The sequence below is a fragment of the Chrysochloris asiatica genome, unplaced genomic scaffold, assembly GCF_000296735.1.
Source record: "Chrysochloris asiatica unplaced genomic scaffold, ChrAsi1.0 scaffold00103, whole genome shotgun sequence".
Lineage (NCBI taxonomy): Eukaryota > Metazoa > Chordata > Mammalia > Afrosoricida > Chrysochloridae > Chrysochloris > Chrysochloris asiatica.
In genome coordinates, this window is record NW_006408621.1 from 10,314,354 (window position 1) to 10,369,427 (window position 55,074).

General features: G+C 42.8%; 1 protein-coding gene across 1 annotated transcript; it reads left to right on the top strand.

Annotated features, from left to right (window-relative positions):
- Positions 1-12,321: 12,321 nt before the first annotated feature.
- On the top strand, positions 12,322-45,902 carry GATA6 (GATA binding protein 6). Its single transcript, XM_006867291.1, has 7 exons — positions 12,322-12,543; positions 13,887-15,062; positions 19,670-19,836; positions 24,595-24,720; positions 25,653-25,740; positions 25,839-25,942; positions 45,732-45,902. Exons 2-7 carry the CDS (start codon positions 13,925-13,927, stop codon positions 45,900-45,902), a joined length of 1,794 nt encoding a protein of 597 aa, XP_006867353.1. The 5' UTR covers positions 12,322-12,543; positions 13,887-13,924.
- The last annotated feature ends 9,172 nt before the right edge of the window (positions 45,903-55,074 follow it).

The window sequence follows — 55,074 nt, forward strand, 5'->3', positions numbered from 1 at the left end:
GGATCTTGGCTGAAAGCAGAGAATATCAGAAAGATGTTTACCTGTGCTTTATTGACTACGCAAAGGCTTTTGATTGTGTGCATCATGACAAGCTATGGACAATACTGTGATGTATGAGCATTCTGGAACACTTAATTGTGCTCGTTAGGAATCTGTACCTGGACCAAGAGGCAGTTGTTTAAACAGAACTTGGGAACTGGGTTGATAGGGATGGACAATTTAGGCATTGGCTATCAAAAATGGGTGGCCTTAAAAGCATGAAGTGGCTGGTTTACAAGCATTTATGGGTGTGCTTAGTTTTAGAATGAGGGGACAAGGGAGAATCACCAATGACTAGTTTTCCTCCGCCAGATGGATCTGGTGAAAGAGGGTAGGAATGATGCTGATAGGATTTTATGATTCAGGTCTAAGTAATTGTTAGCAGGATTGTGATCGTCAAAACTGTAATTTTAGAAGATGTGTACCTAAAATGTGGGAGGAGTTATCTTTCATTTCAGGAACACATGATCCCAGGATCATCAAGAAGGAAGAGCATGAGTGAAGTGTGGGATCTCTGCTTGGAAAAGTGGTGATAGCAGAGGCGGTGGCATGAAGAGACAGAGCAGCTTCGGACTCTAGGTCCAGGAAACTGAGTAAAGCCATGTGCCTACAGGCAGGAGACTGGCGTGCAGAATGCACCCTTTGGACATTCAAATGAATTACATTTTTTGTTTTATTTTGTATATGTGTATCACATATTTTTGTCTTGTTCATTTGTGACATATAAAACGTAAATGGGGTCCATGCATTTTCGGTTGCACATATTTTAGTTACATCTTGTTAGGCACAAGTACCACTTTATAATTTCCTTTATTTAGAGATTATGCATATAGTTGATAGGTGTCAAGCTGACAGGGGTAGACTATAATAGTTAAGGTTTTGTGTCAACTTGACTAGGCCAAGATCTCCAGTGGTTTAGCACTTAAAAAATGTGCTTATTCCTATGGTGATAAAACCTAATACAGGCACAGTTAATGCTATGATGATTGGCTATGAGCAGCCAATCAATTGAAGGGATGCTTCCTTGGGATGTGGCCTGCTCCCAATATAATGGACATACAGGAAAGACTCTCTCTCTCTTTTCCACTGGGGACCTGGGACTCTGCAATTGTAAGCCATTTCTTTGATAATAAACATATATACATACACATATATGTTCCACTGGTTTTGCTCCTCTAGAAAACCCTACCTAAGACACTTGGTAAAGTGGAGGGTCGGAGAAAAAGAGGAAGACCCCCAAATAGATGGATTGGCACAGTGGCAACAACATTGGGCTCAAGCATAGCAATAATTAAGAGGATGGTGCAGGACTGGGCAATGTTTATTTCTATTGTGCATATGAGTCAGAACCAACTCAATGGCACCTAACAACAACAACACTCTTTAAAAATCTTTAAAGGGCACCTATTTTTCTTTAGTTAATAATGAAAAAAAAAATTGTATTGACACAATGAAATTTCTGAACCCTCAGTTCTTTAGGGATGGACTAAATGGCCGGTAGGTATCATTGCTTACAAAAATATCTTTATGTGGTTTATGTTGAGAAATAAAGTTTGTAACTTTAATTTCATTTTTCCCAACGACTTTTTTGAAGTTCCCCTCATATACAGAAAGGTTAGGTTTATGATTTTAAATAAACTCAGCAGAAAATGTCTGATGTTCTCATAGGCTTTTCCCTAAGTTTTTTGGGGTTTTTTTTTAGATTTTTCGTCACCTTCCTACCTAACTTGTTTGAAATCTTCTCTTCTGTGCCTCCTCACCTCCTTTCCCCTTATGAAGTGTCCTGAAATAGAAGTTCATATTTGTATTTATTTAACAAACACATAAAAATGTGTTTATATGTTGTGCCAGGCATTCTTCTAAGACTTTGTAAATGCTAACTCATTCAGTTTTCATAATGATCCTGTCCTGTGAATACTGTTATCACCACTGCCTTTTTATAGATGAGTTAAATGAGAAGAGGCGCTGCAGAAGGATACTAACCCAGACCTAACCCTAACTGCCATCAAGCTGATTTTGACTCATAGTGACTCTCTATAGGGTTTCCAAGACTGTAAATCATTATGGGAGCAGATAACCTTATCTTTCTCCCAAACTGGGTTTGAGCCACTGACCTTGGGGTTGCCCAGCATCTAACCACTAAGTCACCAGGGTTACTTGCATAAGGACATGCAGCTCAAATTTGAAGCCAAGCTTCTAGCTTCAAGTAACAGGTATAGTCAGATTGTGCTCAGGGCCCACCACCTCCAAAACTGAGTAGTACTTTTCAATTCATGGAACCCTTTTCACTTCTGCCCCAGGCATGCTGAGATCTTTACAGAAAGATGCCTTTGGAATGAAGAAGTTAACAGCTTGATTTGTGGATCCACACTGTGGTTTGTGGCTTGAATCGGCTGGACACCAGCTATGTGGTAGTCTGTGAACACCTTTGAAAATGGTGCAATATTCACAGTGTTATTGTTGGATAATTGCATGCCTTTAATTTGTGGTATTACAAACAGAGCAGTAACTTGGCCAAGGAGTAGCCAGAAAAAAGTTATTTGATATCCATTAAGCCAAGATTCTGTTTTCATCCACCTTTGTAGAGGTGAAAATTGCTATGGTCAGGAAAAAGCCACACAGTAATTCTAATGGGTGTCTCCTGATTGGAGAGGTTAAAAACAAAAATGTTTTCTGAAGAAGGTAGAAAACAATTTTGCTTCCTTCCCTAATAGGTGAGTATGTTTTTCAGATCTGAATTTTAAATGGGAAAAAACAAGTTATCTCAATTTTCAGTTCATGGATGTGGAATAGTGATTTTAAAAGGCTTCCTTAAACTACTGTTACCTAAGATGCTTACCTTACTTGGAAATTCTGATAGTTCAAGATAAAGCAAAACATGAACTCATGTATAATAATTACTTATCTAGCAAATATGAAATCTCCATATAGTAGTGAGGGGTCCATGGGAAGTACGAATGTTTAACAAATTTGGTTTAACCAAAAGAACAGAGGTTTGGATCTACCTACAGGCACCACAGGAGTTCCAGTGTGGTGCTGTAAGATCAGCACTGGATTGCTAGCCACAAGATTGGTGGTTCAAACCCACCAGTCGCTCCTTGGGAACCCTATACAGGAGCAGCTGATAGGTTGTTTTTGTTTGTAGTTGTTAAGTGCCATCGAGTCAGTTCCCACTAACAGAGACCCTGTATGGATGGGGTTTCTGAGGAGCAGCTGGTGGGTTTGAACCACCAATCTTGAGGTTAGTAGTCCTGTGCTTATCTTACCATGCCACACCAGGACTCCGGCCTTGCAGTTAGCAGTCCTTATATATAGAAACCACAGTGAACATAAGGGTGTTCATTCTCAGTTTTTGCTTTTACTCAGTGTTCTGCACTTTGCTTGATTCATTATATATTTACAGATATAGAACGGATGACTTAGATAGCATCTTCCATCAAAAGATGTTTCAGTGGTTTGAAAACTGGAGCCTAAATTAACTGTTCATTCTTTGGTGATGAATTATTCTTGTTTAGACCACTGGTATTTTGTATCTAACCTCACAGAATCTGAAGATCCAGATGGGGCATTTCTTTGGGTCTTCCCATTAGTTTGTGATTAATGTTTGCAGAAAGTAGTAATATTTCTACCATTTTGTGGATGATGTAACTGAGGCACTAAGAGGTTAAGTGGCTTGCCCCCAGAAACAAAGCTGTTCAGTAGATCCAGGAAAACCCACATGCATGCAAGCTGACCAGGATTTTACACCTGATTCTCACTAATTCTAAATTTTGTGAATTAGAATTCCTGCACATGCCCACAGGCAGATTCCCAGGCTGGAAATGAGAAGGCTTGTTTTGAGTAACAACTGCCATGGGTGGGGACATTTCCCATGGACCCGACCCTCATGGACTCTGCTGGCTTTCTGCTGATCCTGGCCAGTTTCTGTCCATGAGGATTCAATCAGCCCAGGACTGCTGGGTGGGTGGGGGCGGGGCCGGCGGACTGTAAATCTGGGCGAGCTGCAAGTATTCAGGGTCTTGAACTTTATCAGGTTTGAATGTGTGATTGTGAAAGTAAAGAGCAGAAAAATGACAGCACTCAGTAAATCAAACCCAGGGAAGATCAGGACTGTCAAAGACAAGAGAAAAACAGACTCTGGGCACAAACCCTGCCTAAAACCCGCAGGCATGGGAATACTTTTATGTTTCTTTCCGGCTTTGCCTTCTGAAAAACAAATCTCTTGTTCTGTCATTTTATCTAAAGAACAGTATTTTTGGTTATGCCCCATGGATTTCTTTAAAATTTTTCCTTATTGAGACTTAAACATTGTTTTAGAAGTTGGAGTGCTATAAGAAAAAAACTAAGAAAATTAGTTGAAAATGACTGAGATGGCTTAGATTTTCCTCCTATCAATAATGTGTTTGGTAGCTTCTCTGAGATGTTTTTTTTTTTTTTTACTTCCTTCTCTCACACACACACAAACATACACGCACAAATGATAAAAGTAGAATAATTCCCCTGGTTGTACAACAATACCATAGTGGAAGGTAAAAAGCATGAAGGATGTATGACGTTAGACAGGCAATTTATTTATTTTACATTTCTAATGCCAGTCCTCAAGGAGCTCTGGTAGCGTAGTGGTTACGAATCGGGCTGCGAACCTTAAGGTCAGCGGTTCGAAACTACCAGCCGCTCCGCGGGAGAAAGATGAGGCTTTCTACTCCCGTAAAGATTTACACCCTCGGAAACCCTGTACAGGGTCGCTATGGGTCGGACCCGACTCGATGGCACTTAACAACAACAACAACAACAATGCCAGTCCTCAAGGAAGGAGCCCTGGTGGTGCAGTGGGTTTAGCATTAGGCGAATAACCTCAAGGTTGACTGTTCAAACCTGCTCCAAGGGAGAAAGATAAGGCTGTCTGCTCCTGCAAAGATTGACAGCCTCTGCAACCCCATTGGCCAGCTTTACTCTGTTCTGTAGACTCGGCTAGGAGTTTGGATCCATTCAACCAGCAGTGAGTGGGTTTGATTTTTGATTAGTCCTCAAGATTGCTTTTCTCATATTAATTTGCTCTTATCTACAACTAGAAGTCCCCAGGGTGGGCTGCTGCTAAGAACTGGGATGACTGGGATTCTTTTCTTAGAGCAGCGGAGGAGCCTCGAGATGGAGGCTCCTAAGGGTGTGTGTGTGTGGGGGTGATATTTAGAGTCCTGGTGTGGCACTGCGGGTTAATGCAAAGTCAGCATGGACCACAAGGTCAGCAGTTCAAGCTCAGCTGTTCCTCACCTCGGAATCAACTCCACAGCACTTAACAACAACATGGGCTTTGTAAGAATAACAACAAGGAGTGTTTCAAGTAAAGGGTCTGTGTTTGTCTCCCTCCCCATGTTCCCTACTACAATGCAATAAATAGGTCTTCACTTGAGACCTCTGGTGAACACTGGATGCTCATGGAAGTTCTTTCCAGGAACAAATGTAGCTCCTGGAGGTAGCTGGGTTATAGCACAAACTGATGTTTGGATTATTGTATATGAATCCACTACAATGTGTTGTTGTGTTAAGTCAGTTCTGACTCTTAGAAACACTACACGGGGTTTCCACAACTGTCCAACTTCGCGGGGAGTGGAAAGTTTCGTCTTTATCGTGTGGAGCAGCTGGTGGGCTTGAACCGCCAACCTTGTAGTTAGCAGTCTAGTGCTTATCCTACAGAATCACTGCTCTCCCTATTATAATACAGCTTTTAGTATTACAGTTTATAGTGCTTACCATTACATGCTATCAAGTCAGTTTCCAAGAAGAGGCTGGTGGATTTGAACTGCCAACACTGTGCTTAGCAGTCCAGTGCTTATCCTACAGTACCACATCAGAACCCTCATATACTACTCGCACTTCAGTGCTGAATTTTTAAAATTTTTAAAATTCTCACAGCAATCCTGTGAGGGAGGTACTGTTACTATTCTATTTTACAGTTGAGGAAACTGAGGCTCAGAGAGATTAGACACTTGTCTGGGTCACACAGCTACTAAGTATCAGGGCCAAGATTAAAACCCAGACAGTCTGGTCCAGAGTTCTGGCTCCTAGAACTCTGTGTGCAAGCTAGAGCAACGCCCCTCTTTTCAAACCTACCACAAAACCTACAGGTCAATTGGAACTTGGATATTTTTCTAAAGAAAGAATAAGGCCTCAGCCATCTCTGTTCACATTAGAGGCAGTCTGTGGGACAGTCTAACTGGCACGGCAGAGATGCAAACCTTCTAGACTGTAAACACTTCAGCACTAGGAGCCAACCCTTTGATTTCTTCTTTGGGCAGTGTAAACTCAGTACATGTTAGGCAAGTGGTAGGAAAGTGGAGGACTATGGGTTGTCCCCCTTTGGTCTTAATTCTCTGCATATTTGTAGCATAGCTGAATTGAGAGGTCATATTTCTGGATAGCAAATGTAGTAATTTTAATTTCACGAGCACTTTTTTCCTTTAATTGCTTTGAAGAGAGAGCATTCACGGTTTTTCTTCTCCTTAGCAATGACCATCAGGAAAAAACAAAACAAAAACAAGAACAGGAAGGTTTCGGAATTTAGACAGCTTTGGGACAGTGAGTATCTGGATCTGACCCCTAGAACTGGCATTGCTTGCCACCTAGAAATACCAGTGGAATCCAAGGAGAGCCCAGGCCCCACCTGTCAAATGGGTAGATATTTCTGGTTCACTTTCATCCTCTTGACACAAATGATTCCTTTCCCTGTGATACTCTGATTTTTCCCTTCCTCAGAAACTGGGTAAGGGGGAAGACAGAAGGCACAAGAAGCCCCACTGAAGGGAAGCTCTACCAGCTTCTTCTCCCAGCCAGTTTTTTTTCCAAAGTGGAAAAGCTGGTCCCATTCTGTAGGATAGAGAAATGTTCCATCCTGGAGGTGCCTGCCCTGGGACTCAGTCCATCTCTTTCTCTCACTCTCTTCCCCTTTCACCCCCGCTCATGGGGGGAAAAGGTCAAAAACCCAAGCATCTGACTTCCCAAACCTACTTTAGAGTTCTGGATCAGGAAACTGGATAGTCTCCTGCTTCCCCTTTGGTGAAAGGAAGGGATTACCCAGGGCCAGGGCAGAAGCCCAGCTGGCAGCCCTAGGCTTTATGTAGCAATGCCCATAGTAATTAATAATGAAAATAAATACCATACTTGGTAACCAAACTGTCTTGAGGATGACTGAATGATTGTACCTCTGCCTCCCACCTGCACGCTGCTAGTCACCATTGGCCTCAGCCTTGGCCTGCTCAGAATCCAACCACCAGGTTCTAACTAGGTAAAGAATAAGATCTCCTCAAGAAGACCTGGACGGTGGTGCAGAATCGCTGAAAAAAATGACGGGTGGGAAGCTGGAGGAGTTGTGCTTCTATTATTTAGAACCAGAACACAGTAAAAAATGTGATGATAATTAAGATGTCACTGAGCTCTGTTTAAGGAGTCTTGGTGATTTGGTGTTGAAGTGCTCCGTTCCTAACCAAAGGTCAGTGGTGCGAACCCACGGGCCTCAGGAAAGAGATGTGGTAGTCTGTTTCCATCAAGATTTACAGCCTTGGAAACGCTATGGGGCAGTTCTACCCTGCCGTATAGGGAGGGTGGCTGAGGCTGAGTCCATCAACTTGACTATAGTGGGTTTGGTTTTAGGTTGAGCTCTGCTTTGTTTTTTTTCGACGACATGCACGTGTCTGTGTGCGAGTGCATTTGGATGTGGCGCTGTAGGATCATACTGGTAACCATAAGATCGTAAGTTCAAACCCACCAACCGCTCTGGCCTAACCTATAAAGGTTCGCTATAAGTAGGAACCCAAGGACAGCTCCCCTCAGGTCCTGACACTAACTACCAGGCCCAGAAGTCTGGGTACCTCTGTATTCCCCGGGTATCAGTCACAGATCCCGCGGGGCGCATCCAGATCTGGGGCTGTGGAAGACGGGATCTTGGGTGTCTGGGCGCAGCCCGGCCGCAGGGAGGGAGGCAGGCGCCTGGGTGGAATTTCTTTATCGGGACTAGAAAGCCACAAGCTTCTCCTTCGCTTCTCTAAACGATCGAGGAAAGACACCTTTCGATCTTTTGTCAGACATCTTGGCCTTTAATAGCTAAATTTATTTGGTTTAAAGCGGCCATGGAGAAGCAAGGAGGGAAAATCTTTCGTCGGTCATTGGGTGGCCTAGATAACAAGCTTTAAAAAAAAGAGCGAGAAGAAGAAAGTAAAAAGGTTAATGGATAAGGGGAGGGCTAGAAGGCGCCCAGCGTGGGGCTTTTACAGCGATCCTCCCCTGGTCGCCCCCTTATCGCGGCCCTAACTTACCGGCGGCGTATGAAGTACATTAAGTCACGTAAACAGCGCGCGGAGAGGAATGCCACCGCGGTGACCTTTCGTGCGCCGCCGCCGCAAGCCCACCTCCGCGCCGCGCTGGCGGCTGCCGGCGGCGCGCGGGGTCGTCCGGGGGCTGCGCGGGGCTGGGAGGCCGCAGCCCGGCCCGGCCCTGCCGCCGCCGCGGGGCACTCGCTGAGCCTGGCGGCCGACTCACTCAGGTCCGGAGTGGGCTAGGCGGTGGGAAGAGCAGCCACCGGGAGCGGGCCAGGGACTTGGGGCGACCATTGGGCCTCGCAGCTTTTGCGTTTCCGCCGCCAGCACCTGACGTTTCAAAACAGTAGTTTTGGTTTTTAGAGATTTTATTTTTTATTTTTAAGGAAATAAAAGAAAATGACCTTCCAAACTCTGGGCCTGCGTGGGGCCGACAGCTGCTGAGCTGGGGGGCATCCGCCCCGGCGGGGCTAGTTAGCCCGGCCGCTTTCGGGGACACGGAGGTGACCGGGTGTCCTGTGGCGAATACGTTTCCTGGACCGGAAGAAATATGGGATAAGTGAGATGGTCCCGTTAATCTGAGTTTTTATTTTTATTTTTTTTAAGTCTGAAATTGAAGATATGTTTTAATTAAAAATTTTCTTTTTCTTTCTGAATGGTCTCTGGAGCAATCCTGAACTTTGTAATGAGCTTGAATTAATGGGGTAAAGGCGTCTGGCCTCGCGGGTTATCTGACCTAGTCGCACTGCCTCTCCGGAAGCAGCACAAAGCCGGGGTTCTGACCACCCCGCGTCGTCTGGAAACAGAGCCCCGCAGCCTGCTTAATTAATTGGCTGTGGGATTCTGGCTGAATTCGAATCGCAAGCAGTGCGGTGGCGCGGCCCAAATAAATCAGCCTTGGGGACAGGCCGCACTCTGGAGCCAGTCCTCGAGAATGAGGGAGGCCACGCAAGGGAGCGACTGCTCGCTCGCTCCGTGGGGACCTCGCCTGGGGTATAAATAAATGCCCCTGAGAGAAACCGTGTCTTTCAAGATTAGCAAATTCCAAAAGAGGAAGCACACAGGGAGCTTCTAAGAGTCTGCCTGTCTACCTGGGCCTTTGGGGAGTAAGAGGAGCGAGCTTTCGCCAATATTTGGTTTTCCCCCTAATTTGGGGGCGCCTCCCTTCCGTTCGTTAGCACCCCCGCTTTCTGTCCGCTTTACGGAACAGCTGGGGTGTCTTATGTGGCGCCGTGCGCGGGGCCTGGGGCGGGTGGTACCTTGGAAAATGTGCCGTTTCCCTGGGGTGCTTTCCCCAACGCCAAAGTGGACTGACGCGTTTGGAAAACAGCAAATTGAAGGGGTCAGGCGGCTGGACTTTCAGTCTGAGTCAACTAGTCGGCTTAAACAGCTTTGTTTTATTTTTAAATTAACTGACAAAAACATTTCACTTCCCATTCCTTCGTTTGGTTGGAAAGGCAGATTAAAGAAAATAAAATTTGTGGCACTGAAAAGGAACAAACAATGATTTTTTTTTTTAATTTCTCCGTTTTGTTTTAGGCTTTTTTTTTTTAAAGAAAGAGTTGGGAGTCTCGAGGGGCATATGGCAAGTCCCTTCCCGAGCCCCGAGAGCCCGAACGTTGTCGAGTCGGTCTATATTTGCTCCAGTCGCGCTGCCAACCTGCGGGAAGAGCAAGTCAGTGGTGCTTATTAACGTTGGTCAACAGAAATGCTCACAGGCACCTCTTGGACTTGGAAACACAAAGAAACGGGTTAGGCTCTTGCCCTGGCTCGGCTCTCGCCGGGGTTCAGTCTCCGCCGGCTTAGGCTTGGAGGCAGTAAAACTCACTTTGATAATGAATTTATTTGCTACTTCTTTGTAAACCACCTCACTGAGATCTGAGTTGATTTTTTAAAAGTTACTTTCAGAAGCAAACCTGAGAAACATTATTTCAAAACAAAGAAAATCAAATGCCCACAATATTTTTGAAATTGCTTACAAATGAATTTCTGAAAAACGCACTCCACTTAGAAATTATTCGGAAATCACAAAAGAACCAAAAGGAAGGCATTTTAAAGCCCCGGTCGGAGTAGAGAGGCCATCAGACGCTGGGGCTCTCTGTTCTGGTAGTCGCATTCGATCGAATTTAGGTTAAAATTTAAATACCCTGGATCCTGCTTTAGTCGCTAGACTCCGTTTCAGAGTTTTCTACCTTCAACTTTCCTTAAATGCTGCCACAGTGAACCTGGGAGCCAACGCAGTGATTGGGGGAGGCAAGGAAGACTGTAATAAAAGTGACTAAATTGGACCAGAACGGTTTATGGAGTTCCTCAGTAGCAATTAAAAATTCAGAAGTGTTTAGCAGCAATTTACAACGATCAATGAAAAAAAGATGAATTATCGCCAACTTCCCCGATTCTGCGCTCCTCCTCCCCAGCTTCCAGGCTCTACTCCCTGCCTACCCTCCCACTTCCATCCCCAGGAACCACAAGTTCACAAAACTCACTGTTAAATTGGGAGAAGGATACACTTGCGAGATCTCACAGACGTTGGCAACCATGCTTTTACAATGCACCTACTTACCTCTGCTCAGCTCTGCTTTCACGGACCCAACTGGAAAAAACACACAAAAACCAAAATATATATGTATATATACCTCAAATGCTTTCAGGGAGACTGACCTCTAGAAAAATCATTGAATTCGATTTACCTGTGTAAAAAAAAATAAAGTAAAAATCCATCCCACAAAACAACTCCCGTCCTAATTAAATTCTTTCTCGGGAGTCTCTTGGGGACCTGTCTGTCGGAAGAAATCCTTTTTGTGAACGAAAGGGAGCGAGGCATAGATCACGGCTCCAGTGGCTGACGAGCCTGCGGCCGCGCGAGTCGTTACTGACAGATCGGCGCTGATAACCCCGCGACGTTCATTTCCAGTCACTTTGCCCGCTCAGGATCGTATCAGTTTGTACACAGTTGTGATAACCATTTGGAGGGAGCGAAGAAGGGGTGTGTTTGTAGGGAGGGGTGGGGAGGGGAGCGGTGATTTTGCTCTGGATCTAGAGGTGACCTCCCTCCCTTTTCTCCCCCACCCCCAAAGTATTATCTGTAACTTACCTGAAGTTCTCCAGGAAAAGCTCAGAGCAAATGGGACCTCATTAAGAGGGTCTCCGAACACAGTGGGCGTGGAAGCACTTTAAGTACATCACCATCGATTATCCTTAAAATACACTACCACCCCGAATTAAAAGATCCTAAAGGTTAGCTGAGGAGTGGAAGTTCCCGAAACCCAGGAATTTACTATATATTTTTTTAAGAACAGAGAAGGTCGAGGGAGCGGGGCACCAGAGCTTCACGTTTCCCAGACCTTAGGAACTTCGAACTTCGACAGCCAGCGGGACCCCAGAGTCCATTGAAAGGACCGGGAAAACTAAAGGTCGGTCGCAAACTATTTCAGAGCAAACAGTTCATTTAACTTGGCGGGATGGGCAGAGAGGGCCTGCGGGCAAAACACTTTCCCCCTTGCTCTGGGGGCGCCCTGACCCAACAACTGGTGAGTTCCTCCCCGCGTCGCTACTGCGCGGGGCTATGCACAGCCAACTCCTCCCGTGCCGCGGCTCTCCCCGCCCCCCTCCTCCGAGCGCTGGTGCGTAACTGGGGGCGCAGGAAGGCGGGGTGCTCCAGCCGGCAGGATGGGGCGGGTCGCCAGTCAGCCAAGGCAGGCGTTCTGCAGCGTCGGCCCCTCCCCTGGCGTCCTCGGGCCCCGCGCCCCCTAGGTGGACTACCCCGCACTTAGGGGACCGAGTTCCCCGCTCGGCCCACGCCCGCAGGCTGCGCGGCGCTCATTGTCTGCCCTGGGCGGCGCGCTCCCCTCCCCCCGTCGTCCCCTCCCCACCCTCTTTTTTCTCCTCCCCTTGCTCCCTCCTCCTTCTCTTCGTCTTCACCTCCAGCGCCCAGCTGCTCACAGAGCTCAGTTCCGACCCACAGCCTGGCACCCTTCGGCGAGCGCTGTTTGTTTAGGGCTCGGTGAGTCCAATCAGGAGAGCAGGCTGCAGTTTTCCGGCAGAGCAGTAAGAGGCGCCTCCTCTCTCCTTTTTATTCACCAGCAGCGCTGCGCAGACCCCGGACTTGCGCTCGACCGCAGGCGTCCTCGGCTTCTCTCCACGCTCGGGAGCACCCTCCACTGCAGCTGTTCTCCATGCGCAGCGTCCGCCAGAGGTTCGGCTTCTTTCCTTACTCTCTCCGCTTGGCTCCTAATCACCCCGTGCCTCTTAGGTCGCTTGGCTTCGGGCTCTCCAGCGCTTTCCCGGCCGCTCAGTTGACTCTGAGGCTTTCTCCGTACTCCTTCCGGCAGTCTCTATTGGCTCCCAGGTTCTCGGGGTACCGCTGACCAACTTCTGGTGTCTTTTCCTCTCCCTGAAGCGCTTATCTGCGCGCAGCCTTATCTCCGATTTATCTCGGCGTGAAGGGGCGGGAGCCGGTAGTCTGGCGGGCAGAGAAACTTATTTCTTGCTATCTAGCCCCGGTCTGTGTGTGGGCATTAATTTTAGTGTGGTTATCTCCAATGAGCCGAAGAGATTTAGAAAAACAGCTCCACGGAGGCCAGCCTAGCTGCATTTCTCTTACCACTCTCCACCCCTTTAGAGGCTCCTGTCATTCTTCCTGCTCTCCCTTTTGGGGTGGCCTCGTTCTGGGGCGGACTCACACCCGCCTGGCCTTTCCCACTTTCTGAGCTCTGCTCCACCCCGCTACGTCGGATTCAGAAACGTTCTGCTCTCCGCGGCTGGGGCTGGGGATGATTACCGGGCTGAGCGGGCGGTGGGCCCGGCCGGTCGCGAGCCCTCATTCTGGTGGCCGCAGACGCGGGCCATGCCCAAGGTGTGACGCTCCCGGGGGAAGCATTGAAGGCATGAGACGCCCGCACTGTAGGCTCTTGACAGAAGGTCCGGGACTGCCCGTCTCCGCCCTGACGCCCCACATTCCCAGTGCTGCGTTGAATTTCTCTCTCCCGTTCGGTCTCGCCGCAGTCCAGGAAGCGCTGGGACAGCCAGTTTAGGAGAACGCGCCGGTTTCGTTTTGGGGTGGGAAGTACGTTGCTTTTCTTGAGCTCACGGCTTTAAGCGAAGAGCCTCGCAGTGAGAGGCATTGCACCTGAGGGTGACCCGGAGGGAGGCGGGATGTGGCTGCGCGAATACGCGCAGCTGCTTTTGCGTGTCATCGGCCGAGAAGGAGCCTTTTGGGGAGGAAGGAAAACCAAGGCAGCTTCGCCGTCACTCATGGATTCTGGCGCGCATAGAGTAAGGATGCTGAGGAGCGGCAGGAGTGGAGAACGAGGGGACTGGGAGTGGTACGGGTGAGGGAGTTGGGCTATCGGTGATCCTTCGGGATCTTGTGGCGGCTGCGCAGGCTTGATTCCCAGCTCCCTCCCCCAACCCCTGCGTCCTGAGTCGAAACCGGATCTTTGTGAAGTCTTTAGATTACGGAGTCAGGATGAGTTGTTTTACGACCTGCATTTTTGGTAACGCCTCTTTATTTCTGTGCCCCCCTCCACCTCACCTTAGGAGCTAGAAGTCAGCTGGGAAGCGGCTCCGGACCGTGGATGGCCTTGACTGACCGCGGTTGGAGCCTACCAAAGCGCTTCGGAGCCGCGGCTGCGGACGCCGGCGACTCGGGGGCCTTTCCAGCACGGGAACCCTCCACGCCGCCTTCCCCTATCTCCTCCTCGTCCTCCTGCTGCTCCCGGGGCGGGGAACGCGGCCTCGGCGGCGCCAGCAACTGCAGGACGCCACAGCTCGACACGGAGGCGGCGGCAGGACCCCCGGCCCGCTCTCTGCTGCTCAGCCCCTACGCTTCGCATCCCTTCGGCGTGCCCCACGGACCTTCGGCGCCCGGGGTCGCGGGCCCCGGGAGCGCCCTGTCGAGCTGGGAGGATCTCCTGCTCTTCACTGACCTGGACCAGGCCGCGACCGCCAGCAAGCTGCTTTGGTCCAGTCGCAGCGCCAAGCTGAGCCCCTTCGCCCCCGAGCAGCCGGAGGAGATGTACCAGACCCTCGCCGCCCTCTCCAGCCAGGGCCCCGGCGCCTACGACGGGGCGCCTGGCGGTTTCGTGCATTCGGCAGCAGCGGCTGCTGCAGCTGCAGCCGCGGCCAGTTCCCCAGTCTACGTGCCCACCACCCGCGTGGGGTCCATGCTACCTGGCTTGCCATACCTACAGGGGGCTGGCAGCGGGCCGGCCAACCACGCCGGCGGCGCGGGCGCACATCCTGGCTGGCCCCAGGCCTCGGCCGACAGCCCTCCATACGGCAGCGGTGGCAGCGCGGTGGGCGGCGGGGCCGCAGGGCCTGGCAGCGCCAGCTCGGCCGCGGCGCACGTTTCGGCGCGTTTCCCCTACTCGCCTAGCCCGCCCATGGCCAACGGCTCGGCTCGGGAGCCGGGAGGCTACGCAGCGGCGGGCGGCGGCGCAGGCGGCGCGGGCGGTGTGAGCGGCGGTGTGAGCGGCGGCGGGAGCCTGGCTGCCATGGGGAGCCGCGAGCATCAGTACAGCTCGCTGTCGGCTGCGCGGCCGCTGAACGGAACGTACCACCACCACCACCACCACCACCCAAGCCCTTACTCACCCTACGTGGGTGCGCCGCTGACGTCCGGCTGGCACGCAGGACCCTTTGAGACCCCGGTGCTGCACAGCCTACAGAGCCGCGCCGGAGCCCCACTGCCCATGCCTCGGGGCCCCAGCGCAGGTAAGGGTCACGTCGCAGCGTGAGAGAGAGATCCCAGGCAATGGGACTTTAGGGAGTGTGGGGGGGGGTCCATTTACTTCAGACCTATTTTCAGGGCTTTTCTTTATGGGTGCACAGGGGTCGACCCTAATGCGGGAAGGGTTTGTCGGCCTGTGACAGGGCGACTGGAACCTGGTACCCTGATGATGTGTGTCTGTTTTACTAAGTGTCTCGGTTCCTTTACATGTTTACCTGCGTTTTTGGAGAAGGACGTCCCCAGGACTTGTGGGATGGTAAATGGAGTTCAGCATTAGGGGGAAAAGAAGGGAATGAGGCAGAAAGAGAACTGACAGAGCTCCCCCAGCCCTAGTTGAGTGTCAGTGGGAGTGTAGTTTAAGGGAAGCATTGAGTATTGGACTTGCCCTTTTCTAAAATATATACACATACATAACTTGCAAGCCCAGTCTCACCCAACTAACTCTCAGGGAGGAGTTAGGGAGTAGTTGTGAGTTTTTGCTGAGGAAGAGGGTATTTGATTAAAAGAATCTAGAAAAGATGCGAGAACTCCTGGATGGGCTAGCCTTATTTAGGCCTTAGTGAGAGGGAAAGCTGGATAGGATTGTGGCATCTGTTGTAAAGGCAGGACCAGGACATTCTGGGGCTACCTGTCCCTGCTGCATCTCCTGTGGAAACCAAACTGGAAACAAGGGGTTAGGGTACTTTTTCCTCCAACCAATTTTCAGTTCCTTTTACGCTCTCATCCCAGGGACTGTGGGTGGAGTAGGATATTTGAGGTAGACTGGAAAACATAACTATCAAAATACCTGGAAACACTTCATTTTTGGAAAGCCTTCTGTTTTGTTCAAACGGGGTGAGAGAGTTGTGTTCCCTTGCTGGACAAAAAAGGCAGCATTCTGGGAGTCATTGGTGCTTTGCAGCTTTTACATGTACAGGTCTCTGATTTTATGTTTCACCTAGCTTGCTCCTTTGAGGGCAAACAAAGACTTTACTGCTTATATGTTTGAGGGGAGCGGTGGGGAGCCCCTGCAATCACAGAGATGGCAAAGTAGAGGGAGGCGTATTAGCTGAACTGTAATACCAGGTGTCTTTGCCTCCCCTTTGTTGTTGTTGTTAAGTTAGGGGACCTTTATTAGTTGGATAAAGTGGGCCATTGCTAAACTTAGGTTCAAAAGATGTAATGGAAACCTAAAGGTGAAGAAACTGATCAAAACAGCCCGCCCCCTCGTGTAATATTGGGCTTCTTGGCAACTAACTAGCCCTTCCCTTGCTTTCTTCAAGGGCTCTAAAACTTACTCCTCCTTCTTGCCCTACAAAACTTGCTCTGGAGACCTGACTCTCTGTGGGTAGAATGGCAGTGGGGAATCTTGTTAAACTTTGCTGGTAGATTGAGAGGTGAGAAAACAGAGATCAACCCTTCCTGAAGCATAGGGACCCAAGTCTGGCCCCCTGGAGCAGAGGGATCTTCAAAGAATGGGAAGCAAGTAGTGTGTGTGAGGAGGCTTTTGTTTGGCTGGAAGTCCCGGTAGGGAATCTGAAGGATATGTGAGTTGGGTGGGGGCAGATGCAGTTTGAGCGGGACCCTGGAGCTCTGCCTGTTTTCTGGACATACCTTAGCTTGATAGCCAAGTTCCTTTCCTCTAGTCCTCCAGCAAGTTTTAGGATAGGATGAGAAAGGGTAATCCTAAAGAGAATCTGAGCCTTCCAATGTTTTAACTGATGCTGTCGGAAAAGTCCTTTAAGAGGCAGTATGGGACAGTTAACAATTTTTCCTTTACTTTTCATCTTAGCCTGTTCATTCACCAGTTTTCTCACCTTTGGGGCAGTGCACTGCAAAATTAGGGAAGTGTTATGTATACTTTGTTGTTATTGTGTGCCGTGGAGTTAGTTCCGACTCTGTGACTCTGTGTGACCCTGTACTGGGTTTCCGAGGCTGTAAATCTTTACGGGAGCAGCTGGTAGTTTCGAACTGCTGACCTTGGGGTTAGCAGCCTGATTTGTAACCACTAGGCTACCAGAGTTCCTTGTTATGTAGATTAAGACTGTTTAAAAACCAAAATTGGAAGGTGTTTGAGAGCACCCAGCTTTTGCAAAAAGGGTCTGTTAGGAAAGCAGGAACCTACAAGCATTCAAGCCTGCTTTTTTTTGAATGGAAGCAAATGACCCAAACTTTGCCTGTTGTCTCAGGTGTTCTGTCACATGCTCGAGGAACCTTGTTCCCCATCTCCCCTCCCCCAGCTTCCTAGCTAGATTCTGTCTTTCCACTTTTATTTTTTTAAAACAATCTTTTTTTGGTGGTGGGGTGGGGAGGGAGGCAAGCTCTTTTAATTGGTTTGAGCAAACACCAGGGCTAAAATGAGCACTGGGCTTTCTCAAAGTGCAGCGTTGGAGGCCCTCTGGGAGACCTCCTTACCCCTCTCCTTTGACCCTGGAGGTGGGGTGGGGTGGGTCCTGGGTGAGTTCCTGCACCCACCTAAGATCCCGCTCTGGATCCTGAGACACCACACAAAGTCCTTTCGCTAGAGTCCAACCTTCCCTAAGAGCAACTGAAATAGCCATGTTTGGAGACAAAGATGATGTTGAATAAGGAAAAATTGATGAAGATGCTTTCAGCACCATCAGATTTTATACTTTTAATAAAAAAAACAGGTGTTCCTCCTCCCCAGTTTTAATCAGATTTAAAGATTCTAATTTCTGGATGAAGGGGGTAAAGGAGGAGAGGTAGGAAAGGAACAGGAGCAATCAATTTAATTAATAATAAGCAAACATCCTAGATTTTATTTCTTAAAAAAGGATATCTTTGCGTTTCCAGATGATTTAGTAAGTCTACTTGGGGAGTTCATACTGTCTCTCCTGGGAGTCTTTGTTGTTTCCAGCACTGAGCAAAGGAGGCCAGGCACAGGGCTGGGTTTTCCAGGGAATGCCCCACTATATGGAGAGGGGCTCTGATAGGTAACATTTTAAAGTCAACAACAAAGACAAATACCTTGTTTAACTTCAGTGTCCTTGAAGTCTTGAGCATTTTACTGATTACCATAGTCAATAGTGGCTTTTAGGGTCGAGAAGAATAAATCTTTGTGATGTGTTTGTAAGTTGCAGTATCCCATGACAACTTTGAACTCCGATTTATGTAGGATGCTAGTTTCTTTCAAACTGGAAAGGAGAGTTGCTTTTTAAGGCAAACAGTACTAATGGAATTAAAGAGTATTTATGCTAAAGTAGCATTTAAATAATTTTACAACAAAAGGTTGCTGGTAGACTTAAACTGTAAGCAGCTGGGAATGGGAGGGAATAGAAAGGCTCATTAGCACATAGAATCCTCAAATAAAACTTCTCTAAAGTCTAATGTCTATTTACTTTTAAAAGTGATTTATAAATGTTCCTTAAAGAATGCTAATTTGCAATATTTAAACCCTCTATAATATAAAAAACCCTAAGTAGAAACCCTTTAATTACATTTTAAATTAATAACTACCCATTCATTTTAGATAATCTGTTTGTCCTTATTTAAGCTACTTGAGGAGCTCTGGTATGTAGTGGTTAGGAATCGGGCTGCGAACTGCAAGTTCAGCAGTTCGAAACTACCAGTTGTTCTGTGGGACAAAGATGAGGTTTTCTGCTCCTGTAAAGATTTACAGCCTCGGAAACCCTATACAGGGTCACTATTGAGTAGGAACCCACTCCACTGCACATAACAAACTACATGAAGTGAAGAAATGAATGTTACAAGTTTATTCTTAAGAGTTTTAAAAGTGAGTTTAGATTAATTGTAAAATTTGAAAACTAACCTAATGATGACATAATAAAACACATTTAAATAGGTTGAGAACATTAAGATTTTAGTGTAGAAAAATAGTTAACAGTTTGTTTGAATTTAGCAATGGGAAGCTCTCAGTAGCTTTCTCCATCAATAAAGTTAGCAAGCATATGTAGAAATTTTACAGATAGAAGCAAGTAGGCATGACCATAAAATTTACCAATCTGTGTTTTTAATGTTAGTGCTATTTTCCTCAGAGGAGACCTGAGGAAATCAATTGGCATAAGTGTCCAATAACAGTATTTCCAGTTTCACTTGTATTATTTTTATTTGGGGAAAAGGTTTGTAAGGACGAGCAGCAGATAAAGAAAATGGCTTTAAAAAGTATCTGAGAAAGAAATAAGGTCGACACATTGTATCCCTGAGTATTTGTGGGCTGAAACGTAACTTAGTGGTCAGTATTAATATTATATAGCTTGTTAGGGTTTGGCCAGTGGCATATTGTACTCATGATGGATTCCAATTTGGGGAAAGCTTGGATACAACCAGAGATAAGGGTTCACGGAGCTCACACCAACCTCCCCACAGAGAGAACAGAAATGATTTCCGACTCTTGTTTTTTGCACTATTTCAATTTTCTGGAGGTTTCCACTAGCTCATCGCTCAGGGGGTGCTTAAGTATCGCGCAAATGGTCAACTGATCAATGGCAAGGCAATCAAACGTCCGGAAAGGCGGGTCAGGGAGTCAGGGCAGCGCCCGCCCTTGAGGGGGCTTTCCCGGGAACTAGCAGGCTGTGCGTACCCTTGGGGAGGGGCGGGCATGGCGCGCCTGACCCGGGTCTCTCCCCCACAGATCTGCTAGAGGACCTGCCCGAGAGTCGGGAGTGCGTGAACTGTGGCTCCATCCAGACGCCGCTCTGGAGGCGGGATGGCACCGGTCACTACTTGTGCAACGCCTGTGGGCTCTACAGCAAGATGAACGGCCTCAGCCGGCCCCTCATCAAGCCGCAGAAACGCGCGGTGAGTCGTCCCACCTTCCCCTCCGGCCGGGCTCGGGGTCACCGCTCGTTGCTCCCTTCCCAGCCCCTGCCCGCGCCGTCACCCCGGGCTTGGGCGGTGCGAGCAGGTGCGGCTCGGGCAGTTTCAGCCGGGCCCCAGGCACCCGACTGCATGTCGCTGGGCCCTTACCCAAGCTCAGGAGAGTAGGTTGCCCCGACCTCAGAGTTAGGGGGAGCAGCCAGCCATTTTCTGTAAATTTACAGATCTGGCCCGATGGCGTTCATTGAAAAGGGAGGTGTAATGTGCTACCATTTTTTTTTTTTTCCTTAAAAAGAACGAGTAGATATTTACATATCACAGTGAAATAATTCTGGAAGGATACACAGAAAATTGGTAATGGTGATAATTTCTGGAGCGAAAAACTGAGTTCCGCCCAAGGTCAGGTGAAGGGAAGGAGACTTTTTCCCCCCACTGTACTCTTCGGTCTGGTTTGGTTAAAAAATGTGATTTCTCTGTGTGTAAGCAAGCCATGTTCGTTTACATTTCCCTCAATAGAATATGACAACAAAAGTGTTCTTTACCCTCCACAAAACCTCATTCCGGGTCTCCTGTTCTGTACCTTTTCTCCTCATTTTAGCCCCAAATTCCATACATATTTTGGATTGGTGAAAATTTATTTATTAACCGCTTTTACTTGAAATCGGACTGAGAACTAGAGAAAAAGCATACTCTTCTCAAGTTGAGGTTTTTCACAAGTTTGAGAGCATTTTACCCTCTTTTAAAGTGGAAATTCTGGTTTTCTTCGTGGATTCATCTCACATTGTCATTATGGGTGTTTATTAGCAGGAGAAGGGAGTATTTACTTCTATAGTGATTACGGAAATAAATGATAAGTATTCACAATCCCCACTATAAAGTTAACATTTGCTTAGCCAAGTACTCATATTGTTACCTTTTAAGTAAAATATTTTAGTTGTTGACTTCTTCAATATCCAAGTAATTTATTTAATTATTATACTCTAATTAGCAGAAACAAATGCTACACATGTTGTTTGTGTTAAATAGATTAGCGGGAAATTGCATCACAATGTCAGTCTGACACCTTAAAGAGAAGCAATTAGGTTTATGGTTGTTTTGTTTTTAATGCATGTAAAATAAAGTGGCTGAGGTTAATTTAATGAGTTCATGTGTGGTTAAATTTATTACAACCTCTCACAGCTTAACATTTTCTTTCAAAGGCATCCTTAACTTCAGTGTGTGACTCCATGGTTTTCATGCATTCATTGTATTTAAAAAGATGAAAGTAGTCCATAGAATGATTACAGAGAAATTTCTTGTTTAATGAAATTTATTACTGGGGAGAGCAAGGAAAGGAAAAAGGCAAATTCAGCTGAGTACTACTAGATGAGTTCTGAAAGGTAACATTTTCTTAAGATTGAGTGAACAGCTGGTAGAATGTTGTTGTTAAGTACTGTCAAGTGGGTCGGTTCCGATCCATAGCAATCCTTTATAGAGTTTCTGCGGAGCAGCAGCTGGTGAGCTTGAACCACCAGCTTTGCTGTTCAAACGGCTTTGCAGTCTGGTGCATTAACCCACAGCGCCACACCAGGACTCTCTTTGAATACAAGTTGAATTATAAATTTGACCTAGTAACTTGCATATTACTGCCATTTGTTTTGTGCCCTTTGGGGTGAAAATAACTATTGCCAGGAAGAAAACAGTCTTTAACATCTCTGAATCAATTAATTTTCCTTTATGTGTGGCAGGTGTCCTGGCAGCGACCAAGGTCAGCCAATATGTTTTGTAAATGGGTTATAAATGATCCCAATTGAAGGGTGTGTCACTATCAATTAATTCTCCTTGCAGACTTCTTATTTATGGTTTTGATGGATCTCACTTAGTTCTCAGAAACAGAGTGTTGAACCCGAGTTTGTTTAGCCAGCAGTACAGAACCAATCACTATGAATTTGAACTTGTAATGCATTGCAAAATGGGCGGTTTATGGTGTAACTTGAATTCCTTGTCATTGATGAGTACAACTGAGATCACTTGTTACAAGGAACTTTTATAACCCATTCACCTTCATTTCACATGTTTATGAGGACTGACTTCACTTATGATCTGCAGTTAACAGTCATAAAGGTCTTTGTTATAATGGCAAATTCTGATAACAAGTTTGCTTCACATTGGCTCCAAATTCCACTGTAAACTGTCACAAATGGCTTATTTATAAAATAAACCTTCTTGCCCCTTAGTTTAATGATTTCACATTTATAAAAAGGAAGGGATGCTCTCCTAGGAAATTAAAATTTCTTTCAATAAAAAAGAGGAAAAGAAAGAAAAAGAAGCCCCATGTATAAGGTTTTATTACTGTTCTTTCATCATTTTAGCAAAGCAGTACACCAAATACTATTCCTGTTAGCCAGGCACATTCATTTCTACCAAAAGTCAAATAGATGCTTTTCTTAACACTTACTTAAAAATGGTATAATGCTAAAAGGTTTACCAGTGTCTCTTTGTTTTTATAACTTGTCTGGAAAGAGTACTGCTAAAGTAATACAACAGGATGTGAATTGTAAATGCAAAAATCAATTTTGTCTCTTAAATTTGCAGGCAAAGGATTTGAATGTCACTATCTTCTAATCTGAATGGTCATGCATGCTCCATTTATATTTTTGTTGTCCATTCTTTTCAGCTTCTTTAGTTTAATAAGATTAATCAGCCTATTTAAATTTTTTATTAATTTGCCGTACATTTCAGTTTCCTTTGGTCTCTGAGTTTTTCCCTAAAGTCTTTATTACTAATTATAAAAAGTCATAATGTACTTTTTAATAGGTGGTAATTTAGATAATTTATAGACAAACTGGATATTTTGCTATCTAGAGGAGAGAATTTTACTAGCTTAAAATTTCATTCTTTATAATTCACACAATAGTTTTGGGCAATAAATTCCTCTTAAGGTTGTTATAAGCATAAAGGGAATGTGGAAATGGGAGTAACAGACAGTTGGCTGTTCCTGGAATGACAGTTAATGCTTTGTATGAACAAAGTGAGTTTAGTACCCACAGGGTAAATATTAGCATCATTGTGTAGAAGGCAATATCAGTATTAAAGTATTGATGTAAGATTTACTTTATCCATGTAAAACGTTTAAAAAAACCTAGCAAGCCATTATGGTAGCTATGAAATATATTTTTAAAATACTGTTACAAGTTTTAAAATTTAATTCTCAAGAACCACTTCTAGTAACATACATAAAAACCCACTGCCATTCTGGCTCATTGCAACCCTATAGGACAGCTGACTTGCTGCTTAGAGTTTCTGAGCCTGTATAGTTTTACGGGAGCAGACTGCCTCATTTTTCTCCTGGGAAGGGGCTGGTAAGTTTGAACCTCTGACCTACCTTGTAGCTAGCAGCCCAACACTTAACCCACTGTGTCAAAAGGGCTCTTTATTAACATGCATGTTGTTAAGTGCCATCCAGTCGGTTCAGACTTACAGCAACCATGTATGGGTTTCTGAGGCTTTAGATCTTTGCTGGAGAAGAGAGCCTCATTTTTCTCCAGCAGCTAGCAGGCTTGAACTTCTGGATCTTGTGGTTTGCAGTTCAGCACTTACAGTATGGAACCACCATGCTACCTTATTAATTTGCATAGTTGTGGTTAAGTGCCATCAAGTCAGTTCCAACTCGGTGACCCTGTGTAGTTTTTTTTTGAAGAGTGGCTGGTGACCTTAAACTCCTGACCTTGGGGTTCAACCTGACCTTGCAATCCAGCGCATTAACATGCAGCACCACATCAGGACAACCTGAATTGTTGTTGTTTTTAAGTGCTGTTGAGTCGGTCCTGACCCATAGCGACCCTGTATAGGGTTTCCGAGGAGCAGCTGGGTGAGCTTGAACTGCTGACCTTGCCGTTCAAACAGTTTTGCAGTCTGGTGCATTAACCCACAGCACCACACCAGATTTCCATTAACCTGCATAGGCCCTTCTAAATTTTCTGAAATACAGATCTGGTTCATTTTCAGGACAAGCAGAGGCAACTTAAAGCCACTTAGCACATCTGTGGGAGGTTTGTGATTGAATTTTGTGACTCTTGTATTTCTTATCTGTGACCAAGGTTGTTGTTGTCTACTTGAGAGTTTTGGGGTATATTATTTTACTGATAGCCAGTTGTATGTTAACTTCTGGTGTGTATTGGAATATAATGCTACTTGTACAACCTTTAGAAAAATGAACCTAAATGCCCTTAAAGTAACAGTAATTATATTAGGAAAGCTCTTCTACATTCGTAAAGAAGAAACCGTCTGTGAAATTTTCTATATCATAATGCTAGTTAAGACTTTTGTAGTCAATTTCTTGGCCAATATTGAGCCCTGGTGCAGAGCTGTAGGAAAAGCACAAAGTGCTAACTTTGAGGTTGGCAATTCAAACCCACCAGCTACTCTCAGAAACTATATACGGGGTTGTTGTAAATCCAACAGACTCGATGGCACACAGCAGTATTCTATAATTGTTTCTCAGGTTTTTTTTTCTAGAATCTATGGTAATATGCTGGAGCAAATTATATGTTTTGGGTGGAGCACGCTAGTTAAAGACCAGGAAGGCCAACCTAATTACACTTCAAATGTTTTTCAAGGGACATTTCATTTATTATAATAAACCCAGATACATGCTTAGGTTGATCATAGCATCATGATCCAATGAAGTATGTAGCATATACATTAAAGTTATTTGTATTTTTACATTTACTCTCTTGTGCTGTGTTCTTTTGTTTTTAGCCTGCATCACGGCGGCTTGGATTGTCCTGTGCCAATTGTCACACCACAACGACCACCTTGTGGCGTAGAAACGCTGAAGGTGAACCTGTGTGCAATGCTTGTGGGCTCTACATGAAACTCCATGGGGTGCGCCATTTATTTTGCTTATGTGTGTATGTGTATCTGGTTAGTACAAGGTGGTTTCAGTTGTTTTAAAAGTACCCAAAGTACCCAGCAAATGAAAGGGCACAAAAGAGAAAAATGAATTTTTTTTTTTGAAATATACATTTCATTGAACCTAAATGCTATTAATTATAATATGAACCAAGGTCTTACTGAAACAAAAAAAAAAAAATGCTGTCAACTAAACTGAAGCCAATAAATTGACTTCAGAAGTCTTAACTAGCATTATGATATAAAAAATCACACACGTCCGTTGTGAGATACAATTTTTGAAATGTGAAAATGTACATTTTAGAATTGATAACTAATGCTAACCCCCTCTCTATTTATTGTGCACTCTGAGAACAAAAGCGAGAAGCCATAGACATGCACAATAACTGCTTTATATCTTTTATACTTAAAAAAAATTGGAATGTAGTCACATATATTTCTACAAAGGGATAATACACTTTAGAGTTAATAGTTTGGAAAACTATACTTCATTTTAAGTAATAACACACAATATAAACATATAAATCTCACAGAAAAATAACCTTATCTGTATAGGAGGAACAGAACAGAGAATCTTTTTGAGATAAAAAATATTAATTCAGTAGTTTTGCTTCACAAATTGGAATTATTTAAAATAGTGAACATTAATTTGGAGCAATGAACTTTTCCTGACAAATTATCTGATAATCTCTGAAAGAATCTTTGGTTGATTAATGAAAAGTGTTGCCATGTAATCTATTGAATGTATATAAAATCTTGGATTGAAATTTATGCCAAATTCTTTTAAATTAGGGTTGTTCATATAAGGGTTGAGTGTTTACTTTGATTTTTTTCCCCCAATATGATATTTATTAAACTTGTGGACTATATGAAAACAACAACAAAAAAACCCACCAAACTTTTAGGTGCCCCGGCCGCTTGCTATGAAAAAAGAGGGAATTCAAACGAGGAAACGAAAACCAAAGAACATAAATAAGTCAAAGGCTTGCTCTGGTAAATATAATGAAATGCTATTTAATTAATTGTAAAGTATTTGCCAACTTTAATAACAAGTGTATGTATATTTACAAGGTTAATCTTAACTGTTACAGGTAATACTAATAATTCAGTTCCTATGACTCCAACTTCCACCTCCTCTAACTCTGAAGATTGCAGCAAAAACACTTCTCCTACAACACAACCTACAGCCTCAGGGGTAAGTGTTAAAGTGGTACTAGTAAAAACAGTGCCCAGTAAACTCTTTCTGGGCTACTAGTGGGTGGCTGTTCAGTATATTATCTCTAATTTTATCTTGTTTGGTAGTACAATAATCTAAACCAACATTCAGTTTAGTTAGCTGATACCTAAGAATAGTTTTTAGAGGAAATTACATTTATGTGAACAAAATGACAAATTTTAAGTACTTTACAGACCTCTTAATTAAGATCTATTATCAGTTTTTAATGGTTAAATTAGCCTAAATACAAGCCTAAGTTTTGATTTGAAGGTCTTAAACTGTTTTATTTTCAAGCTTTTATCTGAGTTATTTCTAACATACATCAGAAAAACTTCCAGGTTAATGGATTCCGTATATCGCAGAGCTGATGACATTTAAAGTTACTTTTGCTTATCAACTCCAAGTTTTTCCTTTTTTTTCTTTTTATTAATCATCTACCCAAATCAAAGCTTGTCATTGGTGTTGACTGATCTCCTTTCACCCAGATATTCTCATTCAGAGAGCTCTTGACTTGTGCCTAGGCTTATTACAGAGCAACAAACCCAAGAGCCATTGGTGCCATTGAGCACTGAGAAAGATGCCCAGGGTCTCTGCCAAGGTCATGTAGGTAGTTTTGTACAGCCATGGAGACTCCGTTTCATTGAGAGCATTTTTCCACCCTTGTGTTACCACGATTGTACTAGAATACTCTTTAAAAATTGCTGAGCCTTACCCCACACTCTGATGTGCTGTAAGGTAAGCACAGAACTGGTAATTGAAAGGGCGACATTTCAAATCCACTAGCCACTCTCAGAAACCCTATACAAGGTTGCTGTGAGTTGGAACTTAACTCCACCTCTCAGTTAGATTCAGGGTAGGGCCGTGGGCTTTAATAAGTAGTGCCCTTGAGTCAGTTTCGACTCAACAATGACCCTGCCCTGTATATGGCTTCCTTTCTGGCAACAGTCTAGTGCTTATCCTACAGCACCACAGTATTAAACACCAACATTTAAATCCCTGCTTACTTAATGACTGAATTATTTGAGGTATTTAAAAAATATATGTATAGATTCCTAGCTCCCACCCTGGAATCTCTGGGCGTGGGGCTTGGAAATGTTTTAACCAGTGCCCCGGGGTGAAATTTAAATCATTGCCTTGGGGTAAAATTTAAATCATTGCCCTGGAGCTGTGTGTGAGCTAGTGTTTGGGAAACAGTCCTTGTGTTTTGATTGACTTAAACAATTTAATTGACTTTCAATTAAATATTTAGAACAAAAACGTTAAATGTTTGTTAAAATTGCATAATCTCTTTGTCCTCTTGCCTTAATTCTTTTGGGTGACATAAATTGAAAGTGTTTCACAAAGGAAAACATCTTTCAGTTGTCTTTATGTTAGTTTCTGGCCTTTTGTAAAAATGGACCTTGGTTTAGGGTGTTTCTGACAGACTGGTTAGATGCATCATTTTTCAAGGCTCTCAGGTGATAAATAGAACATTGCATGTGTGGAAATAAAAGACCTAGAATTATTGTAAAATGTGCTTTATTATACCTGCATCCTCAGAAGCAATTATCTAGCGAAATGAGGCAAAACAATGTTGTGGTTTTCCAAAGCCCTCAGGAGCACTTAAGTTTATGGCCTGGTGTATGTAAATCACCAGTGAAGTGACCTTGCTCCCCTGTCCTGACCACTATTGTAATGGCCATAACGTGTAATTTGAAGGACAAATGGCTCCAAAGGAAGATGGTGTTTGCCCAACAATGGACTTTGGGGGACAGTAGACCCTTTATTTGTTGTTGTTAAGTGCCACTGAGTCGGTTCTGACCCATGGTAACCCTATATAGGGTTTCCGATGAGCTGCATGTGAGTTTGAACTGCCAACCTCGTGGTTCAAACTGACTTTGCAGTCCAGTGCATTAACCCACAGCTCCACACCAGGATTCCTTTAGTAGGTGGGGCCAATTTTGCTCTTCCGGTTTTTGTGATGTAAATTTTCAAGATTGGCTGTTATTATAAGTCCAATCAATTAAACTCTGGGAGGAAATTTCAACCTTGCTGGGGCCTGGCTGGAAGAGGTGCCTGGGGAGATTGATGGCACTTCTGTGCTCTTTTGCTGTCCTGGGATCTCTCCAGAGATTGAGTGTGCATGAGGGTCCTCATCAGAAATTCAGTCCTCTGGGACAGATTGAGCTGTTAGCTGAGCTCTCTATGGGCAGTGTCCTTCAGCGGAAATCTCAATTCCCTACTAGAGACCAGGAGGCAAAACAAAAGGATTTTAGAGATTTGGGAATTTTGAGTGTAATTTACTCAAGGTCTTCCTTTGGCTGCAACACACTGGCCTGGGCAGCCGGTGCCGGACCCCGGGCAGCTAGGACTGATAGCTGTGAGCTGCAGTGCCTATTCACCGCTCCCAGGGCACGGGTGGAGTGTACCTGCTGGACTTCCATCCCCTCTGGGGCTCCTTCAGCAGACATCTGGCTTCTAGATTTGTAGGCTTTTTCTTACTGGCGAACCTGTTGGGTTGTTTCCAGAAACTGCTACCTGACTATGGAACTACGTTTATTTTGGAGAAACTGCTTTCAGAAACTGCCTTAAGAGTCATTGTAGCAGCTCCTTGTTGTTAAGTGCTGTGGGACCAGTTGCGACTCATTACTGACCCTGTAAAAGGTTTCCAAGGCTCTAAATCTTCGTGGGAGCAAAGGCCTCATTTTTCTCCTGTGGTACTGCTGGTGGGCTCAAACCGTGCACTTTGAAGTCAGGCCAGATCCACAGGTTATGTGGTGAGCCTTCTGCCGGTGGTCTCTAAGCCCTCCACGTGGTGCTCTGCAGCCGAGAAGTTATCTGCAGCAGCTGGCAGGAGCACTTTTAAGAGGCTGCTGTGTGGACAGATTGCAGTTTCCCATTTTGGTCCTGGTGTGTAGTATCTGAGGGAGGCTGACTCTGTCTCTGCCTATAGAGTATGGGGAAAGGTTGGAGGTGAAGACAATGTTAGCTCCACACGGCAAGGCTGTGTTCAGTATTTAGGACGGCACCTTAAGATCGTCGTTCCTGGTGCCACCTGTGATGGATGTGGCAGAATGAGTAATGCAGGGTTGTTATCCTAATTTAATAGGGTATTAACTGAGCTACAAAAGAAGGAGCACTCTTAAGGCATATCCGTAGTGGAAGATGAGGTAGGCCCGGGGTGGAGGTAGGGTCACACATTCTTTCACTTAGAGATGCAAGTGAAAACACAACTGCGCATCTGCCTTTACTTAATGATTGTGAGTTGTACAGGTTCTTATTAAACTTGCTGTTCATTTTCGTTTCACCCCTGGGAAGTCATCTGTCGGAGATACCAGTTGGCATTTTCAGCTAGTTGCTTTTAAGTGTGAGTACAGGGTTCTGGATGTGCCTTTTCCTATGGTTCATTCATGGTGTGGGCTCCTAGCAGTACGCAGGTTCCTTGCTTTATGGTGAAAGTATCATAGAAGCTGAGTTTCTGGAAGGAGGCTGTCCCATTTGCTATGAAGGAAGCCCCTGAGCTCCCGCCCCAGCAAGAGGCCGGCGTGAGGCACAGGCAGGCATTCTTCCAGAGGGAGTGTAGAAACCTGGACTTTGAGTTTTGTTGACTTGCTTGCATGTCTTCGTTTTATTGACTTGTTGCTAATTTGTGTTTTAGCTAGATTTCTGACTTGGAAAGAGGAATTCTTCCTTCTGATAGTTATCAAGTTGTGACTCAGTGCATCATGACTCAGTTTCTCTTTGTTCCTGTGGGGCTGTGTTTGTGAGGTGGGGGGAGGGCAGTTTGCTTCCTGTCTGAGATCAGGAAGACTTTACTATAAGGCCCTTCTTGTTGCTGCTTGGAATTCTTTGTGTTTATTAAGAAATAAATCGAGTTTTTGATAGACAGAAGATTAATTTCTGTGGCTTGTGAACTTAAAATTTCCTGAAAATAGACCTCCATTTTGAATAAAAAATATTTTCTTATATATGTGTGAGGGTAAGTGAAAAAGTATTGCTAGTAGATTTCCAGTTCAAAGGTGCATGAATTTATTTGAAACAAAATGTGTTTAGACATGTCTCTGGCATCAGTGAATGAATGGCAGCTGACAAGTTCTCTCAGTAAGACTTAGCTCTATTTCGGTCTTGTTAGAACCCAAAAAACACTCAGACCGACTGCCATCAAGTCAACTTTGATTCATAGCGACCCTCTACAGGGTTTCTGAAGCTGCAAATCATATCCTTCTTCCTAGGTGGGTTTGAACTGCTGACCTTGTAGTTAGCAATCCAGTGGTTAGCCTACAGTACCGTGAGGTCTCCTTTAGTCTTCTTGTTGTTCGTTCAGTGCTATTGAGTTGGTTCTGACTCTTAGAGACCCTGTATAAGGCTTCTGAGGAGCGACTGGTGGGTTCAGACTGCCAGTCTTACAGTTAGTAGTCCAGTGCGTATCCTATAGTGCCACACCAGGACCCCTTAGTCTTGCTAAGTACTGTCAAGTCAGTTTCACCTCAGCAAAGCAAGGAATGGCTGGTGAGTTTGAACCGCCTACCTAGAGGTTCAAACTGATCTTGCAGTCCAGTGGTTTTACCAGGATTAGGCTGCCTCAGAAAGAGGTCCAATCAGAACAGTGACTTCTAAGGAAATCTATCTGTTGGGCAAGTTCAATTCAAGGCTAAGAGATCAGCTCAAAAATGACTATATTATTTTGGGATTCCAAATGGAATCGAATTTCTGAAGCACATAGAAAGTTAAAAACTGCTTTGGTGAGAAAAAGGTCAGAAAAGTTGAGCTAAGGAGTTTTTTTCCCCACAACAGTGTACTTGCTTATTCTTCCAAGGGTAGCGATGGCTATCCTTCAAGAATTTTTTTGGGAAACTACCTCCTGCCCTACAGCCCTGATCTCTAACCCCTTGTCTTTTTATTCCTTAAACTCAAATAACATGTAAAATGAGCAGAATTCGAGGGTTCCCAAACTGCCAAAAGGATAGAGAGACAGACGGACACACCACCTTCAAAAGTGTGTAGACCTTGAAGTCTATATGTTGAGAAACAGTTACTTTGCACTTTCATACTTTTGCTTAATTAAGGTCTCTATGGTTTTGTTAGAAATACTTTTGACTTAGCCTAGCATATGTAGATTTATATGAAAATGTTAAGCCTAGTTGACCTAAGTAGATATTTGGAAGATTTAACATTTACTTTTGTGGATCATAAAGATACTAAAATCTTTTTCATTAAATTCCATTTATTGAGTTACATTTTATAGATTGTTTTTCTGTTACTTAGGGGGAAAACACAATAACATGTTCTATTCCAGAAATTTGTAAATAATATTTAATAAGTACTCTATCAAGTGTCTCAGCCAGATTTATAACTAGAAAGTCATAAAACTGGAAGGTACTTTATAACTTTATAGCTCAGTTCCCAAACAAGTATCTTCTTAATTTCCTTTGGGATAGGGAGGATTTTAAGATGAAATTTGCGGCAAGATTTACTGTCTGAGAATAAAAGTCACAATGTAATTTTCTGGCCTGAAAATACCTTGTATAAATATTTATTTGAATAAATCTAAATGTGCTTAGGTTTATATTGAATCTACACATATCATAATGTTGAAGTCATCATTTAACATGTAATATTGAAACTGATGGGGAGGTAATATGAGGAGGCTTCAAAAAGTTCATGGACAAATTCCTTTTTTTCATGAACTTTTTGAAGCCTCCTCATTTATTTGATTAGCCCTTGCATTACTGGTTAAGAAGTGTAGCTTAATCATCTCTATGGAAGACACTGTGTAATTGAAGTCCCCAACTTCCAATTGTCCATACTGTGGTGGAGGTTGAGGAGGGCTGATATAGACATAGATCTTACGAATAGTCGAGATTTGGAGATGTTTTAACTGAGCTACAAACAATGTGCTTTGTTGGAAGAAGCAAGAAAATTCTGACTGCAGAGTTGGAAATGGCTTCACACAATAGATGAGCTATGAAATAGTTGGGTAGGATTTTTGCAAGGGCAAAATTTGGGATATAGGCATCCTGAGAAGTAGATAGAGTCATGGGTACCTGTGGTACTTAGGCAAAGAGTTATAGGGGTTCCATGTGGCTGGAGTTTAAGTTGTAAGAAGCCAAAGGTAAGGCTGGAAAAGTAGGTGGAAGCAGTCCTGTTTAACAAAAATGTTTTAAATCATTGTCAAGGCTGCCATTTCTAAATGTGGGGAATTTATTTAGCCCTCACTTGTGTTTTCTGCCAGCATGCCAACAAAATAATCTATAAAATATAGCTGAGTAAATTGAATTCAGTAAAAAAGATTTTTCCTTTCTTACAATCCACAAAAGTAAAGGAAAAGTCTTCTGATGTCTACCATCAATTATAACATTTTAAATTGGGAGTATTTTGATGATTGATATGTAATACGCCTTCATGTTTAAAAGGGGTTTCTTCTTCCTCACAATTAGGAACCATATACTCCTAGAGGTGATTGCACGCCCTCAGCTCTCACAACAGGGATGCACTTAGTACTTCTCTCTGCCCAGATCTTCTCAGAGCAAGGTGATAGGGGTGGCTGTCCGGCCACCTTCCCAACAGGATCGTTTCTTACCGTGATGGTTCATTGTTAAGGAACAGACAACTGCAGGGAGAGGCAGACATCCTTCAACTAAGAGAACACCTAAATTCTGTTCATTGCTCTTGTATCGATGCCTTCGGGTGGGTCTTAACTAGTCTTTGGTCCACTGCTCCATATTAAGTAACCCACCTGGTGCCATTGAGTTGATTCTGACTCACTGCCATTCAACAGGACATTCTGAGACTGTAAAACGGAGACAGCCTCATTTTCTCTCATGCATCAGCATGTATTCAAACTGCTTAACTCATTATACCACCAGGGTCTTAATATTCTCCTCTCATCATTTATTCTTCTGGGCTGCTCTGTGCTCAGTGTGACCTATTTCTCCTCATGTCATCACTCCCTGATAATACTTTTATTCAACAACCTTATCAGAAGAAATCATTTCTCCTGAGCTCTGTGATGCTCACTCAGTCTTGTGCTAGAAGTAGTTTGAAAGAGTTAATGTTGTTGTTGTTGTTGTTAAGTGCCATCGAGTCGGTTCCGACCCATAGCGACCCTGTACAGGGTTTCCGAGGGTGTAAATCTTTACGGGAGTAGAAAGCCTCATCTTTCTCCCGTGGAGTGGCTGGTAGTTTCGAACCGCTGACCTTAAGGTTCGCAGCCCGATTCGTAACCACTACGCTACCAGAGTAAACACCTCTAAATCCATATGGAGTCCTGCTGTGGTACTGTAGGATCAGCACTAGACTGCTAACCACAAGGTTAGCAGTTCAAACCCACCAGTGCTCTTTGGTAACCCTATACAGGTTTGCGCCGAGTCAGAGTTGATTCAGCGGCATTTAACAAATAACAGTGGTGAAAACTGGGGAGAAAAATTTTGTCACAAAGCTTTTTATGTGTTGCTCAGTTGATGAGAGATTTTATATTGGCAAATTTATTTCATTATTTTTTCTCCAAGTAACTGACTCACTTTGGATTTACCAGGGTATTGTGGTTGTTCAAATTGTCAAAGGGTCATTTGTGAAAGATTTAATTTATGCTTATTATATTAGTAGCATATAATATGAGGGGGCTTCAAAAAGTTCATGGGAAAATTCCATTATCTTTTCATTTAATTTTTCCACAAACTTTTTGAAGCTCCTCATGTTAGTTGCTTTCGCTGAGAAAAACCTGACTTTGTTGAGGTTCTGATTAATACGCACGCCTGCATTAACTGATGGAGGGACTAGGGCAGAAAATTGTCCCTGATTTCCTGCTTGAATATCCCTTAGGCGTCTTTGGCAGACTTGAATGCTAAACATTCACCTTGCGTTTTACCATAGTACTCTTGCTTTGGGGATGTTTTCTCGTTCTCATACTTTCTCATTTCTAATACAGAGGAATTGGAAAGGCAGGAAACTAGCTTCTGTCAACATCTTTCATGTGCCAAGTGCTTTATGTATGTTATTGTTGTTAAGTGCCTTTGAGTAGGTTCTGACTCATTTCTCTTTATTCCTAATTACCACTCTCAAATGAGGTGTTTTTATGATGATTTTCTGTTTGGGAATCGAGACTCAAAAGGTAAGGCTGGGACCCCCTGCCATGTATCACATTAACAGGATGCTGACCCGGCTGGTGCACGTACTAGAGTGAGACGTGAGGGTAGTTATCTCGTTGAGATAAAATAAAGGCTTTGTTTAGTACTTTCAGCAACATATCACCCCACTGAAACAGGTGGGGAAGCAGCACCCATAAGTGCCCCTTCTAGTGACCAAGTCTGTGAAGCACGTCATTAAAATTTCTTACCAATACTATACATAGCAATACTCTATATTATAACGTTTGTATTGTTAAGTGCTGTTGAGTCAGTTCTGAATCATAGTGACCCTGTATAGAGGAGCGTCTGGTGAGTTTGAACCACTGACTTTGTGGTCCAGTGCTTATCCTACAGCACCACACCAGGACTCCATATATTATAATAGTTAGTGATTGATAGGGGCATGTGGTGATCCCATACAATACGCACTGGACTGCTAACCACAGATTGGCAGGTGTAGCCCAACTGCTCCATGGGAGAAAGATGAGGCTTTCTGTTCCTGCAAGGATTTAAAGCCTTGGAAGGCCTAAACAGGGTCACTATGAGTTGGAACTAACTAGACAGAACATAACAACAATACTAGGTAGCAAAAAGAATACTAGGTAATAAACATTACTATTGGACCTAACGTGGTTATAGAAGAGCTCTCAAAATATGAAATACAGATTGCAGTACTGAAATCCTTCTAACAGTGTGATGTAGATCAACACACAGTAATAAACTATCTGGAACTTAAACCTTATTTTATTTTTTAGAGTATTCAAAGTGCCTCCAACTAATCTTCATTAAATCATTTAAAAAATGTTTTCTAATAGACAAGTGCCCGTTTTTTTTTTAATAGTCGAAAACACTTTTTAAATTAAAAAGAGAGAGAGGTAAAAAAAAATTATTAATCTCCTGTAAGGGTCTGTGAAAGTGTTGTGGTTAGATATTATTCTAGCCTCATTTATAAACCAGGATTTTGAGTGACTCCATACATAAGGTCACAAAGCAAGCCTGTGTTGAAGCCGGGACTGGAACCGATGTCTCCTGCTCTGAGCTCAGGGCTGTTAGCACTCCCAGGGAGTCTACCAATCATCACGGTTATTAATAACCCACTTGCCACATGCTACAAGCCATGAACATAAATATTTTGTTGGCATTTTATCTTCACGCTCTGTGTGTGCCAGGCTCCCTTTCTTCCCTCACAGCCCCTTCTAATAACTTACGTTCCTGTCTGACCGCATTGGCCTTTGCTGTGAAAGTCACATGTCACGCTGGCAGGGAACACTGAAGCATGTGGAGTTTGCATACTTTCATTTTGCTTTCCAGGCCTTTTCTGGACTCTTTTTGTTTGTGGTGTGTGTGTTTGTCACACACAGAGGGACAGGGAGAGAGATAAAGAGGCAAATGATAAGAAGGGGCAGTAGAAAATACTTTATGCTCCATTAATATCCAATGGCTTTGTATATTAGGAAACAATAAAACTGTATTACTTTTTAAATAGTCTGTAACATATATACACAATTTATCGCAACTGGTTTATTTAATATGAGCCTCATTAAAGTCTCTGAAAGCCAGAATATCAGGTAAAGAATAAGTTTAGGCAGAGTCATTTGCTTTCCACATGACATCAGGTTAACAGACATCATCCCAGAATAAAACTTTTTCTTTGATAGTTACAGTGGTTTTTTTGTTTTGTTTTGTCTTTTATTTTCCCTGCCTCTGTATGGATAGGCAAAATTGTCATAAAACATGAAATAATGTTACGGGAAAACATGGCCAGATTTAAGAACTCTGACTTAGAATGAATGCTCTAAAATGTTCCTGCTAAATGACTCTTCAAAGAAAATGAATTTCTTTACTGGAACATAAAGCAATTTATTATATGTTTCATGGGTGTCAGCCAAAAGAGTTTCTAGCAATTTGAAGATCTAATGGGTAGGAATTAAATACAATCGGCTTAACTGTTTTGACCTACTTGGTAAATTTCTTTGAAATTTTAATCATAGTAACTTTAATGCAAAGCATCTTCAAATACAGGTATTGACAATGTGATTATGCATAATTCAGCTAATACCTATTCTGTTAGGCCCAGGACACAGAATTGTGAGACTGAGCACAGATTCCTTTATTGACCTCGGACTTCAGTCTTAAAGATTTAAACAAGTAAACAACAAGATATTGATTTCAATGACCTGTTGGAGTCTTGTGAGTAAACAGAATTCCAAGTCAACATATAACGATGTTTATCTGACGGCTTCCTTGATAATGTGACCTGGCATAGTTTCACTCCAGAATCATGTTTTCACTTTGCTAAGCACCAGTACTTTTACTTTGAAACGCTTGTTAATTTTGTTGCTCATTCCTGAGGAAGCCTAAATAAGGTCTGCAGATTATTCTGGGGGCTCAAAGACTGTTGCTGACTCAGTGTGTGACTACAGCAAGCGGCCGAAATTTTTACAGAGTCTCTGTCTTCCTCTTCCACTGAAGGGAGAAAGTAATTCCTACCATCTGGTCCTTATGAGCACCACAGAGGAAATAGAAGATGGCCCAAAAACCTCTTAAGGAAACTGAAAATAGTGCTACTTAAACATAATCATGGAAATGAACAGTGATGCTCTCACTGTAAGACATGAGAAATAGATCCTTACTTTCCTGGTGGGAAATTTAAAGCTTTAGAGTAATTGTAACAAAAAACCATGTTTTAAAGATGGATTTTAGTTTCTCAGAGAGCAGTGGTTTTCATTCCTTCTGATTCTTCCTGCTCTCATGTGCTTTCTGTGGTTTAAGTGCGTTGTGAATGTTCCTGCTTCTCCAGCCCTGGTATGCTTTCTTGAATTGAAATCGATTTAAGATGCCCATCCAATTTCCTAAAAAGTCAGTTTCGTTATGAAAGTTAAGATCTCAGTTCACCAGGATTTGTGAATCTTCTTCAGGATCGTTGCCACTTAAATTTGAAGACTAGAATAGAGCAGTGCATTTTGATTCAAGTTAACTTTTTTCATTAGTAGACTTCAAGTTATGGAACAACCTTCTGCCCCTGCAGTTTATATTTGTACATCAGGGGTGGCGAACCTTTTTTCTGCCAAAATTTATAACATCATTCATGGGACATATAAAATGATCAACATAAAAGTTAGCCTACTATATTTGGTCAAACATTGAATTGACTCACCCCGAATGTGACAGCTGGAACTGCAGTTGCCTTGGCGCAGGGTCAGACCAAGTGATTTCAAAGGCAATATACGGCCCAAGGGTCAGACGCTCCCTACCCGTGTTGTACACTGTTGATTTCCTGATCACCCCCAGAGTACCTATAAACTTTCAGTGAGCGGTACCTTTCTTCACTGTTGCATGCTTGCTGTGTGAGTTGGGCCCAGGTTCGCCAAACAGTTTGCTCCTGGGTCCAGAATAGGTTATGTGCACAGTTCTTCCTTCTGTGAGAATGACAGACAGCAGTGTGCCTGCAACCTAGCTGACTCAGGCCCAGGAGCCAGGAGGGAGGGGCCCCGGGACAGCCAGAGAGCTTCCCAGTCAGGAGCTTGTTGTACTAAATTAGGCCACCTCACCAAAAAAAAAAAAAAAAGTCTTTAAACTCTGCTGCAGAGGAGCCTTGTTGTGGGAGACAATACGATACTTGTGCTCTTGTGCTTGGAGTTGTTACTGGAAAGTTAAGGAAGGTTTTGTTGTGTTGGATGATTTTGAATATCTGAAACCTGTGTGTGTTTTTGTTTCCTTCATGTGCCACCCCTTTAAGGACTGAGATTTTTTTGTCTGATCCTGTGTTACTGGATACAGGATGCATCCAAATTGAAATGAACATAGTATTTTTAGTTATGCGGAGTTTTAAAAGTTAAGGTTTGGAAGTGCTTCCCTTGTGTTGGAATTTAGAAGTCCTTTTCAATTTGTCTTTGGGGAAAGGCAGCCACAAAGCACTGCAGGAGTTTAACCTAGAGTATACAAAAGCAGAGTAGAGCACTCAGACAATGAGGGATGGCTGGCTGCCCTTCACAAGAGAAGTCCTTACCACAAACTAGCTCAATCAAATGTGTAGGAAGGACAGCTCAGAGGCTGTGGAAACCTGCAATCTGAATTCAAGCTGAAGATGTCTCCTGAACACAGGCCAGCGTGCAGTGTTTTGTTCCTTCAGAGTAAGACTGAATTAAGCAGATTTCAGGACCAGAGACTAACCTAAGCACAGCCTGGTAGACTTCCTTTTGGTTTTCCCTCTCAATAGTGAAATTCATGTTTATGATTCACAAGAATTGCCTTTTTACTCTTTTGAAAATGCTGTGCCCTTTTCAAGAGTTCTTTTTCTTTGATGGGTTTGTCTTTCCAGGCATTCCTGTTAAGTCTGTCTCTAGTGCTACCTACTAGTGGGATATGTGAAGCAAAGGAAAAGAGAACTTAGGTTGGTCCCATAGTTGAGCTCACTCTGAGCCAAGCTATCTGCGGCTGAACATTTGACTACCTGAGCTTGTTATGTGCCCTTGAGTCAGTTCCAACTCAGCGAACCCTGTATAGAGCTTCTGAGGAGAGGCTGGTGGGTTTAAACCATTGACCTTGAGGTTAACAGTCCAGTGTGTATCCTCCAGAGTGCCATCAGAACTCTAGTGCATACCCTTGTTGTTGTTGTTGTTGTTAAGTGCCGTCGAGTCGGTTCCGACCCATAGCGACCCTGTACAGGGTTTCCGAGGGTGTAAATCCTTACGGGAGTAGAAAGCCTCATCTTTCTCCCGCGGAACGGCTGGTAGTTTCGAACCGCTGACCTTAAGGTTCGCAGCCCGATTCGTAACCACTACGCTACCAGAGCTCCTAGTGCATACCCTACAAGACCAGAAATCCTTGACTTTTCATTACCAGTTGTTGTGAAGACTAAAACGTAATGTCAGAGTTCAACTGTGCTCAAATACAGTTTTCAATGGCTAATGTTTTAGAAATAGGTTGCCAGGCCTCTGGGTGGGTTCAAACCTCCAAATTCTAAGTTAGCAGCCAAACATGTTAACCGTTTGCACCTTAAAGAGTCTCTACTTTTCACATAATGTCCAAAATGAGCAGAGGTTTATTTTCTCACAGGAAAAAATTCTGGTGATCTAAAAGATTAACTGTGTCTGCTTCATAGGCTTAGCGAATATTTTCCGAGTTCCAATCACAGCAACCCAAGTTCTCCCTGAAGTCATTTATTCCTTTAGGAGGAGTTTACCCGCCCCTCTGCTCTGCTTGTCTCCCACCTAACCTGGCTGGCTTTCAGTGCTAAGCCCGGGCTGGGTCTGGTGCTGATAACACATTCTTTCAACAGGAAGTGCCTCCATTTTCAGTTGTCTGTAGGAGGGTGGAGGGCAGATAAGCTGTGAATGGAAACACAGAGCAGAGTTCTGCTCCACCCTCAAACTGCACTTTGATCAGAGAAAGACTAGGACCCCTGCCTGAGAGGAAGGATGGTTAAACCACCAGCATTCTGAAGCTCTGGTCTCTCCGTTTGCTCAGGAACATTTAAGTTGGTTTAAGTCTGGTGGAATGCTTGCTGTTACTAAGTTGATATGTCAGTCATATGAACTAAAGTTCTTGGAAGGATTTAGCTAGATGTGGGAAAATATTGTTAACCAATTCAAATTTGTCCTTGTGGGGCTTGTGTGTGTGCCCACATGTGTGCATGCGATATTCGCTGGGTCCAGGACTTTAATAACTGTGCCTCACGTGTGTGACTGACCAGGCTCCCACAGCTGTGCCACATAACGTGGAGACACTTAGATTGGTCACGCATGGTCCTTTCAAACCCATTTCAGTCTATTGGAGTTCCCACTCTGATTCCTTTAAAATTTTCCAAGTTCCTTTATGATATCTCTGGTGCTAATGTTTTCTGTTGTTCAGTTCCTGGTGACCCCATGTATCCTATTCTTACTCAAACTTAGACAGACTTGAGTGTGCTGCCATTTCAAGTAAAAAGAGTTAAAGACAAACCCACGGCCATCAAGTCATTTCAGACTTACAGTGACCCTAAAGGGCAGAGTAGAACTGCTTCTGTTTTCTGAGACTAAATCTTTATAGATCAGACAACTTCACCTTTCTCCTGAGGAGTAGGTAGTGACTGGTGTGTTTGACCACCGATCTTTCAGTTAACAGCCCAATACTTAACAAATTGCACCACTCTGGCTCCTTAAAGATAGTCAAAGGAAGGTGTAAATGACTACTTGGCTTGGCCCTCTCCTGTGGACCACCATTACAGTTCATACCCTGCTGTTTTTCACTTACCTAGTGTATTAGGAATTTTCTGTTTCGCTAGAGGGTCTGATTATTTGTACTAATTGCATTGAGCTGATTATTCTGCTTTTCTGAACTATTCTGAGATTATTAAATACATCCATGAAGTATTGGATTACCCAGAAGCAAGATAAGCATGGGTTTATTTATGCTTATTTACTTATCTTGTAGTGAATGATTTTACATTTTTCACCACATCAGAGATTCTGATTCTAGGTCAAGTTGTCACCTGTCTCTCTCCCAACCACATAGCACCTTCATACAGAATCAGTCTCTTTTCAAGTTTTCAATCCCTGACAGGGACTGGGTGTACCCAGTAAGCACAGATTTACTTGTGCTTGATTGCTGATCTGTAAGGACCTCTGGTAGTGTAGTCGGGCTATGAGTTGGGCTGCTTACCTCATGGTCAGCAGTTCAAAATTACCTGCTGTTCCACAGGAGAAAGATGAGGCTTTCTGTTCCCCTTAAAGAGTTATAACATCAAAAACCCTATGCAGGGTCGCTTTGAGTTGGAACTGACTCCAAGGCATACCACCACTACTAATCTGTAGGGAACAGTTTCATACGTACTTCACCACATTTCATGCTTACTTGCTTGCTGGATACTACATCCATAATTTGGGTTGCGAACCACAAGGTCAGCAGTTCAAACCCACCACCAGCTGCTCTTTGGAGATCCTATACAGGGTTGCTCTGAGTTGGAGCCGACTGGCAGTACTTAGCAACAACAACAACAACAAAGCAGCTTGCTTTCTCTTTGTGAGAGCTGTCAGTCAAAGTGAGAGCAGGATGATGGAGGCTTTTCTCACTTAGCTCTGGAGGAATTCCTGCTTATTCTGCCCCTGCTCATTGCTGGTGCTGATTTTGTGTAGACTGGTGAGAGCGTTCCTTCCTCATAACAACAACAATAAAATAATAATAGCTTATATTTACAAGAAAAATTAAACATTTAATTTAGGGTGCATGTATCCTGGCTCCCACATAGCTGGGGAGCCACTCCGGAACAGTCAGAGACTGTTTTTCCTGGTCCCAGCTTTGATGCTGATGGTGGTGGTGCAGACAAGTCTGCTGTCTCAGTACTCCGGACCATTTGGGTGGGCTGCTTCCTGGGCCAATCCAGGTAGCTTCTCCACTTGAGAAAATAGCCTACACTCAAACAGGATAGACCTGGAAACAAAATCACCAAGACATACTATAATCAAATTCTAAAACCAAAGAAAAGGAATGAATCCTGAGAATAGTTTGAGAAAAATGAAAAATTATACTTTTTCAAACATTGTCTCATTTAATTATGATCAACACCCCTTGAGATCAGTAGTTGTTGTTAAGTGCCATCAGTTGGTTCTGACTCATAGTGACCCTGTATAGGTTTTCCAAGGAGCTACTGGTGAGTTAATCAGATGAAACTCTGATTTCTCAGCAGAAAACACGTAGGTAGGAAAATAATGGGATGGCATATGTGAAACTTAGAAAGGAAAAAAATGTCAAGCAAGAATCATATTTCCAGCAAAATTGTCCCCCAAACTATGATGGCAAACTTAGGACATTTCTAGATAAACATAAATTAAAAGAATTTGTAATAGCCAGACCAACTTTACAAAAGCTAAAAGAAGTTCTTTACCAACAATAGCGTACAACAACCTGTTATCAGTACACATGACAGTCACCCAGAACTCAACCCAGATATTGTTGTGTTTAGGTACCTTTTAATCATTTCTGACTCATAGCAACCCTATGCACAACAGAATGAAGCACTACCCCGTCCTGTACTACCCTTACAATTGTTGTCGTGTTTGAGACCATTGGTGCCACTGTATCAGTCTACCTTGTTGGGGGTCTTTTTCACTGATCCTTTACTTTACCAAGCATGATGTCCTTCTCTAGAGATTGGTTCCTCCTGCTAACATGTCCAGAGTATGAGCGCTGAAGTCTCACCATTCTGACTTCTAAGGAACATTCTGTCTGTACTTCTTCTAACACAGATTCATTTGTTCCTCTGGCAGTCCATGGTACTTTCAGTTTTCTTCTCCAACACCATGATTCAAATGCGTCAATTCTTAATAAGGCCTTCCTTTGTCCAAATTCATTGTCCAAATTTCACATGCATATGATGTGATTGAAAATGCCATGGCTTGTGTCAGGCACACCTTAGTCCTCAAACTCCTATCTTTGCTCTTGAACACTTTATAAAGAGGTCATATGCAACAGATTCGCCTAGTGCAATATGTCCTTTGGTTTCTTGATTGTTGTTCCACTAGTGTTGATTGTCGATCCAAGCATAATGAAATCTTTCACAACTTAAGTCTTTTCTCTGTTTATCATGGAGTTTTGTCTTCTCTATATTGAAGGCCGTAGTCTTTGAGCTTCGTCAGTATTTTATATCCTCTTCACTTCTACCTAGCAAGGCTGTGTCATCTGCATTTTGCAGGTTGTTGAATTTAAAGTTCAATTCTGATGCCTTGTTCTTCATATAATCCAATTTGTGGTGAAAGGGTACAACCTTGTGCACCTTTTCTGATTTTAAACCAATCGATGTTCTCTTGTTCTGTTCAAATGATTTGGTCTTCGAGATCTAAGTACCGGTTCCTCATGAGCATAATCAAGTGTTCTGGAATACCCATTCTTTGTAACGTTAGCCATAGTTTGTTATGCTCCACGCAGTCTTAATGCCTTATGTTGTTGCTGTTGTTAAGTGCCGTCGAGTCGGTTCCAACCCATAGCAACCCTGAACAGGGTTTCCGAGGGTGTAAATCCTTACGGGAGTAGAAAGCCTCATCTTTCTCCCGCGGAGCAGCTGGTAGTTTTGAACCACTGACCTTAAGGTTCGCAGCCGGATTCGTAACCACTATGCTACCAGAGCTCCTTAGTCAATAAAATCCATGTAAACATCTTTCTGGTGTTCTATTCTCTGACTTCAACAATGACATCCCGAGTTCCACACTCTCTTCTGAATCCAATTTGCGTTTCTTGCAGCTCCCTGTAGATGTCCTACTGCAATTGTTCTTTTAATTATCTTCAGGAAAATATTACTTGCTTGTGCTATTGATGATATTGTTTGATGGTTTCCGTTTTCAGTTTGGTCACATTTCTTTGGAATGGGCACAAATAGAGATCTCTTTCAATTGGCTGGCCAGGTATCTGTCTTCCAAATTTCTTGGCGTAGATGCGTGAGCCGCCTCCAGCACTTCATCAGTTTGTTGAATCACTTTCATTTGCTTGTGCCTTCAGTGACGTTTGTACTTCTTTCTTCAGTATTACTGGTTCTTCCTTTATATGCTACCTTTTGCAATGGTTGAACATCAATCCACCAGTTATTTTTGGTACAGTAACTCTCTGTATTCTTCCCATCAAAAGAAGACAGACCCTAGATGTAAAAGTGTAACAAATCTACAAGACTGGAAAAAGGGAACCAGAGCTGTCAGTTTACTACAGAAAAGAAAGCCACAAAGTAAAATGAGGGAGTAGTGTAGATTCAGAAGTTCCAAATGAAGAGGAAATCAAGTAGATTTAGTGTTTTCTTTTTTTTTTTTTTTGTATTCAATCTGGATCCACAGTGCATTTGCTCACAAGTGGAGGTTCTGGAATTCAGAGCTAGTGCTAATCACCATATTTATAAAAGTAGAAATCCTTTTATGTCCCTAGCATTCTGTTTGCTTCACAGGATTGCTTGAGCTGTTTCACAGAAGTCTATTTAAATTTTTCAAGGGCTCTGTGAACTTTGCATTTTTAGGAACCCGAAGACCTCAGTTTAAATCATTCCATTTGCATTCTTGAAAAAGAGTTAGGGTGTGGTATGCACTGTTGCTGGGTTTTCACAAACCCACATTTTTGGATAGGACAGGACTGGTTACCTGTGGAAGTGCTGCATTCGATCTGTCTAGTGGGAAGAACATTTGGATCGTCAGCCAGCAAGTCTAATGGCAAGACCCAGTGGGGGTTTACTGAACTGAGGCCCTGGCGCTCCATGCTGTATGCAGTTCCTGTGAGGATGAGAACACGAACCTTGCTCAGGAAAAGGGAAGGTCCATGTTGATCACTGTCTTCTGGCTCCATAAGCTGTTAGATGAGAGCACGTTCCACTCTGTTCAGCTGGTGTCTGATGTCATGTATTTCTCTGATTGGCTTTTAAAAATTTTTCGTTTTCATGTGACGCTAACTCTACCAGCCAAATGGTTGTTTTAAGGATTTTATGGGATCATATATGTAAAAAATGATCCCATATGCTTTGAAAGGTACAAGATGACTTAACTGCTTTAAGTAATAAGTAGCTTGGAATTGGAAGAAATAATTTCTGAATTTTTAGAAGGAACAAGACATGATTAAAAAGCATGTAATGACAGCTAAATTTTAGTCTTTCAGATGTAACTGATTTTAGTTATTTTGGTTTGGCTCTACCAAATTATATGTTTTCTATTTGGCCTTTTCTTATTTGGAGGGAAGGAATTAATTAAATAGGGAAAGGTGAACATTTACATGCTATGATTATGACAAAATATGTTGTTAAGTGCTGTCGAGTCGGTTCCGACTCATAGCAACCCTGTTTAGATGGGTTTCAGAGACAGTAAATATCTGTGGAAACAGAGCCTCGTTTTCTCCAAGGAAGTAACTGGTAGACTTGAACTGCTAATGTGGTTTGCCATACAGTGCTTATCCTACATAGGATACTTAAAATTAAAAAAAAATTTTTTTTTTAATGAAAATTGGCTGTGGTCGGGCTCAAACATGGCTTGTTTTTGGAAGGAATGAAGGCAAATGAGGTAGATAGGTAGATATTAAAACCTGAGTATGTGTTGGTTAAGTTTTCATGAAATCAGTGGTCATGTTGGACTGTGTAGCATTAATATTTAGACATTTGTATAATAACTAAGCCTTTTCATTATGCTGTGTGTATGTGTATTAGTGTCTGTGCAGATGTATATGTGCGTGCATGTATAGGAGAATGTGCACAAGTATATGTCTATGCACAAGCATTCGTGTGTGCATGCAGTACTCTGCAGATGCTCTTGAAGTGACTAGAATACGTGTGTCATTATGACCTGTTAACCTACCCCAGCATAGTTTGTTGTTGGTACTTTTCACACACAAAAAAATTCTTCCAGCTTCCCTTCCTACCTCTGCCCACTTGTTCATCTTGCCTGGTGGCTACTCTTAAGAGTTTTAATGACCAGTGTTAAGCCAGTGACACTACCCCACTGTCAGGCTCCCCTGCTTCCTGTGTGCTGCCTAGGGATGCTGGCTTTATTACTTTCTGTTCAGCTGCTCAGTGACTCAAATACCTCTTGGGTGTGGCTCTTGCCCCAGCCGGACTTACAGCCTCATTTGCATCCATGTGTTTAACTTGCAAGACTGTGCTGAATAACACATTTATTGATAACTCTTTCTCCTCCTCTTTCCTTCCCTCTACCCCCCTGTCCTGCCAGGCAGGTGCCTCCTCAGTGATGTCTGGCCCAGGAGAGAGCACGAATCCGGAGAACAGCGAACTCAAGTATTCAACTCAAGATGGGCTGTACATAGGAGTCAGTCTGCCCTCCCCGGCGGAAGTGACATCCTCTGTGAGACAGGATTCTTGGTGTGCTCTGGCTCTGGCCTGAGCCTGTGGTGACAGGAAGCCGGGAGAGTTTCACCATGGGCCTCATACAACTTTTGTATTATTTTATCAAGCAGTCCAAACAGTTGAAAGTACGCTGACAGAACATTCCTCTGATGCGTTATTTCCGTGCCTTTATTTTGAAAGAGATGTATTTCCAAAGAGCTTTGCTCCACCTTACCATCTGTTCCCTCATGAGAGAAGATGGAGCTCTTCCAGGAGAAAGCCAGCGCAGCACAAGAGCACACCGTTCTTCCCTTGCCAGGACCCTGGTGCTGCCCTCCAGCCAGCCTGCCTCTAGGCTCCAGTGGGGATCCAGTGTCCACTGGGCCGCTTCTGGAAATCAGGACTGGGACTGGGGCCTCTCCTCCTAAGGAATATTGAGAAAGATTTTTAGAAAAGGTTTTATGTATATTGACCCAAATCATGTGCTTCTGGTGGATTTTGGTTATTCGAAAATTTCTTCAGACCTTGTCCACATTCAAATTTCCTATGTGTTCATGGAGAAGACCACTTGAGGCCATTTGTACACATCTCTAGAGGCCGAGTCAGTTCCCGAGGCCTCTTGTCCAATATTGCTCAGTTGGCAAGACCATATTCTAATGTTACCATCCACTGTGACTGATGTCTCTCAAAGTTCATATTGTTTGGGCTGATCTGAAATTGATCAGAATTTGTAAACAGGGTAGCAAACAAAATATTTCTCTTCCATGTATACGATCATGTTGTTTTTAAAGTGCAATTTGCGTTGCAGCAATCCAGTGTTAAATCATTTGCATAAGATTTAACATCATTTTTTATAATGAATGTAAACATTTTAACTTAATGGTACTTAAATAATTTAAAAGAAAAATGTAACTTAGACATTCTTATGCTTCTTTTACAACTACATCCCATTTCTATATTTCCAATTGCTAAAGAAAAATATTTCAAGAACAAATCTTCTCTCAGGAATATTGCCTTTCTCCATTTGTTAAGAATTTTTATACAAGAACACCAATATATCCCTTTGTTTGACTGTGGAATATGTGCTGGAAAAAATTTGCAACAAAACTTTACTACCTAACAGATAACATTTGTAAATACACATCGTTAAACACTATGATGAATTCAAGTCTGTATAGTGTGACTAACCCCCATGCAGGTTGGTTTACATGAAAAAAAAAAAAAAATTTTTTTTAATGGGATGTCATATGGAAACCTATTTCACCAGAGTTTTAAAAATAAAAAGGGTATTGTTTTGTCTCTGTATGGTGAGTTTCTTCCCTTTTAGCTTCATTTTGATTCCTACAATTATGTAGCTGTGTTGTTAAGTGTCATTGATTTGCTTATTTAGTTTCCAAGGCTTTTAAATCTTTGTGGGAGCAGACAGCCTCATCTTTCTCCCAAGGAACGACTGACAAGCTTGAACAGTCAACCTTGTGGTTCACAGTCCAGTGCTGATCCTACAGAGCCACCATACTTCCATATGTGACTATAGACATTCATATAAAAGAAATGTGATGGTTGTAAATTGTTTGAAGGTGATGTTTGCAAATTCTTCCTTTCAGAGAATTGCCCTTTTGAAGCCTTTTATACATGTGATTTATTTGAAGTTGGCACATTGAGTTAGCTATCACTTTCAGTTTACACTGGGGACCATTTTTATAAGTGAAAAGGACCCAGGCTTCCTATAAAATTATCTGAGACTTTAAGTGTTCTGTTTAGGATCAACCCTTAAAAATATTTTAGAAAGTTCAAGATTTCTTCCCTTGGGAAGAAAATCTATCTGGGCCTCAGAAACAGGACAGCTTCCTTCCTATTTCCTCACTTTTGCAGAAGGCCATGAGGTCTCATAAAACTCCTTCTAGGTTGAGACCTTGTACTCACTAGAAAGTATCTAGAAATGATATGAACCAGCCATTGGTGTTCCTTCACTGGCTGGATTTTAGGAAATCAGAGGCTGTTTGACAACATAAAAGTTTTGGCTCCCTGAGCATGGCATGTTTCCTAACTTTTCAGTCATTCTATAGAGTCCTGCCTGAATCTTTCAAGAGATAGGAAGTTTTTCTTAGTGGTGGTGGGTGCTTTCTATGAAAGAATCGGTGGTGTTGGTAGCCTGATGTGTGTGTCTAGAAAATTCACCGATGGTTACACATGCTGGTATCATGGTGGGCAAAGACTGGACCCACCCATAAGAGTGCTGGGCTTGGGGTCAGACCACTTGGCTTTAAGTCCAGCTCTGACATGACTCTGACATTGAGTAAGTTACCTAACTCTACTTTATCTGTAAAATGTGGCATGTAGCATATAACTCATGGAATTAAGTGAGATGATTCATAGAAAGTGTCTAGCCAGTTCTTAGCACGTAGCTTTCACTAAGTGTTAAATTGACTTGAGAAATTTAACTTTATGAAAAAATTACCATCCTATGACATGGGTAATTTGAACAATGTCTCATTTTCTATAGAGTGTCAGAAGTTGATCTGTAGGCATCTGATACTCTTTGGGCACCTGCAACTCTTCGATGCTTGTAGTTAAGTATCATCTAGTCAGTTCCAATCCATAACGACCTTGTATAGCGTTTCTGAGGAGCGGCTTGTGAGTTTGAACTGCTGACCTTATCCTGTAGAGCCACATTGGGACTCCTGAACAATGTTGAGTGCTGTCAAGGCAGCTCTGACTCATAGCGACCCTGTACAGGGTTTTCAGAGGAGAGCTCATGAATTTGAACCATCCATCTTGTGATCTAGATGTATCCTACAGCTCCACACCAGGAATCCCAGGGAGAGTGAAATGAGGACCTGTGTCTGGCCCAGTGGTGGCAGAGATGGAGGGAGGATGCCTGGGAGATACCCATCTAAGTTGGACTAATAGTAGTTTTAAAGAAGGGGACTGGCCAACAGAAGAAAATTATTCCTACACTCTTTTTTTTTCTTTCTTTCTCCCTCTTATGGTTCTTATTATGTTGCAAGTTTTCAGGTTGGGAGTTATTAGAGTAAATATGTTTTGGTTGGAAAATGAATTTGTCTTTCTGGGGCTTCCAAATGCTCTTTTTCACTGCGAATGATCTCATACTGCTGCTTGCAATCCTAAGACATAATTAGGTTTGCTGTCTGCTCCTAGCCCCCTTTTTTTAGAACACAAAGTGAAAAGAATTTCAGCTTTCAAGATAAAAATTGTAAGGGGCAGAAGGAGAGAAGGGGGCTTGTCCATCCTAACAAGGAATGCCACTAATCTGGGTCTTTCATGTGATGACTTTTATATTTGTATGAAGCAGAAATTTGATGAAATTTTCCAAATACACAATCTTCAATACCCCTCTCCTAATCGTGACTGACAAACAAAAAACAAGTCATTCATTTCTTAATAGGGAACATATTTAAATATACAGCCCACCTCAGTTTAAAGAATCCTCAGACCCATTAGCATGAGTTGTAGGATTTATGTCTCCTGTCACCCATGGCTGATTGTAGGCCATCTTACATAAGTGAAGGCTCTGTCTGGGGTCTCTCTTCAGGGTCACTTAATGTTGTTTCCTGGTGCCTATGGGAGGGTCAGGAAAGCAGAGGGAGCCATTCATTTCCCCCTGCAAATAAATTAACTTCTTGCTCATGGGAAATGTTTTCCCCAGTCCTTGGAAATTTGATGTAATTTCAGATCACAGATAAATGAACTGCTGGGAGGGCAATGCAGCTTTCAAAGTGGTAAAATGTAACTTTGATATTCCAAGTTCTCTGGATACTAGCATTGCCTGTGGTGCCTATGGAGCCTGGAGGATCCCAGAAGGGAGTAGTAAGGGGGATGGGGAAGGAGGGGCAGGGTCCCAAACTTTATCCAGAATAAGGTGGCTCTGGTGATAATCCATGTATGTTTTATTTCTTGCTTGAAATTAAATTAACTCAGTTTGGCGATACCAGTTTTCTCCTGTTAGTTGGAAGCTCTAATTGGCAAGTAATTGATTTTATTATTTTACGTTGGAAACTTAAATATGATTACATTTGTTAGACCAAATATTTCAAGATGGGGTCTGTGGGTAAGAATTTGGTATTGACAGTTCTGGCCATTTGAGGTTTCAGCAGCTGGGGTCGAAGCAGGGAACTTTGCTTATGATCTCTCGGTGGGAGGACTAGGGACACAAAGGCAGGAGACATTTGTTGGCTGGGCTGAGGAGTTCCTGAGTGGTGCTGATGGTTGGCTGCTAACCAAAAGGTTGCAGATTCAAGTCCACTGGGGGCACCAGGAAAGAAGGACCTGGTGATCTATGGTGACTTCAGTTGGTTCAGCTCTAAGATTCAGGCCGACTGAAAGCCTAAATAAATTATAGGAATTCAGAGTAAATAAATAATGACTGTTGGTTTCAAATAAGAGTCCTGGTGTGGTGCTGTGGATTAATGCACTGGACTGCAAAGTCATTTTGAACCACAAAGTTGGTGGTTCAAGCTTACTAGCTGCTCCTCGGAAACTGTATACAAGGTCGCTATGGGTTGGAACTAACTTGACAACATTTAACAACAGTTGCAAATAACCTTTAAAGGAAACTCTGATATTACAGGTGTGTCGGTCCTTGGAAGCTTAGGCTAGAGAAAGCTTCTGTGCTTCCTACTGAATCTTCTATCAAACCAGAACAACCAAACCTACTGCCATCAAGTCAGTTCCGACTTACAGGGACCCTCTATAGGGTTACTGGTAGCGTAGTGGTTACGAACCAGGCTGTGAACCTTAAGGTCAGCAGTTCGAAAACTACCAGCTACTCCACGGGAGAAAGATGAGGTTTTCTGCTCCCGTAAAGATTTACAGCCTCAGAAACCCTGTACAGGGTTGCTATGGGTTGGAACCGGCTTGACGGCACATAACAAAAACATAGGGTTTCTGAAACTAAATATTGATGGAAGCAGACAGCCTCATCTTTCTACTTGTGAGCAACAGGTGGGTTTGAACCACTGTCCTTGCAGTTAGCAGCCCAATGACCAAGCCACAGCATGGCCAGGACTCCTTGAGTCTTCTAAAGCATCCCCACAGTCTGCAGGAGAGAACCAGTGTGGCACTGGAACCATATGATTGTCATCCTTGCTTGGTAACTGGGTGCCATAAAAGTGACTATTAAACAGTGATGTCACTGTTTTAAAGAGATACTTGTTTTGCTTAATGACTTTTAAAAAAAGTATTTTTAAATGACTAAAATATGAAAATCAAATATTAGGAATGCTTGTACACACAAGTATATATTCTTTATAGAACTATATGAATTTGGATAAATAGGTGAATAGGTACAAACTGTTTCACCAACGTGGGGTCCAGCTGGGAAGACAGGGCCGGGAAGTCATTTAGTGCTGGGACAAGAGAAGAAAAACGCACACACAAAGGATGACAGCACAAAAAAGCACATTTATAATGACATTTGTGGACTTATGCAAAATTGTCATTGCCTGGGTGTTTGTATCAAGAAATTAAAGATTAAAATGTGGATAACTTACCCTGGATGAAATAGTTTCTAGTATGATGGTAAACAAACAAGTTAGACAATGTTCAGTTGGTGGTGGCAGTATGCGGTAGAGTCGGTTCTGATTCATAGTCACCCTGCATAGGGTTTCTGAGGCTGTAAATCTTTACATGAACAGAGAGCCTCATCTTTCTCCCACGGAACTGCTGGTAGTTTTGAACTGCTGATCTTGAGGTTAGTAATCTGACTCTTAACCGCTATGCTACCAGTGATCCTTCGATTGGTAAAGGGATTATATTTTAGTTATCAGTGGTCACCTTTGGTAAAGTGATTGTCTCTAGATAGTCCATAGCCTTTGGACAAGTAATTTCACCTCTCTCGAACCTCAGTCTTCTCATCTAGAAAGTGGAAAAATCAGCCAGTATGGTCTGGAAGGTCTCTTACATTTGCCACCTTTTCCTCACAGTCCTGAGGGCTGTTTATATGCAATGAGGTAGATTTTGAGGGGCCTCTTAATGCCCCTCCATGACCAGGTGAATCTGATGGATTGTCATTTCTGGGTAGTTCTTTTTCTGTCTGCTCACCAACTCGGGTTCTGATCTACTGAAGTCAAATCCTTCCTGTAGACTTTGGCCACACAGCATGAGTGTCCTAGTCATCGTTACGAATACAAGGTTTTGGAAGAGGTGCCACCGGCTTCTAATGCTAAGTCTCTGGCTCCTGATATAACATTCATACAGTGATGTGGACCCAGACCGGAAAATGGAAAGTCTGCTGCAGAACAGAGCACAGAACAAGGAAAACACAGCTTTGCTTTGCTTGGCCCATGGCTCCAATATCTTGTAGTTGGTTTTTATTTCTTGGAAACAACCAACTTTTCATTGTTTGCCTTCTTGGGTCTTCTCTTTTAGCTGTTACAGAGTTTACCTCTCTGTCTCCCTATCCCCTGGAGTTTATCATTGTTTTTTTGGATTCCTGCCCCTTAGCATGCCAAGACTGATCTAAAATGACAAAGTTAGTATGTGTGTAGTGCTTACTGTGTGCTAGTTTCTATACAAATACTTCATATATAGCAATTTAAGTATTTCTATACAGAATATTTCATATATATCAATTTATCTAATCTTCATCCCAAATCTATGAAGAGGCGCGTTCTCATTTTCCAGATGTGTCTATTCACAGAGAAGTTAAGTAAGTTGCCCAAGGTCACACAGTGGCAGAGCTGGGATTTGAGCCCAGGTAATCTGGTCCTAGATCACATGCTCCTAATCACTATACTACATCATCTTGTAAACCTGATTCTAAATTGAGTAAATAGAAGCACACAAAGGGAAACTAGGACTCAGGTTTGAGGCTGTGCTCTCTCTCTTTCCCCTAACATCTCTGAAATATGCCATTGTGATTTTAAATACAGGTATGTCTACATTGCAGAAACCTAGGAAGCCTCCTACGCTTCTTCTTTGAAATGTAAACATGATTGCTTTCTAGTTGTCTAGTTCTCTAGAACTCACAGATTGGCCTATTTGTAAGCTGGACACTGGCGAGTTTGGTGGGAAAGTGCTGGCTAGCAGCAGATCATCCAGGAGTGTCTGAGTGGGTCCTAACTGCCAACTTTTCAGTTAGCAGTCAGGTGCCCAACTGTTGAATCACCATGGACCTTTGATTCTGTTAGCTCAAGAGCTGGTGAAATAAATGACTAATGATGGTTAAGATGGAATGCCAGAGAGAACAAGGAATACCTCATCATGGTGTAAAATCTTGCATTGTGCCAAAGAATTCGTCTTCTTCTTTTTTTTTTTTTTTCAGGAAAACTTGCACAAGATTTTGGCAGTGGTGTGTTAGGATTTATCTTTTTCAGTAAGTGTTCATTACTGCTTACATCACTGTTGCTATTATTGTTTTGATAAGTGTGCATTGTCTGTGACTCTCTGTATCAGGATTCTCAAACTCCCTGAGCATGAGAATTATGCACAGAGCTGGCTAAACTTGCAGAGTCCCTAGCTCCGTTCCCAGGGGTTTGGATTCTGTCACATTTATATTAGGCTAAGGAATCTACTTTTTTTTTTTTTTTTGCCTTTTCATTAATTACAGTTTCTCCATGCACACTCACTAGGTAATCCATGTAGCATTTCTCAAGTAGTACAAAACTTAGACGTTATAAATTGCAGTTTCCCTCCCCAGAAGTAACCTCTTATTTCCTGTTGTAGATTGTATGCATTGACTATCAACACACATACAAGTTTAAGTATATATATCTATATATCTATTGTTGTTGTTGTTGTTATGTGCCGTGGAGTCGGAACCGACTCCACAGCACATCCCCACCACCACCACCACATGATAAGCACTGGATTGCAAACCACAAGGTCCAAAGTTTGAGCTCACTAGCTTAATCTGAGGGATCGCGATGAGGCTTTTTGCTCCTGTAAAGACTGAAAGTCTTGGAAACCCTATATAGGGTCTCTATGAGTTGTAACTGACTCCACAGTACTTAACAACAATGACAACAACGACAAAATACACACATATGCCATTTTTTTAAACAAGTGGTAGCATGTGATACATGTTGTATTCCCCCCCCCCCCCACTTAGTATATGTGGTGTTGAATCAGTGCCTATTGAAGGACACTTGTTTAAAATCTTTTACTGTATATCAATGCAGCAGTTAATATCCCATATCTGTCATTTCACACATGTAAAGATATTTATGAGATAAATTTCTAGAAGTGGCACAGAGGTATCTCTACTTTTAATTTCGACAAATATTGCCAAATTGCTGTACATAATGTTTTTCCTTAATCAAATGAGCTTGAAATCAAATTTTCTGATCTCGGTCTCTTATCTCTGAGCTTTGTTTTATATCCATCTTATCTGTGAATCAGGTTTAGACATATTTTCCTTTCACTAAGATCCATTTTTTCTTCTATTATGGGAGCTCTTTATCTACCTCTGTTCACATTCTTTGCCTATTTTTTCTATTGGGTTATTAATCTCATTGATTTGAGAAATTCTTTACATATTAAAGAAACTAGTCTTTTGTCTAGAATGTTTTAAAAATATTTATTACTGGGTTTTCATTTGACTTAGAAAATCAGGATGATTCTTTTAAAGGTAATTCAATTTATCAGTCTTTTCTTTTAAGGTTTTAAAGCTTTGTATATTATTTAGGAAAGCCTCCCCAACTGTAAATTTTGTTGTTATTATTATTAAATCCTATGATTTCTTCTAGTACTTTTATGGCTTTATTTTTGAAGTTTACATTATTTGAGCTAGAATTGTTTAATGTGTACACTATATACTCAATCATACTGTTTTTCTAGATGGCAACAATGTTGGCCCAGCATCACTTACTGAATAATCCATTTCCTCACACGAAATCAAAATGAAAACTAAAACACATATAAATTATCACAGTTCTATGTATTCTTACATAAATTGTTATGCTATGTATATGGTGGGGGTGGTGGTTATGTGCTGTGGAGCTGGTTCTGACTTATAATGATCCTATATAAGGTTTCCAAGGCTATAAATCTTTACCGGAGCAGAAAGCCTCATTTTTCTCTCACGGATCTGCTGATAGATTCGAACTGCTAAACTTGTGGTTAGAAGACCAAGTGGTAAATCACTACTAGAGGCCCTTTATATGAAAATATTGGCATAAAATTATATATATGTTGTTGTTATGTGCTGTCGAGTTGATTCTCACTCATAGCAACCCTATATAGAGTTTCTAAGGAGCAGCTGATGAGCTTGA

Coding starts and splice junctions, on each gene's coding strand:
- GATA6 (XM_006867291.1), top strand. CDS start 13,925: ATGGCCTTGACTGACCGCGGTTGGAGCCTACCAAAGCGCTTCGGAGCC. Junction 15,063..19,669: donor GCCTCGGGGCCCCAGCGCAG/GTAAGGGTCACG, acceptor TCTCCCCCACAG/ATCTGCTAGAGGACCTGCCC. Junction 25,943..45,731: donor CACAACCTACAGCCTCAGGG/GTAAGTGTTAAA, acceptor CTGTCCTGCCAG/GCAGGTGCCTCCTCAGTGAT.